At 45.3% G+C, this 71,464-nt stretch overlaps 1 protein-coding gene and 2 long non-coding RNA genes across 7 annotated transcripts in view; 2 read left to right on the forward strand and 1 right to left on the reverse strand.

The window, feature by feature from the left end:
* Window positions 1–18,286: 18,286 nt before the first annotated feature.
* Window positions 18,287–27,457, reverse strand: LOC145530042 (uncharacterized). Its single transcript, XR_014071431.1, has 5 exons — window positions 27,083–27,457; window positions 22,684–22,842; window positions 21,948–21,999; window positions 19,342–19,433; window positions 18,287–18,500 (listed from the first exon to the last, which is right to left on the reverse strand). It is a non-coding gene; the product is annotated as an uncharacterized LOC145530042 (long non-coding RNA).
* Window positions 27,458–27,765: 308 nt separating this feature from the next.
* SERP2 (stress associated endoplasmic reticulum protein family member 2) lies at window positions 27,766–56,076 on the forward strand. Of its 5 annotated transcripts, none has more exons than XR_014071430.1 (5): window positions 27,766–27,871; window positions 28,095–28,212; window positions 35,880–35,952; window positions 53,275–53,503; window positions 55,233–56,076. XR_014071430.1 is itself a non-coding variant. In XM_081550860.1 (5 exons), the coding sequence occupies exons 2-5, from the start codon at window positions 28,129–28,131 to the stop codon at window positions 52,498–52,500; spliced, it is 285 nt and encodes a 94-aa protein (XP_081406986.1). In that variant the 5' UTR covers window positions 27,766–27,871; window positions 28,095–28,128; the 3' UTR covers window positions 52,501–53,722. The 5 variants fall into 5 exon arrangements, 4 of the variants coding, with proteins under 4 accessions (XP_081406986.1, XP_081406987.1, XP_081406989.1 ...); XM_081550860.1 differs by lacking the exon at window positions 55,233–56,076 and adding an exon at window positions 51,348–51,400 and having other exon boundaries at window positions 52,426–53,722; XM_081550861.1 differs by lacking the exon at window positions 55,233–56,076 and adding an exon at window positions 51,348–51,400 and having other exon boundaries at window positions 53,275–53,722.
* An 8,384-nt stretch (window positions 56,077–64,460) lies between these two features.
* LOC145529239 (uncharacterized) overlaps window positions 64,461–71,464 on the forward strand; it is an 8,963-nt gene continuing 1,959 nt past the window's right edge. Inside the window, exons 1-5 of the long non-coding RNA XR_014071059.1 lie at window positions 64,461–64,572; window positions 64,659–64,913; window positions 65,810–66,298; window positions 66,907–67,035; window positions 71,191–71,464. The exon at window positions 71,191–71,464 is cut by the window's right edge and continues 1,959 nt beyond it. This is a non-coding gene — a long non-coding RNA (uncharacterized LOC145529239). The remainder of the gene's footprint in view (window positions 64,573–64,658; window positions 64,914–65,809; window positions 66,299–66,906; window positions 67,036–71,190) is intronic.

The following is a 71,464-nucleotide window of genomic DNA, read 5'->3' on the forward strand; positions in this document are numbered from 1 at the left end:
CCTCATGGGACTGTTCAGCTATTAAATACTATGTGCGTGGTACATAAAAAGGTTTTATGAATATTTTATGCATGCATGAATAAATAAATGAAGACCTAGGGATTATTCTAGCTTTATGACAGAATAAGCCAATAACATTCCATGTCTTCATGATTAAAGAAACATTTGCGAAAGAAGAACTCATCTTCTGGTTTCCCACAGACATTCTTGGTGAGAAATTAACCTCTCTGATTCTGCTTACCTGGGTGATAGATAAAAGAGATATTCAACATTCCTCTCACAGCAGTCATGGCTGAGATTTTCAGAAATCTGCTTTTCTCTTTTTCTGCGTTCCATATAAAGCTCTTTGAGCTCAGAATTGCATTTAGTCCTGGGCAAGAGAAAGCATGTTCTTTCCCCTAAGGGTTGTCAGATTTAGCAAATAAAATTGCTGGAAGCTTCAGTGACCTTTGAATTTCAGATAAGCAATGAACAATTTTTTTTTTTTTAGTATAACTATGCAATATACTAAATTAGCATTTATTTGTAAATATAGGATATATTAGTGTATCTTATACAATTAGGGTATACACTTACACTAAAATAAATAGTTCTAATTTATCTGAAATCAAGTTAATTGTGCATCCTGTATTTTATTTGTCCTTGCTTTAGAAGGCCTTATATAATATAAACACACATAACCCAAACAATCAAAACACCTAGTAAAGAAATACATGGGCACCTCTGTCATTTGTTACCAAGATCGGACTTTCATCAGTGGCACAGCATAACCTGCAAACATTCTCTCTGATAATGGAACTGTTCTCACAGTGAATGCCATTCAGGCCCCAGGGAATCACCTGTCCACTCCTCTTGCTCGATAGACAACTGTATCTAAATCCTGGGCAGGTTTACGGGTTGGGCCACTGCCAAGGTCAGTGATGAACACTGATTCAAAGTGCCGGGAGTTTTTGAGTGACAGAGAGTGAAGGTAAAAGACAAGTTAATTAACTTGCCAAGACCTTCCTTTCAGATAGCCTAGAAGACACAGACTCTTGCAAAATTAAATACTGGCTCAGAGTATCGCCGGTTAACTTATGTGTAGTCCACTGAATGATTCTGGAAGTACTCACAAATTAGCAGGTCATCACAACAGAATCATTCTGCAATATTCCACAACTCATGTTACACTTAATGTTTATAAATATACACATGACATGCAATTATGTTGGCATCTAAAGAGACATTTAATGCTAGAAATACAAAGAGATTTATTTTTATAAAATATTTAATAGGATTCAAATATTCAAAGAATTAAAAGCACAGCTCTAGTCACTTTGATTGAAAGGTTTTATATTTATGAATTATAGTCTATAATTCATCTCAGTTTTAAAAGGTAATTTTGACTATTTTAGGAGAAAATAACTATTTGGAAATATATATTAAAACAATTCTAAAATTTCCCACTTAATTTGTTTATAAATAAAATATGTTTATACTTTGTTACCTTCAAATAATTACAAGGTCATTTTAACCCTTTATATCATTGTTACAAGTGAGCATAAATGATGCCAAAATCTTTATTGTAACATAAATCGTAATTAAGCTGAAATAAGGCAAGAAAATAAAATGTGTATAATAATTATATAATACTTTATTATTATTTAGATCTTTACTTATTATTCATTCATTGCCACTTATGAAAAGATCATCCATGCATGTACAATGTTACTTAAATTCAGTCATATTTAATATTTTGTCAGCTATTAGTCAAATAAAAATTATAACCATACATATATTTTTAAATTTTAATGCTGTTTTGCATGGTAGATTGACATAATGTTTTTCATTTAGTGTTAATATTAAGCAGTCAGATATCCAAGGCAGGGAGGGCAGCGGGCACGATGCTTTATCGCCTCTGAAGGTAAGAAAGGGAGTAGAACCAGCAGGCTCCTTTCGCAGCTCGTTGTTGGGAAGTCGGCTCTTGACCTCTTATGAGACCTAAGACCTCTCCTCTCACGGTTTGCTGGAGGCAACGTCGAGGAGGGTGGGGAGACTATAGAATCCCAGCAATAGAGACAGTGGGATGCTGAGATTCAAGGGCAGCCTTGTCTGGGGCCTGGGAACTCTCGCGAGAATAAGGGAGAGGGAACTATGCACACGGCGCCCTGTACGGTGTGGTCCAGCACTTCCGTGATCCTGACTGAGGACGAGTCCAAGACCGGGTGAGGGCGTGGGATGGGAAGGACAGGCGGACGGCTGCGAGAAGTCACTTAGAACAGGTCCCTGACTCTATAAAGGAGCAAATTCGAGAGTGATCAAGGTCCAGAGGAGGCCTGCTCTACATAGCTGGCTGGGTAGCCGTCGACCGGCTCCACGTTACGTGATGAGGGCAAACCGGGACAGCCTCAGCTGTCGCTTACTCACCCTGCCAATGCTTGCCAATATTCCTTCCTCCAGTGCTGGCCTGCAGCAGGAAACCCAAGCGAGTCACCGCAGCCCGCAGGCTGGCTCCGCCCACCCTGCCTTCCCTCCTCCCTAGCCTCATCTTCCCGCCCCCACCCTGTCCTGTGTCCCAGGTAATTCTGAGCCACCCGAGAGGGCTGCGGGTAATCCCCACGCTGCTTCACACCCACCCACGGTTCTCCTCCGGCCATGCCCTTCTGTTTCCGGTGGACCTACACACCTTCAAGACCCAGCAAGGTGCCACCTCCCATGTGCTGTCATTCCAGAGTGATGCCCATGGGCATCCTGGGGCTCCTGTCCAAGGAACGCCTCCATGGGCGCCCCTTAGTATGGAACAGGTCACTCGTTGAAGGGCCTGTCCCCTCTACACAGGGAGTTCTTGAGGCTGAAGGATCCTCTCATTTTTTTGTGCCCAGCATCTAGCACAGTGCCAAGTACATAACCAACACTCAATGTTTGTTGCCTAATGGAACACAATCCCACTTGAACTTTGCTACATCTAGTATAAATAGACATATTATTATCTTATTTATGGAGGTGAAAACAGGCTTACAGAAGTTCCTGGCCAAGGATCTCAGTGTTAAGCTTTCTGCCTTCTAAGGTCACACACAGGAATTTCCGCTACATTATGAGGGTTAAATTAAATGGCTTTCTTCTTTTAAGGAGGGTTCTGTAACTGTGAATTGTGTTTGAAGAACAAGGGAACAAGTGGTTCGCAGCTCTGAAGCTGTGGAGCAATAGTTACACACTTGGGAATGGTCCTTGAAGGATGGAGATTGTTTTGGAAACTTCCCTTTGCATCAAGTCAAGTTGGTACCATTAGCTGGGAAATAATTACAGAGCACTCAGCCCTCAAGAGTATTTTTTTTTTTTTTTTTAAATCAATCCTTTACAGGAAGCTGGTTTTCACCCAGGTAACTGCTGCAAAATATTTATCCACAACAGAGAAACATTCCTCAGCCAATCGGAGGCATCTCTGTTGTGTGACTTCAACTGCCTCAGTCCCCTTTACTACACTCACCGTGTAATTACCTTCGGTGTGAAACACATCCTGTTTCTGCTTGCTCAAATGCTCCAGCTGACATTTTCTCTGACTTTCCAGCGCTCTGCTGGGAAATCTCAATCAGACAGGTAAAAAGGAGGTCTGACTGACTAAGCCCCAAACCTCTGCCTCAGAGCGTGTTGGGACACAGCCAAACTTATAACCTTCCCTGAAGATACAGGCACACCTCATCTGAGGAGGTCTCTTGGCCCTTGAGGGAAACGGTCACTGAAGGAGGAGGTAGCGCCAGTTGAAGCACAAAAAATAACTCACTGGGGCTCTCACCTGTGCCCACCCTCTGGGTGATCCTGGTTCACCTCTTCCCAAAAACAGACCTGGAAATGAGTAACAACTGTCAGAACATTTAGGTGGAGCCTTACATGGCGCTAGTGGTCAAGAATCCGCCTGTAATTCGGGAGACCTGGCTTTGATCCAGGTCTGTCTGATTCCAAAGCCTATAATGCCACGTTGGGTTTCATTGTTCATTGACATGTCAGGAGGGCTTCCCAGGTGGCATTACTGGTAAAGAACCTGCCCGCCAACACAGGAAACATGAGACCCAGGTTCGATCCCTGGGTTGGGAAGATACCCTGGAGTAGGAAGTGGCAACCCACTCCAGTATTCTTGCCTAGAAAATCCCATGGACAGAGGAATCTGGCGGGCTACAGTCCATGAGGTCGCAGAGTCAGACTGAGTGACTACCACTTTCACTTTAATAGTGATAAACCCCAAAATCTTTGATAAGCTAATTTTCTCTCCTTTGGCACAGTATCATGAGTAGGTTAGGTGTTCTAAATGGCCAGCATCACATCCCTGCTCTGTCTGTAGCGGTACGTCCTGGAGCAGTTTATTCAACTCATCAAGGTTGCTTCACAATTTGTCATACGTATCCTGTATTTTTTTGTATTTGAGGATAATAGTACACACAATACCTCACAGCTATTGTGAAGGTTAAATAACACAGGGCAGGTAAAGTACAGAGCACAAATATCTGGCACAGAACCAGCCACTCACCAAATATTATTTCTCTGTCCCCTCCATCCCTGGAAGCTGTAGGCAGGATCTCTAAGGACCTGCTCACAAAACAGTGGCTTAATCTTCATGAAGGGACCTTGAAGACTAGCAATCAGGGAAGCTGCAAATTGATTCCCCCAAGGGCCAGGCAGCAGATGTAAATAATGTGGGAGGAGGGGCATGACAAATAAAAGAAAGTCTGACCATCCAGAGGGCCTCCTAGGATTATCAAAACACATAGGATCTGGCCCAGTGTTACCAGAGCTTCGATTTTTTTTAAAGGGAAGCAAGAAATCAAGGTATTTGTTTGAGAGTTCCCAGTTTCTAAAAGTTGAGTCAGTTAAAATAAATCAGATAGTTATTACCACAAATAGGTAACCAAAGAGCCCTTACCTGTGTCTGCGTTACCTCATCTAATCCTAACAATTCTATAGTGTAGGCATTAAGATCATCTCTTTGCAGATGAGAAAAACGTGGCTTTAAGACGTTTCCCCAAATCATCTATTTGTTAAGAGGTGGAGTTGAGATCAGCTAAGTACCCCAAGTCCAGTTTCCTTAATGATACACAAGGTCTAATTTGTAAATGGACTTGAATAATCCAGGGAGAAGCCTAACCAACAAGTTATTGCCACCATGTCTTGTGGGCACAGATTCTTAAGAAACATTGCCTTTTTTTTAAGATTTTTTTTAATGTGGACCATTTTTTTTTTACTGTCTGAGCTACAGGGAAATCCTAACTTGGACCATTTTTTAAAATCTTAAATTGTTACAATATTGCCTCTGTTTTACGTTTTGTTTTTGTTTTTGGCTGCTAGGCATGTGCTACTTAGTTGTCCGACCAGGAATCGAACCTTCACTGGAAGGCGAAGTCAACTATCGGGGCACCAGGGGAGTCCCAAGAATTACTACTTTTATCTGGAAGCAGGAAATCTTCCTCCAAGGCCCTATGGCTGGAGGCGTTTTCTACTCCACAAACTCATCAGGCTCCTAAATGTCCCCAACCAATTAACAGAGAGAAACCTACACTTAAGAAAATTGGGGTCAATATTTGTTATGGCCTTGCAGTCCTGCAGACTAACAGGATGTGGGAACAGAGGCAGTCATCAGCCTCAGGACATGACACACCTCCCACACACGCTGCTGGCCACACCCTGGCCTGCCTACCACCTCTCCGACTGCTGCAAACATTGAAGTGAGGATGGAGGGTGGATAGCGTGATAACAAAGCCTGGGAGGCTGAGACTTGTGGGGCTGTGGTTACAGGCCATTCAGATGAGCCTTGATGCTTGTCAGACATAAAACCTCACCAATAAATTAAAACAACAGTTACCATTTCCCGTTCATCAGATTTACAAAATTTGAAAAGTTGACCGATACCAAGTGTTATTGAAGACGTGGGGCAATGGGAATTCTCACATATGGCTGACAGGAGTAGGAACCAACTCAAACATTGGAGAACATTTGGCAACATGGAAAACGCTCCTGGCCTGTGACCCAGTTAACCATTCTAGGTGTACACACTAAAGGAAATGTCCCTTATGTGCAGAAGGAGATTGACGATAACATTCTATGTGTGTGTGTGTGCGCGCGCCTAGTTGCTCGGTCGTGTCTGACTCTTCGTGACTCTTTAGAGTATATATAGTGCACCAGGCTCCTCTGTCCACGGGATTTTTCAAGCAAGAATACTGGAGTGGGTTCCATTTCCTACTCCAGGGGATCTTCCTGGTCCAGGAATTGAACCCAAGTCTCCCGTGTCTCCTACACTGCAGGCAGATTCTTTATCTGCTGGGCCTTCAGAAAAGCCCTAACATTCTATATAATAGCCAAAAATAGGGAAATTGATAGATTTTTTGGTATATTCATACTACGAAACAATAAAAGAAGTTGAAATGAATGAACTGGATTCATACAAACCAACATGGTACACGGTGACATCTTTGGAACATAATGTGAAGGAAACAAAGACATTCATAGGATGATAAATATAACATGCTGCCGTCTCTGCAAATGTTTTAAATATATACTATTATGTTAAGTAGGGAAAACAAAGAGACACACTAAATTCATGATGGCAGCGACTGACATCTAAGGAAGGAAGGAATGGAACAGTGGGACTGGGACGGGGAACAGAAGGGACTTTGGCTTCTCTAAGGCACGTATGGTAAAATGTGGACATCTGCTGCGTGGGGCTAGTGGGCACTGGGTGTGTGTTATATTCTCTGTTGTTTCTGACTTGCACACTTTTCATCCACAATAAAAATGGCATCATGAAGAGGCACTGCCCTGGGAAGCTGCCTGCCTCAGCCCCTTGGCTGTGGCACCCAGGAGTCTCACCACCATCACGTCTCTGGCGTGGCCTTCTCTCCACTGAGGGCAGAACATGCAGTCCATCTACAGGAGGAGACCTCAGCAAAGTGGTCTCTTGGATCTAACCTAATTCTGGGGCCAGGCATCTGGTGCAAGTCAAAGGACTCATGATTTTAAAAGCAGGATGGGGCTTCCCTGGTGGCCCAGAGGTTAAGACCCTGTGTTTCCACTGCAGCGGGCACGAGTTCGATCTCTGATCTGGAAACTAAGCTCCCACATGCCATGCAGTGCAGCCAAAACAAGAACAAAATAAATAAATAAAGGGAGGATTGTCTAGGGGGGCACAATATTGCCAGCCAAACGTTTCCTAGCCTTAAATTGCCAAGAGAAGGAGTGAAGCTTCCTGACAGGTTGTGTGTGCATGGTAAGTCGCTTCAATCGTGTCCAACTCTTCGTGACCCTATGAATTGTGGCTGGCCAGGCTTCTCTTTCTGTGCGATTCTCCAGGCAAGAATACTGGAGTGGGTTGCCATTCCCTTCTCCAAGGAATCTTCCGAACCCAGGGATTGAACCCGTGTCTCAGGTTTCCTGTATTAGTGGGAGAGTTCTTTACCAGTAGCGCCACCTGGGAAGCCCTCCTGGCAGGTCAAGATACAATGAAACCTGACGTGGCATTATAGGCTTTGGAACCAGACAGACCTGGGTCATAATTCCAGCATCACTATTTATCAGTTGCGGGTCATTTTGCAGAGTAACCTGTCCGCATCTCGGCCTGCTTATCTGTGAAAGTGGGCAAAAGAATACTTGCCTCTTGGGTCTGTTGAAAGAATTAAATGAATAAAGAAGGCACATCCTTGTTCATTCCTTGGATACAGTAGACACTCAGAACATTACCATATTTCATTAACTCTGTCATACAGTTTCTCCCGATTTAAAAGTTCTGAAAGCAGGACCTGCTTTCAATTGTTAATATCTTAAAATTATAATTGGTGGTATTTTGTGTTATTTCTTACAGAAAACAACATAAAGACATGTCTTGGAAGCAATGGGATCTTAGAGTCTATTAAATATGACGGTTCCTGATCTTCCTCTTTCAAATAGTAACTGTGTGTAAATCAAGATATATCAGTTAAAAAAAAAAAGATATACCAGTTAACATTATTAGGCTATTTCTGAATGTATCTTGTCAAATCTAAAAGAAAGCACTAATATGAACTTACCTCATTCTAATCCATCATTTTAGCCTCCTTAGGAAAAAAATGGGGCTCCCTCCTATATCCCCCAGATCAATCAGTGTACCTTCAATGCACTTCCTGTTTGTCCTGCAGGGCTGCTGGGGGAGAGATAGGCATTTCAGAAGAAAATATTAAGTGCACAGTAACAGCTGTAAACAAGCTCCAAGCTCATCTCCTTAATAAACAACAGAACTATTTGCTGAGCATTTCTAAAAGATAAGAGGAAGTTTGGAATCAGTAAAAAATGTGACAGGGAAAAGGTGTAAATCCCTGGAAAAAGTATTATATCTAATAAGAGGATATTTTATAGTTTAAATTTTTCAAAGATTTTTCATCTATTTTATTTAAGGTAATCGTCACAACCACTTCATGATTTGAGAGAATGCTGCTGCTGCTAAGTCGCTTCAGTCGTGTCCGACTCTGTGCGACCCCATAGTTGGCAGCCCACCAGGCTCCCCCGTCCCTGGGATTCTCCAGGCAAGAACACTGGAGTGGGTTGCCATTTTCTTCTCCAATGCATGAAAGTGAAAAGTGAAAGTGAAGTCGCTCAGTCGTGTCCGACTCCTAGCGACCCCATGGACTGCAGCCCACCAGGCTCCTCCATCCATGGAATTTTCCAGGCAAGACCACTGGAGTGGGGTGCCATTGCCTTCTCTGATTTAAGAGAATAAATATTATTATATTATCCTTGTTTTACAAGTCAGACAAATGAGGCTTGGGCATAAGTGGTGGCTTGAGATCATATAGCTGAAGGAAATGGAAGAACCTAAATATTCGACTTTTCATTCTAACTTTCCTCTTTTAATTTTTAAACTATTTTTTTAAAAATTGAAGTATAGTTAACCCACAATGTTGTGTCAGTTTCAGGTGAACAACAAAGTGACTCAGCTATATATATATCTGTTTGTATGTGTGTATACATATATACACACACACACATATTCTTTTTCAGATTCCCCTCCATTACAGGTTATTATAAGATATTGAATATAGTTCCTTGTGCTTTACAGCAGGTCCTTGTTATTTATCTTTTTTATACACTGTAGTGTGTATGTGTATATTCAGTTCCTAAGTCACGTCCAACACTTTGCAACCCCATAGACTATAGCCCCCATGGTATTTTCCAATCAAAAATACTGGAGAGGGTTGTCATTTCTTACTCCAGGGGATCTTCCTGACCCAGGGGTCAAACCCATGTCTCTTGGGTCTCCTGCATTGGCAGGTAGATTCTTTACCACTGTGCCACCTGGGAAGCCCTACATAGGTAGTGTGTATATGTTAATCCCAAACTCCTAACTTATCCTTCACCTCCACCTTGCCCCTTTGGTAATCATAAATTTGTTCTCTATATCTGTGAGTCTGTTCCCCTTTTTTGCAAATAAATTCATTTGTATCATATTTTAGATTCACATAAAAGTGATATCATATGATATTTGTCTTTTCTTCTTGGTTCCTCTAATAGCAACCTGGAAGAAATCACAAGATTTTATTTTGTGGTCTGTTACAACGAGCTGGCATGCCAGATAATTTATTATATTTCTTGCTCTTCTGATCACTGTTTGAAACTATTTCATAAAAAAAAAATACCAGCAACTCAACTACTATCTTTTTCTCTCTTTCCAACTTCTGAACCCATACAGTCATTTTTTAAAAAGAACATTTGACATTTTGTCATGATAGCAAAAGCCAATGTATTCACTGCCATCATATCCCAGCCTGGCAATTTGCCCGTGTCTTCTAGCATATTCTGATGAAATTACTGCTCAACTTACAGTGTACTTCCTCACAGCCCTGAGAGAATTCCCCTACCCATTAATCTGTAGTTGCATTCATCCAAGATATCAGCTTGATAGCTTATTTTCCATCCTGTCTAACTCACTAGTAACACGATTTGGGGAACCAACACATTGAAATGGAAATTCCTCCTAGAAAATGCAGCCATAAACATGTGTGAAGCTTATCATATGGTAGATTTTTTTTAATACAGTTCAGAAGAATTAGGATATACATAATCAAGAATGCATCTGTGTTTTTATTTTCAAACCAGGAAAGTGAGATCACAGAGTTCTTTGATGTGTGATTTTGATCTTCAGAAAGTTTGTTGTTACGACCTGTTGCTGATCAACCATCGACTTTTTCACGTGCTGGAAGGACACAAGATGGACTTGTTTTCCGTGAAAACTCTAGCCAAAATAGCTGGTTAATAATCATAATATTCTCTTAGAGCAAAGGACATTGTCTCCAGCTCTTCTGGCTGAACCTCAGCATGTTTGAAACAGCACATCCTGTTGATGACTTGGACCCAGAGGGTGAGGGAGGCGGGGAAGAGTCAAGGAGAACTATGAGAATGTAAATATGGGTAACTAAGAATGGAGCCCGTCACCAGCAGTAGTAGAGTTGAATAGCAGCCAAGGTTTGGGGAGACATTAGGATTGTGGTTATATATTCCATTTTAGGCATAGAGATTTTGGTGACGATAAACTATCCAAGTGGAAACACCTTGCAAACTGGGGAAAAAAGATAAGAACAAAAAACAAAACTGGGGCTAAGACTGGAATTTATCTTCATTCAGTAATGACACCTCACTATGGGAAAATAACACCTCATTATAACCACACGAAAATCAATGTCATCCACATGCTTCTTACCACGTGTCTGTGGTTTAGTCACTAAGTCATGCCCGACTCTTTTGCCACTCTGAGGACTGTAACCACCAGGCACCTCTGTCCATGAAGCGAATACTGGAATGGGTTGCCATTTCCTTCTCCAGGAGATCTTCCCAACCCAGGGATTGAACCCGTGTCTCCTGCATTGGCAGGCAGATTCTTTACCACAGAGCTACAAGGGAAGCCCTACCCTGTGTCTACAAACACATTCATTGTTGAAGTCTTAGAACAAGTCTGCAAAGTGGGTATCATAATCATTGCCATTCTTTCAGATCCAGAATCTGAGACAGGGTTTAAGGGACATGGCCAAGGTCATAATGCTGACCCAGTTTCCCACCCAAGTGAGCTGGTTCCCCAAGGCCACATCCCTAACCACCCTAACATTTTCCAACATAGCATTACAGATCAAAATGCACCTGGACATCCTAGCCCATGTGTAATCTTCATGGCAACCCTACAAAGGAAGTACTGTTATGTTTATTTTTACAGATGAGCACACCAAGGCCTTTCTGGGTGGCAAAGTTCCAGAACTCAACCCCACGTCTTCTGACTCCTAATGCAGTGTTCTTTCTGCTCCACCACAGCTGCCCCCGAAAGCTCACGAGCCCCTGCTTTAGGCAGCATGGAATGTGGATAGAAGAAAGGAAAACCCCACACGTGTTGAGGAGAAAAGAAGGGGAGGTGATGATTGAGAAGTCAGAACAGAAGTCCAGAGAGCTCACATCAGATATTTTTCCTTCTAGGAACAGTCTCACCAAATTAAGATTGACCACCTTCTGTGGGCAAAGTACTGTGTTTGGTGCTTAAAGAAATCTAGCTCCAGGGCAGATGCAATGGTAAACACTTCAGAGAAGACCTGATTCTTGTCTTTGATGAGCTTATAATATTACTAGAGAGTAAGTAAGCAAGTGTTAGTCGCTCAGTTGTGCCCAACTCTTTGCGACCCCATGGGCTGCAGCCTACCAGGCTCCTCTGTCCATGAGATTTTACAGGCAAGGATACTGGAGTGGGTTGCCATTTCCTTCTCCAGGGGATCTCCCCAACCCAGGGATCAAACCTGGATTTCCTGCACTGCAGGCAGATTCTTTATCGACTAAGCTATAAGGGAAGTCCATTAGAGAGTGAATCAGACATTAAACACAGACAATGGATGGTCTCCATCAGAAGAATGGGACCAAAAAGCACAGGAGGGGTGCAGAGGAGGCAAAAGCTACAGGTCAAATTGCCAGATAATGCTTTCTGAGGGAAGATGGTGCCTGAGCATTCTAGGAGAATCATTTTGTGCTCTTGTTCTTTTTTTTTTTAATTAATTTATTTATTTTAGTTGGAGGCTAATTACTTTACAATATTGTAGTGGTTTTTGCCATGCATTGATATGAATCAGTCATGGGTTTACATGTGTTCCCCATCTTGGACCCCCCTCCCACCTCCCTCCCCATCCCATCCCTCTGGGTCATCCCACTGCACCAGCCCTGAGCACTTGTCTCATGTTCTTACTATTTTTAAGCATATCTGCACATTTATCTTGATCTTCTGGAGCAAGATGGGAGAAAACGAGTTCAAATCCTTTCCTCCTTCCTACCTCTCTTCAAAAACCCCAAAATGATGACCTCTAACCAGAACACTGAGATGGTTTACTTGAGTGCCTGCTTCAGTTCTAGTAGCTATCCTGTGCTGTGCTAAGTCACTTCAGTTGTGTCTGACTCTTTGTGACCCTATGGGCTATAGCCTGCCAGGCTCCTCTGTTTACCAGGGCCAAGAAAATAGGTGTTATTTACACTCTCACCCCAAAGGCATTGGAAAGTGCTCTGAATCCACCCAAGAATCCACCCTCTAGCTGTTAACTAGGTCAACAGTCCCTTGAGGAAACAATCTCCCTTTTAGAAATCAACTACCTCTGCCTATAGTTAAAGAAACATAAACCATCTGATTCCTGATTCCCAGAAGCAACTAACCCAGTGTGAGCATTTGTAAAAGTGATTTCCTTATCACCATAAATGAATCTCAAAAATCTGATATTTAACCATGAACCCCAAGTTGTAAATCTCTGTAAGTCCAGCTGTGTCAAAACAGAAGCCTAAAATAAACTCTTCAAAAACCCCAAGTTTAACAAGCCCCCCTCCTCTTGATGTGGCATCCCATTTCTGCTGTTGAATGGGATTTCTAGACATTGAGTCAATTAATGGGAATTATAGGAGGCACATAGACTAGCCAGATTTGCAAAGATAAGAGGCTGGAGGAGAGGCAAATGGCATGCCTTTGTTTAATGGGTACGTATGGAGTTTTGGTTTGGGAGGATGAGAATGTTCTGGAGATGAATAGTGGTGATGGTCACACAATGCCTCAGAACTGTGCATTTAAAAATGGTTAAGATGGTGAATTTTATATTCTATATATTTTGTCACAATTTTAAAAAAGCAATATAGGGAATTTGTTTTAAAACACATTATTATCATTTGCAGCAAGATGGATGGACCTGGAGGTTATCATACTAAGTGAAGTAAGACAGAGAAAGACAAATATATGATATCACTTAAATGTGGAATCTAAAATATGATACAAGTGAACTTATTTACAAAGCAGAAACAGACTCACAGACATGGAAAACGAACATGGTTACCAAAGGGGAAGGTGGGAGAATAAATTAGGAGTTTGGAATTAGCAGATGCAAACTACTATATAAAAGAGATAAAAAACAAGGTCCTACTGCATAGCACAGGGAACTATTGAATATCTTGTAATAACCTATAATGGAAAAGAATCTGAAAAAGAATATATATGTGTGTACAAAACTGAATCACTTTTCTGTACACCAAAAACTAACACAACATTGCAAATCCACTATAATTCAATTTCTTTAATGTTCTTTAAAAAATTAAGAATTAAAATCATCTAGGAGCAATGACCAGGGCAATTGCCAACTTTTAGTGACAAGCCAGTTTCCAGTAAGCTATTTGAAAAGAATGGAAAGCTACCATGAAAGAAGGGAAAGGAGAAAACAAAGCTTTAAAGAGCACTATATGAAGGAACGTCAGACTGTTTGCTAGGAGCCATAGTATGAGTAATTCAGGTGAACCGTGGTGGTTTCCTGGATTATTTAAGGGAAGAGTCAGTCCACCAGATGGTTCATTTCACAATTGATAGAAGCGTGCTGGGGCTTTGAGCCAACTGTTATCTGTTTAAGGATGCTAAGACTTCAAAACTGTGTTTCAGTTCCTAAAGAGGCAAAGTCATAGAGACAGAAATAGAATAGAGGTTACCAAGGGCTGGGGAAAGGGTGGGGGAGCTTAGTGGGTATAGAGTTTCCATTTGGGATGATGAGAAAATTCTAGGAACAGTGGTGATATTTAATGCCACTGAATTGTACACTTTAAAATGGTTAACATTTATGCTATGTATTAAATAAAACATTTTCATTTACATATTTTCTATCACACACACACACACACACACACACACAAACCTAGAACATCTCCACCACTTGAAATAAAAATGAAAAAAAGAAAGTGAATCCTAAGGGAAACGATTAATAACTGGTAGACACGAGCAGTGGGAGCGGAATGACACCGCTGGGCTGGGCTAAGTCGCTTCAATCGTGTGCCACTTTTTGTCACCCTATGGACTGGGAATGACACCACATTTCACCAAATGGGCTGCTGCGGTCACGAGGTAGTATTTAGCCAGTCGAATCTACGAACACGTATCCCAGGTCTTTGGCTGGTGAGGTCTTATTCAGCCAGAAGTTTTCCAAATGGCCCGTCCCTCTTTCTCTGGCCTCCTCCCCCCATCCTCCCCCTCCTTCTAAACTATTCAGAGCTCTAACCGGTCATTTTCTTCCTTCTATATTGGCAACCACCTACATTGGATAAACAAAATACACAGGATGGAGGGGGTGGGTGAGGCGGAAGCACATTTCAGAGTTAGGAAAACAAATAGCCAACAAAGCTGGAGAGACCACAGTTTGACTGAGACAAGTTCAGCTGTGGAAAGAAGTGTCAGACAAGGCAATTGTTTCCAGATCTCAACAGGCCGGGGACACGAGAGAGCAAACTATCCCATTTATGGGAGTGAGTTCACATGGGGTGCAGTCAAAGTCAAGGAAATGGAGAGAAACAAAGAGGGGAGTCAAGGTCCCTTTTCATTAAGTTGTCACTGAGAAAGCCAACTCTGTAATAAAGCTTGCTGGGTACTGACTAGACTCTGTGGGTCTGGACAGGAGAGGAAGAAGAATAAAACAGTCATGGCATGACACCTTCTCCCTGACTCTCACTGGAGCAGAACCAAAACAGCTGGACCAAACTAAGCTCAGAAGCCACAGAGCCACACAGCTCCCATAGGCCACCGGGTATGAGCATCTCAGGAAGGATGAAGGAAGCTGGGGGAGACTGGGATCAGGGGAAGGTGAACAGGCTGCTCCTTGGCACTCATGGCCATGGGGAGACAGAGAGAGGCCCAGATGGACCTGGTCTTTCCATGAGCTCTTCACAGAATCAGAAGCGCAAAGGCAATGAAAACCTTAAAAAAAAAAAAACAACTCAGTTGTTTTGCTACCGTTGGAGTTCATTAAGGCCTTGTTTTCTCAATCAGACTAGTAGACCTGCAGAATGAACTAGATGAATTGTTAGTAGAGGTTTCCCTTGTGGTAGATAACAGTATGAAAAATCAATGACTTCCTATTGCATGGAGTCCAAACATTGAATGTACATTCAGGCAATACCATTTTAATACAGGACAACTTTACCCATTCCAAGTCCATGGGCCTGAATGTCCATGCCACTGACGTGTCTAAGGTACAACAGAACACCATGGAAAATGCTGAAGAGAAGGGGATCAGAGAAAGAGGAAACAGATCATGCAAATATGAACCAAGAGAACACACTCGTGGAATATCAAATATGACACAGAAATAATGCAGAAAAGAAGCACCATGCCACTAAACGAACAACAAAAAAAAGGACAACGTCTGGATGGAATCAACTGTGGAAATGTCCCAGAGAACTGGGCTCACCAGGAAAAGAGGGAACTTTTGTTATTAAAACAGCAACGCTAATATTAACCAGAATGAATCTGAAAGAAGAATATTTCTGTTCCTTCAGAGCAAAGGAACAAAAAACCCTCAGTCAAACCAATCGTTTCCATTCCTTCTAGACTTTGTTCCTTTCACTGCCAAAGTCTTGCGTATGATTTCTACTCATGAATGATATCTGTGCATGTGTGTGCTCAGTCATTCAGTCGTGTCCGACTCTTTGCAACCCCATGGACTGCAGCCCGCCAGGCCGTCCATGGAATTTTCCAGACAAGGATACTGGAGCAGGTTACTATTTCTTTCTCCAGGGGATCTTCTCGACCCAAGAATTGAACAGAAGTCTCCTGCATTGGCAGACAGGTTCTACACCACAGAGCCTCCTGGGAAGCATTAGCTGAGTTAAAATAATGAAATGTATTTTAACTATATGTCATACACAGTACCAAAGTAATAGAGAAAGCAAAAAGCAAAAAAAAAAAGAGCCCCCCCGTCTCTCCACACTCACACACACTCAAATTCATTGAGTACAGGTTTTGCATATGAAAATGATCGCTCTCGATTACCAAGCAACCGTCTCGATGAATGTTTCTCTTTTGACATTTGTTTTGCATCACCTTTAAAGGAGGAGTTAGACTGAATAGCTCTCAAGGTCCTTTTCAACCCTGAGGTCCCCTGAGTCTGTGCAGGAGGTGGGCTCAGGGATTGTTCAGTGGGGAGCTCTGACGAAGAAGAGAGGGGCTGACAACCCCCTCAGTTTCAGCGACCCGAACCCTTACCCGGTGCCACCACTGGTATATAAGTGACAACCCTCTGGCAAAATCACGTCTGTCACCAGGGGCCATGCTGGTGCAAGGAGACAGAGAGCTGGGGACAGCAGCCAGGTGTGCTTCAGGTTGTCTCCATTCTATAAGAATGCTATGCAAACAAAATGTCAACACATTCCTATAATTCAAAATGATAGGTACACCCGTATTTTCATAGCAGCACTATTCACAATAGCCAAGACACGGAAACAACCTACATGTCCATCAACAGATGAATGGATAAAGAAGATGGGGTATGTGTATACAATGGGATACTACTCAGCCATAAAAAAGAAAGAAAGCAGGCCATTTGCAGGAACAAATGGACTGGGAGATTATCACACTCAGTGAAGTGAGTCAGAAAGACAAACACCATATTATATCATGTACATTTGGAACCTAAAACGTGACACAAATGAATTTCTCTATAAAACAGACTCACAGGCGTAGAGAACAGACCTGTGGTTGCCAAGGGGGAGGGGGAATGGGGAAGGGATGGACTGGGAGTTTGGGATTAGCAGATGCAAATTGTTATATACAGAGTGAATAAACGAGATCCTACTGTATAGCACAGAGAACTAAACTCGATATCCTGTGACGAACCATAATGGGAAAGGATACGAAAAAGAACATATTGTATATATATAACTGAGTCGCTTTGCTATACAGCAGAAATCAACACAACACTGTATTAATAAATCAACTAGGGACTTCCCTGGTGGGCCAGTGATTAAGAATTTATCTTGCAATGCCAAAGACTTGGGTTCGATTCCTGGTCAGGGAACTGAGATCCCACATGCCCTGGAGCAACTAACCTGTATGACACGACTACCGAGCCCACGTGCTCCGGAGCCCACGTGGTACAACTAAGGCACTCTGCAGCCAAGTAAGGAAATAAACTCTACTTCAGTAAAATAATTGTTTAAAAAAAGGTACATTCCTACCACGGTCCCCTCTTCCCCACTTCTAACCAGATTGTTGACCTCAAGGTCCTTTATTTCTGGGGATTTTGTCACAGTCCCATCTGTGTGCTAGCTCCTCAGCTGTAAACCTGGGATAATGATGACGCTGACCTGTCTCCCAGTAGTGGTGTGGGGGTTGACTGACCAAGCTTGGTAAAATATCTTAGAAAACAGACAAAAGAACAGGACCCACTTCTCAGGAAGAATTCACACTGTTTCCGTGGGCCTGATCTGTACTGGATGCGGTGACCCTTGTCACTCTTTGGCGGTATTTCGTCCTTCTTGGACAAAGGGCTCTTGAGTTAAAGGCAGGCTTGAACCACACACCCTCCCAATATTATGCTCGGAGGAATTCCTGGGAATCAGTCTGGTGAGCAGGCTTGCCAACTGCTCTGAATCACTTCCTTTCTTCCCATAGATTGGCTCTTTCCTGATTTCTGCTTCTACGTGAAAAGGGTGTGTGTGTGGGTGTGGGAGTGACACCATGGCTCTGGTCCAGGCGTGTATTTCCAGGTGACATGAGGGGACTGATGCTTCTAGGTGACCGGGAGGGGCTCCCTTCAAAGCTTCCTCTTCCTCTTCCCTCACCTACTTTTTCCTCATCCTAGCTCAGATTTCACTGTGATATTCAAAGGCCTTGGGGCAGCCCCTGCCTAGTACACAGTTCCACCCAGACGAATGTGGAAACCATAATGGCCCAGAGCTTTCCACATACAAAGTCACCCGGGGACGTTGTGTGATTCAAACGCTACTGTGGTTTCGGTGCAAACACTTTCATGCGAACGTCTGAGCTTTCTGCAGATGGTTTACTAATCCATACCCATATCATTGCCAATAAGCTCTTTACGAAATCCTTTTAAAGAATATTAGATGTGACAAGTTTCCAGAAGCTGGGATCCTTGGTTGAATGTGCTGACATTCAGAAAGGCCGAGAGCATTCTTCACCATCGCAAAACTCCTTTGAAGCAACTGTGTGATGACATTATTGAAAGGATTGGATTCTGAAAATATAAAAAAAATTCAACGTGACAGATAAAAATAACAACTATAATGAGGAGTGAGTGACCCGGACCAGTAAAACATGTATATTATTCTAAAGGTGATATAACTTTGAATTTAAATCAAAGGAAACTAACATTAGCAATGAAAACAGGGGCCTACTATTATCTATAGATGGTTGGGTTACAGCCTGGAGTATGAACTTGCTCTGCATATCCAACACAAGCTGACATGTATTCTGAATGAATGAAATACAAACTATATAATACAATAAATAGATATTTATTGTAATTAATATCCAAATCTCCCAAATTCTTTCTGTATTCACTATTCTTTCATTCAGTATTCACTTAATCTGTCATCAGATACCCTTTGGGGATGCCATAATGAACATCCATGGTCTGTGTCTTGAAGGAGCTCACAGTCTACTAAAAGCAATTTCTGTACAATAAGGATTGTTCATAAATATAAGTCCTTTATCTCTAAATTGCTTAGAGCTCTGTACTAGATATAAATATGTCTTGTGACAGTGAAGCGCAAAAAACCGAATGATATTATTTTTAAAACATTTAAATTTTTTGATAATTCTCTATTGCTAGGAAGGTAGCGGAGAAGGCAATGGCAACCCACTCCAGTACGCTTGCCTGGAAAATCCCATGGACAGAGGAGCCTGGTAGGCTGCAGTCCATGGGGTTGCAAAGAGTCGGACACAACTGAAGTGACTTAGCAGCAGCAGCAGGAAGGTAGACGCTAAGGAAATCCAGAAATGGTCAGGAATATTGCCCATCTATCCATTTTCTCCTCTGGTCCCTATTGTGACTCACTGACCAGGAAAGTACTAACCTTGATGAAGGAGACAACAAAGCTAATTGACTACAGAGTGGACAAATTCATGACCATGGCCTCATTCCAGCACTCACTCTCACTAGGAAAGTCTATAAAGAAACAAAAAGAAGTCATGCCACTCACCCAAGAGTGCTTGTCCAGTGCCATATAACTAAGAAAAAAATACCCTGAACCCATTCACATACATTATGGAGGAAGTATACAAATTGATACAATGTCTCTGAAGGATAATTTGATAATCTCCATACACTTTTCAACACATAACCTTTGGCCCAGTAATCACACTTCTGGGAAGTCCTCCAATAAATATATGCATGCATTTTTGCAAAAATATATAGGTAAAGCTATTCATTGATTTTTGTGGCAATAAACTGAAAACAATCTACATATCTATCAATAGGAGACTGATTAAATCAATCACGGTTTCTCCATACCTGAAATATCATGCAACCATGTTAAAAGAATGATATACACTTAGATAAAATGATGTGAATCAATCTCCATGATATATCAAGTGAAAAACAAAATACAATAAGGTACAGATTGTGTTGAATAGCCAGATACTATCTGAGATTTTTTAAAGGGGAATTAAAAGGACTTTGTAAAGAGTTTATTTAAATACATTATACATAAATAAGCATATATAATACATTAAAATGTATTAATGTACACACATTAAAATGTATCATGCATACATACTTGAATATACATAGACAAGTAGAAATTGTTTTGAACTTACTGGAGTCAAAGGTGAGAAAATCTGACTTTTCTCTATATCCCTTCAATATGGTAATGCTTGAATATTTTTAGATTTTTGAAATAATTTAAAAGACAAAACGACCGAGAAAGATTCTGTCTCTTAATGCAATGGCTCTTTGAGTTCATCTGGGCTTACAGCGGAGAAGGCAATGGCACCCCACTCCAGTGGTCTTGCCTGGAAAATCCCATGAACGGAGGAGCCTGGCGGGCTGCAGTCCATGGGGTCACTGAGTCGGACACGACTGAGCGACTACACTTTCACTTTTCACTTTCATGCCCTGGAGAAGGAAATGGCAACCCACTCCAGTACTCTTGCCTGGAGAATCCCAGGGACGGGGGAGCCTGGTGGGCTGCCGTCTATGGGGTCGCACAGAGTCGGACACGACTGACGTGACTTAGCAGCAGCAGCAGCAGCAGGGCTTACAGCGTTCAGCACTGTTTAAGAACCTCAAGTAGACTCCGAACTATGTGAGGGCAATGACCAGGCTCATTGTCTTGACCTTCCTTAGGCAAGATACTTAACTTCTATAAACCAATTTCCTCAGTGGTCTATGGAGATATTAGCAGAGGTTGACATTTACTAAGTAATGACCATGGATCTATGCTCTGCGTTTAATGTTCTTAACATGAATAATTTCATCTAATCTCAAAAGAACTCTAATAAGCATTACTGCTCTATCCCCGCTTTATCGATGAGGAGAGAGACTTACATCACTCAGCTAATAAGTGGAGGGGCCAGGATTTGTCTGTTTCCAGGATCCCCATCCTTAGAGGGCTGTGTAAGAAGTGAGAAAGCGCAGGTGAAGCAGTGAGCAACGTCTGGCCCTTGGGAAGTGCTTAGGAAATGTTAGATATTACTGACGTTGTTTCTCCCCTATCAGGAAACTCTTCCAGCCATTAAAAACATGCACCCGGCCGAACAGAAACAAGGGGGCTTTGTGCTAAACCACGGTTGAAATTTTAGCAGGGCACAGGCAGGAGTGTGATACACAGCACGGCTTGATTGTTCAAACATGTGGAAACACTTCGCATCACTGCAGCCCTGAGTGCACTGCCACGGGAGGTCATTACGGAAAATACTGGAATGGGATACTATCCCTCCCTCCTCGGATAGGATGCTTTTACTGCTATTAATAACAGCTGTGAGCAGGCAATTACAGACTGGAGATGGGTAATCACATCTTCCATTTTAAAGCTTAATCTGATCACCTGTAGGGTCAGGGAATGACAGTTATCATAATGTTTAAAGTCTGTCTTGTGCCATCACTTACGGACCAAAGATCAAGGCTTGGAGGTCTGGAACAGAGTTTATCCTTGTTCTGCAGTATGCATGCGTGTGTGTGTGTGTGTGTGTGTGTGTGCACATGTGTGATTTATTTCAGAGCATGTAGAGGCTACTCCAAATCTCTCAAACCTGCACGCTGGCTCCCACTCAAGTTTACCTGGTAAATGTTCCTTCTGAGAAAACAGGAAGCCAAGAGGGCCTTTGCTGCTTTCAACTCTGCCACAACTCCCTCTGCAATTCCAAGGCCTTTGCTCATTTGTGAAATGAGGCCAGTCTCCCAATGTTTGCTCTTTGTCTCTGCCCTACAACCTAGCGCTTTCTAAAGGCAGAAACCCTTGTATCAGTCATTGAATCCTCAGTGTCTAAAATAGTGTCTGGCACATAGTAGACACTCAATAAACATGAAACAAATGACTGAGTTTCCTTCCAGTTACAACATGATATGATTCTATAAAATCATAATTGAAGGCGTTGATTCTAACACGTGCAGCAGACAGCAATGACTGTCAGTTCTATTTTTCTCTGCCTACTGTTGACACATCATCATGAACAGTCTTACCAGAACTTAACATGTGCAAAGGAGATGATGCTGAGATTTGCCAACTTTGCCTCTTCTCCAGCAGTGTCGGAAACAGTTTGGAGGAAGAAGAAACCAAAAATATTAATTTGAAGCATCAGCGATCTGCTAGTTTTACTTATGTAGGGGGTACCTGTCACTCTCATTCAATATCAAGAACTGGCCACCACACCCGCCATCAAGATCTCTATGCCCAGGTCCCCTTGATGAGTTAGGCTGAGGGGAGGCCACTAGTTGTCATGTCTGAAAACTTCAAGTGAGATGGCCATCATTCCAGATCTGGAAAGGGAAATGACCAAGGGGGACATTCTGGGGTTTTGTCTGTTTTCGCATACATTCAGCAGGGTTTTTGGTTGTGATTGTTCTTATTTAGTTGCTAAGTCATGTCCGACTCTTTTGCTAGCCCATGGACTAGCCCATCCTCTGTCCATGGGTTCTCCAGACAAGAATACTAGAGTGGGTTGCCATTTCCTTCTCCAAGGGATCTTCCCAACTCAGGGATCAAACTTGCAACTCCTGCCTGGCAGGCAGATTCTTTGCCACTGAGCCACCTGGGAAGCCCTCTTGATTGTGAACAACACATATAAACTTTGGCCAATGGAAGCAGGAGAAGAATTTATTGTAAAGATTGCAGAATACATGAGATACCACCGTTGGGTCTACCACCACCTTAACCATCACCCTCTCCACTAGATACTGCTGGTGTCTTAGATCTCACCATCAAGGTGAAGTTGAAACTGTCCCTTTGTCCTTGCACTATCTGCTCAAGCTTTCAAGTTTCAAACAGGAGCATCGCTTGGCCAAGCTTGGTCACACATCCTACTGGGCTCCCATAGTGGGAGAGAAGGTCCTGAGAGTCACACAGTGAGGAGTCCCCCTAAAAGACACAAGGTTTGCATGTTGCTCACAGAAAAATGACAGGTGTCTAGTACATCACAGCTCAATAGAGTCACACCTGTAAGCTTTGATTATTTGTTGTTACTTAGTCACTAAGTCGAGTCTGACTCTTTTGTGACCCCATGGATTGTAGCCCACCAGGATCCTCTGTCCATGAGATTTTCCAGGCAAGAATACTGGAGTGGGTTGCCATTTCCTTCTTCAAGGTAATCTTCCTAGATCAGGGATCGAACCAGTGTCTCCTGCATTAGCAGGTGGATTCTTTACCAGTGAGCCACCAAGGAAGCTGCAGCTTTGATTGTACATCATTCATAAAGATGAGTAAAATCCAGTCTCTCTAGTCTGAAACCCAGTGCCCTACATGGGGCAGACTTAGGATTAACGGTCACAGGCTTGTGATGAATTCTTGCTCTAAAGGTTGAAAAACTTACCACCCCAAATTCAATTTTAATCAGTTAACAGCTCCCTGCTTCTTTACCCAAGGCAATTTTAGAAGGTGCAGTTGAGCACTACATACTACCGGTGTGTCATGAGATTCCTGCCACCAGCACGATTAACCCAAAGGAACTTTCTCCTCTTGATTGAGTTTCCATTCCCCTCCTCAATCCTCCCACCTCATAAAAGCAAGATGATTCCAGGCCTCACTCCTTCTTAGCACAGTGGTTACTCTTGAACCCTAAGGATGCAGCTTCAGACATTGGACCCTGCTCCCCAGCAGAAGGGCTTCTGGCATGAGCCGGCTCGATCTCTGGTATGGCAGCCTGTGGGGCTAAGGGGGCTTCCCAGTGGCTCAGTGGTAAAGAATCCGCCTACAATGCAGGGGATGCAAGAGACGTGAGTTCGAGCCCAGGGTCAGGATGATCCCCTGGAGAAGGGCCTGGCAGCCCACTTCAGTATTCTTGCCTGGAGAATCCCAGGGACAGAGGAGTCTAGCAGGTTGCAGTCCATCGGGTTGCAAAGCGTCGGACACAAACGAAGCAACCGAGCATTCATGTGGGGCTAAGGAGAGGAAGGGACAAGACCCACGGTGGGAGGGAGAACTCTCCTTAGGAAATAACGGCAATCCTCAGGACTTCCCTGGCAGTCCGGTGGTTAAGACTTCACCTTCCAATGCAGCGAGCTGTGGGTTTGATCCCTGGTGGGGCAGCTAAGATCTCATATGCCTCAGGGCCAAAAAAAAAAACAACATAAAACTGAAGCAGTATTTAACAAACTCAATAAAGACTTTTAAAATGGTCTGTATTAAAAAGTATTTAAAAAACAGTAACAGTGATCTGCTAGGTCTAATAAAGGTCTGAGACTTGTAGAGGGCAAAGAGGGGAATGGGCAGATACAGTGGAGGTCACAGTAGTAGCGGTGCTGGAGAAGACTCTTGAGAGTCCCTTGGACGGCAAGGAGATCAAACCAGTCCATCCTAAAGGAGATCAGCCCTGATTATTAATCTGAAGGACTGATGCTGAAGCTCAAATACTTTGGCCACCTGATGCGAAAAACTGACTCATTGGAAAAGACCCTGATGCTGGAAAGATTGACAGCAGTAGGAGAAGGGGGAGACAAAGGACGAGACAGTTGGACGGCATCACCGACTCGATGGACATGAGTTTGAGCAAGCTCCGGGAGCTGGTGATGGACAGGGAAGCCTGGCGTTCATGGAGTCGCAGAGTCGAACACGACTTAGTGACAGGACAACAACAACGACAAAAGCAGGAGACTGCCTCACCCCAAAGAAAGCAGTAACCCCACTGAAGCCATGAAAGGTACAGCAGCTTCAACTCCAGCAATCTATTCCATACGTATACGTGTGTCCTGCACAGGTACACAAAGATAGGGATGTTCACTAAAGCATTGTTGGCAAACACACACACATATACAAAATAACTGTAAATAACTGCTCTATACATTACTATATAACCATAAATATGGAAGACTGTGTACCTGTTAGAAAAAGAAGGGATATATAAGTAGATGTGATCATATTGCAACAAACTGAGAAAAGCAAGTGGCACAATAGTTGGCATAATACGTTTGCTTGTTTTTTAAAAGGGAATTTCTAAGTAGACTTCTATAGGAGTAAAAACAACTAGAAGGGTAACCTAGAAACAATGGGAACTAGTGGGGAGGGCAGGGAATGAGACCTTTGCTTTTCACTTTATATCCTATTTCTGTTTGAATGTTTGCTGTGAGTATACAGGCTATAGTTAAAACAAACTAACTTAAAATATTGTAAAATGAAGCATAGAAAGAAAAAAAGAATAAAATTGGTCAGTGTCAAGCAGGCACGCGTGCGTGCTTAGTCGCTCTCGTAATGTCCCACTCTTTGTGATGCTATGGACTGTAGCCCGGCCAAGCTCCTCTGTCCACGGGATTCTCCAGGAAAGACATTGGAGTGAGTTGCCATGCCCTCCTCCAGGGGATCTTCCCGACCATGGGATTGAATTCACATCTCTTGTGTTGGCACGTGGGTTCTTGACCACTAGCACCACCTGGGAAGCCCCATATCAAGCAGGAGTCACGGGTCAAAAAAACGATTGTTTTCCTAAGCAAGGCAGTACACCTGAGCCTGAGGGAAGGCAGACTTCTGACCCTGAGGAACCCTTTTCTGCTCGCAGGACCAGATGGAAAACCATCTCTGTCTGCATCTTTTCCTTCTTGTTCCCCGGAGCCAGGTCTGTGCCCAGCTCAGGCGGGGTCCTACCTTGTGTCCTCTCCAGGTACGTGGGCAAGATTGGAGGAAGGCGAGTCACGGAGAGGCTGCCCCTGGGCCTCACGCCACAGCCAGGTCCAGCAAGTGTGACTGAGGGCGAGAAGGCCTCTCACCCTTCCCCACCAAGAATCTTATTTGCAAAGCAGAAATAGAGACACACACGTAGAGAAGAGACGTGTGGATACCAAGGGGGAACCGCAAGGGGGTGGGAGGAATCGTGAGCTTGGAATTGACACATATACACCACTGATACTGTGAATAAAATAGGGAGCTAGTGAGAGCCACTCCAGTACTCTTGCCTGGAAAATCCTATGGACGGAGGAGCCTGGTGGGCTGCAGTCCATGGGTTCGCTAAGGGTCGGACACGACTGAGCGACTTCACTTTCACTTTTCACTTTCATGCATTGGAAAAGGAAATGGCAACCCACTCCAGTGTTCTTGCCTGGAGAATCCCAGGGACGGGGGAGCCTGGTGGGCTGCCATCTGTGGGGTTGCACGGAGTCGGACACGACTGAAGCGACTTAGCAGCAGCAGAGAGCCTACTCAGTGCTCAGGGAACTCTACTCAGAGCTCTGTGGTGACCTAAATGGGAAGGAAATCCAAGAGAGAGGGGATGTATGTATACGTACAGCTGATTTACTTTGCTGTATAGTAGAAATGACCACAATATCGTAAAGCAGCTATTGTTCAGTGGCTAAGTTGTGTCCAAGTCGGCGACCCCATGGACTGCAGCACGCCAGGCTTCCCTGTCCTTCACCGGAGTTTGTTCAGACTCATGTCCATGGATTCAGTGGTGCCATCCAACCATCTCATTCTCTGTTGCCCCCTTCTCCTCCTGCCTTCAATCTTCCCCAGCATCAGGGTCTTTTCCAATAACTCAGCTCTTCGCATCAGCTGGCAACTATGCTCAATAAAAATTAATTCTTTTAAAAAGAAAGAACTCAATTGTTATTAAAAGCGCAGCATTAGGGTTGGGCCTACTTGGTTTGTGGTCGTGTAATAATGGTGGTGGTGGGTAATGGTTAAGCCAATGGAAACTAGTTTGGAAACTTAACTCATCTTCAGAGTAGAAAAAGAATGACCAGACTTTATTAATGATGCTAGATAACTTCTGGCTTCTTCCCAAAGCAGCCCCTAAACAGTCCATATTACCGTTTGATTGACAAGAAGTGGGGAGGGGCCTGAGGCTGAGCTCAGCCGAGGAGCCCTCTGCCAGTTACAAGGGCACAAAGGGCCCCCAAAAGAGAGAAGGAGCCTTCCCTCACCTCCCCTGGACACAGGGGAACCTCACTCCATAGAACCCAGCGGAAACCCAGTCACAGATGCCCCAAAGGGAAGGACCGGGGTGCACGAGGCAAAGCTGGTCTAACTCTTCTTCCCACCACTTCCAGGCTGAGGTTTCCCCTCTTCTGGTCTTCTAGGGGCTACCTCCAATCCATCCAGCACGTGGGAAAGTGAAGGACTGGACCCCTCTCCCCCTCTGTCCCCACACTAGACAGTCTGTAGGGCCCGGTACCAGTGGTTGTGGGTCAGGAACGTTCCATTTGTACCCTTGAATCGCAGGGAAGCTCCCAGTTCAGATGCCCCTGGACCGGGGGTAGGGAGGTTGGCGAGGGGATTCTCTAGAGGAGATCCAAGTTGCCCCGGGTGGACCAAGTTACCCACGTCCGGGCGGTGACCACCAAACTCCGCCTGGGCAGCAAGCCTAAGCCTTTCCTCCACGTTCCACTCAGATGCGGCGCTGTCCGTCTTCCGAGTAACCCGGTAACCGCCCAGGCAGGAAGGCCTCTCTCCGCTCCATCCTCACACCCCCTTCTCCCCATCCATCCCCCGGGAAGATCCGGTCCATTCTGAAGCACTTCGAAAAGCTCCTGCGGCGCCCTTCCCTGCGCAAGCCCTTCCCCAGACCCCCGAAGGGGAGGCTCCTTCCCACGGTCCCCCAAAAGCGCGGGCCTAGCCCCGTCCTCCCTCGTTCAACTTGTCTTTTGAGGACCGCGGGCCGCCGCCTCCAGCACTGCCCTCGGCCAGCGGGCCGCGGTGCCGGGGAGACTGCGCGACCCCGGCTCGAAGCGCAGCAGCCCCAACCCCTTCCCCGGGGCCTCGGTGGGTCCCGGGCTGGGGAGACCCGCCCGCTGTGAGCGCACAAAAGCCCGCGGCCGCCGGAACCCTGGGCCTCGCCGCGTTCGGCCGCTAGATCCCGATTCCCCCGGGGGCCCCCAACCGGAGCCGCTCGGCGCGCTGCGCTCCGGCCGCCGGGTGCGCAGAGGACGCGCCGCAGCGCCCGCCTCGGGGCTGCGCTGGTTAGGTAGCTGGGGGGACCGGAAGGATGGCGAGGAAGTAGGAGAGGGTTTCCTGAGATGAAAGATTACTTCCGTCCGGGCTCTGGCCTCTCTCTGGAGCCAGCTCGTTGGGGGTTGGGGAGCGGGGTGCCCGGGGCTCGGGGGCCGCGCCTTGCCACCTGCAGCGCCCGGGGCGGGCGGGACGAGCTCGGCCTGGTCGGGGGCCTCACGCGGGGGGCATCCTTGCAGGTGGGAGTCGAGAGCGTTTCCTGGCGCCCGAGCCATGGTGGCCAAACAGCGGATCCGGATGGCCAACGAGAAGCACAGCAAAAACATCACCCAGAGGGGGAACGTAGCCAAAACCTTGGTAAGGCGGGGGCGGCGTGGACCGGGCTGCGCGGGGCCGGGCCGGGGCGGGGCGGGCGTAGGGCCGCGGGCGCAGGGCTGCCCCCAGCCTCCTCCGCGCCCCGGGCCGCCCCTCCCGCGGGGTCCGGCACCCGGGGGCGCTGAGGAATGGGCTTCCCCACGGCCGGGGCGCGGACTTGGGCTCTCGTGGGCGGAGAGGGCCCTGGTTGGCCGTGGCCCCTCTGGGAGCGGCTGCCACGGAGGCGCAGAAGGGCCTCCCCAGGAGAGAACTGAGTCTTTGTCTCTGGGAAAGACCAAAGTCACATCCTTAAGGGAAGAGTTAAACCCACTGCTTGACGCAAGGGACAGGAACCTAGTAGGTGCGAGATCGTTTGCTGAAGGAATGAATGAATGAGTAAAGGGAGGCCGTTTTCCATCTCTCCCTCCTAGGCTTCAGTCCTGCCCGCTCTCCCCGACAAACACACCCTGATAAGGTTTTCTTTCCTGCCTTTTGTAATGCTCTCCTTGTATACATTGGGAATTCAAAGTGCGGTTCAACCTGTATTTCCTTCCATCTTCCTTCTTTGCCTTTTCTCCAGGGGCTTATAGGCCAAATTCTAAAAGCAACATTCCTCTTATTCATTCTGTGAATTCAGGTTCATCTTGATAATATCTTGCAGAATTTTAGAGACTAGCTTATTGCCAGGCATTCTACGCCTCCAAGACTTTAGATTAAAGCTTTATAACAATGTTTAAGTAAAATCTGTGCCTTATGCACAGGGGTGTGTGTGTGTGTATGTGTGTGTGTGTGTGGTGTTCGTTTGTTTTCAGTAAAGCAAATGATCTGCAGCAGAAATTGCCAGGCCTGTATTTCTGGACATTCAGTGGCAGGCCTCAGATGAGTTGTTGGGTAGTGTTTGTCTCCAAGTGCGTGAGCAAAGACACTTGGAATCTATCAATATTGTCTCAGACACTTCAGTGGAAGTTTAGTTGAAGCTTGGAGTTTGGCTGGAAGAGTCTGCTGACTTGATGAGGCAATTGCTTTTAGCCAAAGACACAATGCTGGTTTGATTCACTGAGCAAAAAGCTAGATTTGCAATCACTAGACCAGAATTCTTGCAGAATCAAGCAGTACTATGTCAGAGAAGCCTTAGAATCAAAGCTGGATCTTTATACACAGCTACAGGCTTAAGTAGGCTTCCCTGGTGGCTTAGACAGTCAAGAATTCACCCGCAATGCGGGAGATCTGGGTTCGGTCCCTGGGTTGGGAAGATCCCCTGGAGAAGGGCATGACAACCCACTCCAGTATTCTTGCCTGGAGAATCCCCATGGAGAGAGGAGCCTGGCGGGCTACAAATCCGTGGGGTTGAAAAGAGTCAGACACGACTGAAGTGACTAAGCACAGCACAGCTATAGGCTTAAGTTGTTCTGGAAATTCTCTCATTTGGGAGCTAGATCATTTAGTTGTTGTTGGGCAGCAAAATGGCAACATGCCATTGAATTGGAACTATTTTTCACATAGATCTGTGGTTTTCCTATTTTTACTCAGAAAAAAAAATCTTACTGTCCAAATTGATGCTGAAAAACAATTTTTAAGGAAATTGAAGCATTCGGGGTTTATATCCCTAGAAGATCAAGTCTTCCCAGGATATCATGCTGCTGCTGCTAAGTCACTTCAGTCGTGTCCGACTCTGTGTGACCCCATAGACGGCAGCCCACCAGGCTCCGCCGTCCCTGGGATTCTCCAGGCAAGAATACTGTAGTGGGTTGCCATTTCCTTCTCCAGTGCATGAAAGGGAAAAGTGAAAGTGAAGTCACTCAGTCGTGTCCAACTCTTAGCGACCCCATGGACTGTAGCCTACCAGGCTCCTCCAGGATATCATACAGGCTGCTAATTTACTGAAAATTTCTAGCTGTGTGGTTCTTTTTAATGACCTAAAAAAAATCAGACTTCACTTGTTAATTCTCTCCAGTTGACAACTTATCTGACTGCAAAAGTAACAACAAAACAGAAACTTTTTTGCAGAGCTGTGTTATCCATTTGTAGTTGTTAGGTCACTCAGTCAGGTCCACTCTTTCGCAACCCCATGGACTGTAGCCCCCCCCAGGCTCCTCTGTCCATGGGACTTCCCAGGCAAGAATACTAGAGTGGGTAGCTATTCTCTTCTCCAGGGGATCTTCCTGACCCAGGGATCAAACCCATGTCTCCTTTATTGGCAGGCGGATTCTTTACCACTGAGCCACCATGGAAGTCTGTGTTATCTGTTAGGCTTGGTAAAGTCAGCATCTGCCACCTTGAGCTTTTCAAGACTACTTGAAAACATTTGGGACCTGAAAAAAAAATGATTGTCTCCAAAGTAAGAAAAGACAATGAAACAGTTGGAGAAAAAACTGTTTAAATATCTAAGAAATGTAGTCAACTTGACTGCTGCTGCTGCTAAGTCGCTTCAGTCGTGTCCGACTCTGTGTGACCCCATAGACGGCAGCCCACCAGGCTCCGCCGTCCCTGGGATTCTCCAGGCAAGAATAATGTAGTGGGTTGCCATTTCCTTCTTCAGTGCATGAAAGGGAAAAGTGAAAGTGAAGTTGCTCAGTCGTGTCCGACTCTTAGCGACCCCATGGACTGCAGCCCACCAGGCTCCTCCGTCCATGGGATTGTCCAGGCAAGAGTACTGGAGTGGGGTGCCATGTTTAAATATCTAAGAAATGTAGTCAACTTGACTGCAATTCAACTGAATTCAACTTTCATTCTTTTCAAATAATGTTTAATGTGCTATATGAGTAGATTTTTAATAGGTTCTGATATACCATGGAGTGGGCCCTTCAAAAGTGCCTGGCACCTCCGAGGGTATTTAAATGGTCCTACTAACTTTGTAATGAAAGATTTCCAAACCAAGCCACAATGTATGTTTATTTTTCCTTGGTTAGAAAGGCTTTTTTGGTTAACTTTATTGTACCTAGATCAGCATCCAAAAAGAAAAATGAAATTCTCTTTCAAAAAAACAAAACAAAACGAAACACTCTAACTCCTAAATCTCATTTTCCTAATTACAGATCAAACATGATTATACTTAGGGCTTCCCTGGTGGCTCAGACGGTAAAGCGTCTGCCTGCAATGTGGGAGACCCGGGTTCAATCCCTGGGTCGGGAAGATCCCCTGGAGAAGGAAATGGCAACCCACTCCAGTACTCTTGCCTGAAAAATTCCATGGACTGAGGAGCCTGGTAGGCTACAGTCCATGGGGTTGCAATAGAGTCGGACACGACTGAGCAACTTCACTTTCACTTTTTCACATGATTATGCTTAGAAAGAAGTGACTTATAAGGGGTAACTTGTTCAGAATGAAATGCAGACACAAGAACAGATTCTAAAGGAAAATCCAGAGTAGTCATTTAGAAATAAACTCCTTTAATTGTATGCAGATATTTCATTATTGGTGTACAGCTATGGAGTGAATCAATATTGTTCTCCCAGATAACAGAGTAATGGGATGATCATTTCATAATTATACAGTAGTAACTTCTCCAGAATAAAGGGGCAATTTACATTTCAGAGTTCTCCTGCTGGTATCTTATCACAGGGAAATACATCCTCCAACAAACTGAAAGTGTTAGTCTCTCAGTCCTGTCTAACTCTTGCAACCCCACAGACTGTACCCCGCCAGGCTCCTCTGTCCATGGGATTCTCCAGGCAAGAATACTGGAGTGGATTGCCATTTCCTCCTCCAGGGGATCTTCCCGACCCAGTGATTGAACCCGGGTCTCCTGCATTGCAGGCAAATTTTTTACTGTCTAAGCCTCCAGGGAGGCCCATTTTGGGGCCCAGGGACTGTCAAACTCTTGCTGGAAATGAACCATGTCATTTGCACGATTCTACTGCTTTAAAAAAAAAAAAAAAAAAAAACCCTTTCCCAGCAATAGATTCAGGCTTAGGTGAATTGTCTCAACAGATTTGGGCTGGGCAGTGTTTCCCAAAATGAGGTAACTCAAAGCTCTCAGAAAAGGATATATTGGGATAGAGGTTTTTTTTTTTTTTTTCTGTGCTGCAAGTCATGTGGGATCCTAGTTCCCCTACCAGGGATCGAACCCATGTCCCTTGCACTGGCAGCATGGAGTCTTAACAGCTGGACCACCGGGAATTCAAATCTAGAAAAACGGTATAGATGAACTTATTTGCAAAGCAGAAATAGAAACACAGATATAGAGAACAAATGTATGGATACCAAGGGAGGAGGGGGGGAATGGGATGGATTTGGAAATTGGAATTGATATATACACACTACTATGGGCTTCCCTGGTGGCTCAGACAATAAAGAATCCACCTGCAATGCAGGAGACCTGAGTTTGATTCTTGGGTCGGGAAGATCCACTGGAGGAGGGAATGGCTACCACTCCAGTATTCTTGCCTGGGAAATCCCATAGACAGAGGAGCCTGGTGGGCTTCGGTCTATGGGGTTGCAAGAGTCAGATGCTACTGAGAGAACTAATATTTTCACTTTCAGCCATAAAATAGATAACTAATGAGAACAGGCTTACAACATAGGGAACTGGGAAGGAAATCCAAGGAAGAGGGTATACACACACACACACACACACACACACACACACACACACACACACACACACACACACGGCTGATTGACTTTGCTGTACAGCAGAAACTAATACATTGTAAAGCAACTGTACTCCAATTAAAAATATATATATATATATAGAGAGAGAGGTATTATGACCAACCAAGTTGTTCTTGAGCTCTGAAAGTCCCCAAGTACTATTGATTCACTGTGAAATATCATTAAAAAGATTTCTGTGTTATATACTTCAAGCTCTGCATCTTGATAATTTGAGTGGAGTTTCTGCAAAGGAAAAATAAAGGACTCCATTTGGTATCTGCCCTAGACCAATAATCCCATTTACAGGCTCCTGAATTCACTTGTTGACTTTGCTGGAGATAGAACTAAATGGATTTTTTTTAATATAGCATTAATGGGATGACAGCAACAGAATTTGTTTCTGGTCAACTGGGACAAATGATTAGGAAGTTCGTGAATGGGGGAGGGGTAAATGTTATACTCTGTTCAAATAACTATTTATTTGCTCTCATCTTGACTTAGTCTTAAGTGCCAAAGAATGACACAGTGAAAATGCTGATTAAAGAGTTATTCTGTGCGATTATTTGACTGATTTTGTCCTCGTTCTAGTCAAAAGAAACCATCTATCCCCTTTCAGTGTGATTTGCCATCATACAAGTGTTGGTAGATACAAGTTTCTCAAAGTCAGAGAAGTGAGTTGTTTTAATCCTTAGTCAGATTCTATCTGCCCCGACACTAATTTATACTTCTCTAGTAAGAGAAATGCTGGAATAACACTATCACCAATGTGGAAGAATTAGTAAAAGAGTCAATATCTTTTCTAGATCCTTCTTTACTCTAGGTGACCTACAAAGTAGTGACAGTGAAAGTGTCAGTTGCTCAGTCATGTCCAACTCTTTGCAACTCTATGGTCTGTAGCCTGCCAGGCTCCTCTGTCCATGGGATTTCCCAGGCAAGAATACTAGAATGGGTAGCCATTCCCTTCTCCAAGGGATCTTCCTGACCCAGGGATTGAACCTGGGTGTCCTGCATTGCAGGTGGATTCTATACCCCATCTGAGCCACCAGGGAAGCCCCTAGGTGACCTAAGACATCATATTTAGCGAAACTTGCATGCTTATTCATTCTTTGATGAACATTTATCAAGCATGTACTATATTTAAGTTCTGGATCAGGCATTGGTATGCCCTGATGCATAAAAGAGACGCAGTGCCTACCCTTGTGGGGTTTACAGTCTAGTGGAGAGACAGACATTAAACACAGCATCACAAGAATAAACATCGTGATACAAATCATGCTAAGTGCTATCTAGAAAAAGTACTTGGTGATATAAGTGCCAAGTGAGCTCAACAGAAGTAGAAGAGAGAAGGTTCTCGAAGAATGGAACAAATAAGCTGAGAACCAGAGACTTGTTGCCTTATCTATGATAAAATAAGTTTGTTTTTTTTTAACCTATGTTGACTACAGCCTATTTTTGGCTCATGCCAATGAGGAAATATTTAGTGAGTTCTTTCTTTTTTTCACTCTACCCTCTCCCTTAGCATTTGAGAAATTCTCCACTTTCAGATGCCTCTCTCAGAAAATATTGGTTTTCCATTGATTGATTGGATTGTAAGGACCAAGCCCTACCAGCACACAGACCCAGAGGGCTTGCAGAGGGACTTCCTGTTCTTTGGGTTTGAGATGAGCAAGATGTTTGCAGGACTGATCTGTGTGGGGACCACAGACCCCTTGTGCTTCCTAGAGAAGTAGAGATTTCTCCAAAGAGTCAGCTCCACTAAGAATTAGGAGGTTTATTATAAAATGCTGCTCCTCTCACCTCCATATGTGGTTGCTGTCTACTGTTCCCTGGATTTACACTGCAGTGACTTCCCAGGTTTTTAGCACTTAAAATTTTTTTCTTTTTTAAACCATCATTTTTTATTTTTTAAAGAGTTCTCTTTATTTTTTTGGCCACACCATGAGACACATGGGACCTTAATTCCCCGACCAGGAGTAGAACCTGTGCTTCCCAGGTGGCGCAGTGGTAAAGAATCCACCTGCCAATGCAGGAGACACAGGAGACCTAGGTTCCATCCTTGGGTTGGGAAGATCCCCTGGAGAAGGAAATGGCAACCCACTGCAGTATTCTTACCTGGAAAATTCCATGGACAGAGGAGCCTGGTGTCTACAGTCCATAGGGTCGCAAAGAGTCAGACATGACTGAGCTTATAAGCACCCATGCATTGAAAGGTAGAGTCTTACCCACTTGATCTCGGGGGAAGTCCTGGCACTTGGAAAGCTTTGAGAAAATGGCTGTGCTTTGTGACCCAGCTTGGAAGTCACAGATGCGGGAATTCAAGGGGAGTCTGTTGGAGGAAAAACCCCTAGCTCTATAATGAGGCAAATCTAAACTTGAATCCCAGCTCTTGCTGAAGTTAACAAAGCATGAGCCTCAGTTTCTCAGCTACAGAAGGGGGATGATAAGACTGACCTCGTGTGGAGTTGTGAGCACTGGAAATGGTGAATATCGGCTGCTTCCTAGAGTGCCTGGTATGAAGTGTGCTTTCAGCCAACAGAAACAATTATTAGTAATGGCATCTTTTGGCTCCCAAATCCCTGTATTGATTTATGTATTATACCTCATCTGTCTCCAGAATATTTAAGAACCACCAAGTTCATTGAGTTACAGGGATGTAAATAAGGTTGTTGATGAGTTTTTCCAAACCAGTCTTGATCCTTTAAATTGACTTTGTTCATCTAGATCTCTGGTGGCTCAGACAGTAAAGAATCTGCCCACAGTATGGGCAGCGCAGGTTCAATCCCTGGGTCTGGAAGATCCCCTGGAGAAGGCAATGGCTACCCACCCCAGTATTCTTGCCTGGAGAATCCCATGGACAGAGGAGCCTGGCTGGCTACATTCCACAGGGTCACAAAAGAGTCAGACAACGACAGAGTGACTAACACTTTCACTTTCATCTAGATCTGCCCACTGGCATTAAGACTGGATCTGCCTCGTTCACAGATGGGTCCCCAGCCCGTAGGACGGTGTCTAGCTGTACTCAATAAATGCTTCTTGAATGAATGAACCTCGTCTTACTTTCTCCCGCTCACTTTCAGAGGCCACAAGAAGAGAAATACCCTGTGGGACCATGGCTGTTGGCACTGTTCGTTTTTGTTGTCTGCGGCTCAGGTATGGGTTTCTCACTGTCCTTACTATCCCATGGTCTCCTCTGTCCCATAAAAACACATGTTTTATCCACAAGGTAAATATGCCAAAAATATATTGGTCTGGGATTCAAGTTTATCGCTGCCTGAAGCCTTCCTCTTAATGGGTTTTGATTTCGTTTTCATTCCAGCAAACCAAATAGGAATAGAGACAGAACTGATATGTTATCAAATCATAATCATAAAGTGATTACACTGAGCAATTAAATTGGCTGGCTACACTTCAGAGTTCAGTTAAAGCTTTCTCTGAAGACCTGACCTAAAAAAAGGGCATTTGGAACAGAAAGTGGAGCACCTATCTGCCTGCGATAAATTCCCGTTCCAGAAAGAGGGAGAGGCCTTACGCCTTAAGAGGAGCTCTGCAGAGATGCTAGGGAGGACGGAACCTTGGACCGGAGCCTCGCGGTACAATCACCCGACGCTGGAAGGTGGCAAGTTCAGAGAACTGTATTTATGCTACATTCGAACACATGCCTTCCCTGGTGGCTCAGTGGTAAAGAATCTGCCTGCAGTGCAGGAGACCCAGGTTCAGTCCTTGGGTGGGGAAGATCCTCTGGAGGAGAAAATGACAACTCACTCCAGTATTCTTGCCTGGGAGATCCCATGGACAGAGGAACCTGGTGGGCTAGTCTATGGGATTGCAAAGAATTAGACACAGCTGTGCAAGCATGCACGCATAAAGCTTCGTGAACATTTCTATCATAATTTCATCGTTGGTTATAAGCCAGTTTTCTACAGAGTAGCCAGAAAGTCTGGAAGCATAGAAGAACATCTATAATAAATGGCTTACTGATATTATGTGATAATGTACCATACAGTTAGTGACATTACATGATATATTCAGTGTGTTGCCCTGAATTAGCAATGCATAGTTCAGAGCACTAGTGAAAAATTGTAATGAATACGGTGCACCAATGTAGCATATCCCTCAGTGTGTATACAGTCATCTGTGACACGTTGCCTCACATGATCTGCCTCTGATTTTCTCCCCAAAGCAAAACAAACCAAAAAAAGAAAAAGCACATGCTATTAGCATGCCACAGAAAAATCAAGAAGAAAAATCCATCTATATAAAAACTTAGCTATGTTTTCAGGTTTTATAGTCAACCATAGATTGAACCTTGAGCCTTTTATCTAATTATCTTTCTCTCCCAGTTTTATGGTTTCTTGAAAATACATTATTCCTCCAAGTCACTGATAAAAGTCTAGCCTTGGAGAATCCCACAGAACGTGATTAGAGACAAATCCCCTCAGGTTGATTTTGAACCTCTCAGCAAAACTCCTGCAAGCAGTCCCGGTGTCTTGAGGGTCCCCAGTGTGCCTGGCACTGGGCAGGCTCTGGAAATAGAAACTCCTCCAGGAGGCAGCAGGCAGATAAGGAAGCTGTCCGTTGTAGCCCAGGGGATGAGCACTGTGATAGCAGAGTGCCCAGAGGGCTTGGCAAGCGAGGATAAGGGACTGAGTCCCTTCGGGCTGCTTCAGCAAAACACCGTAGACTGGGTGGCTTAGAAAGGGCAAAAAATTATTGTTCATGGTTCAGGAGCCTGGAAGTCAGAATAGGGTACTAACATAGTCAGGTGAGGGCCCTGTATCCTCACCTGAGGCTTGGGAGCTCAGTGGGGTCTCCTTTATAAGAGCACTGATCCCATTTGTGGGGCTTCCCTGTGGCTCAGCAATAAGAACCCACCTGCCAAAGCCGGAGACCCGGGTTCCAATCTCTAGGTCAGGTAGATCCCCTGGAGGAGGAAAATGGCAACCCACTCCAGTATTCTTGCCTGGGAAATCCCAAGGACAGAGGAGCCTGGAGGGCTGCAGTTCATGGAGGTACTCAATGAAACAACAAATCCCATTTATAAGACCTCCACCCTCAGGACCTAAGCACTTCCCAAATCCCTGCCTTCTACCACCATCACACTGGGTACTAGGATTCCAACATGGGAATCAGATTGTGTAGCAAGGCTTGTAAATCATACTGAGCAGAAGAGAAATTTTCCCAGAGGAGCTGCCATTTGAGCTGAGTTTTGAAGGACAAACAGCCAGACAAAGGGAAGGTTATTCCGCATGAGGGAGCACTGTGTGACAAAGGCTTGGAGGCCTGAGATAATACCCCAGGCTCAAGAACGGCCGAAGCCCCGTCACAGGGATCTCTGAGCTTTGGTCATCATACAGCCTGTGTTAGGAACTAAAAAGATACAGAGCTGAGTTTTTTTTGTTTTTTTGGGTTTTTTTTGCTTTTTTTGCTTCAAGGTACACAGTAACTGGAGCCCTTTCCAGCCTGTGCCCTTAGGTAGCATATCGGGGAGTGTTGGTGCTTAGTTGCTCAGTCATGCCTGACTCTTGCGACTCCATGGACTGTAGCCCACCAGGCTCCTCTGTCCATGGGATTCTCTAGGCAAGAATACTGGAGTAGGTTGCCATGCCCTCCTCCAGGGAATCTTTCTGACCCAGGGATTGAACCCAGGTCTCCTGCACTGCAGGCCGATTCTTTACATGATGAGCCATCAGGGAAGCCCATAATAAGGGAGAGGGCAAGCCAATAGTCTGGCTTATTTTTCTCCAACCTGTGCTGGTTTTCAATACCCATCCTTTTCAAAGGGATTAAAAACCTTCTTTAAACTACATCTTAGTTCAAATTTTGCCAGGCTTATTGGTTCACATAATAGGAACTGTATCTCTCCCTCCTGCATGAGTACATTGGGACATTTGCTGGCAATAATCTTTTGGAAACTTCCCAGTCTCCATTAGTTTCTTCAGGGATCAAGTATATTGTCTGTGCTGTCCTATCTGTTGGTTTGTCCAGGGGCCTGAAATGGGAGCCTGTAGGGCCTGGAGATTTGGACTTAAAATGGTTAAGAGGACATACCACTCATGGCATGCCACATCCCCTGCCCGCATGCCCGGGGCTCTTCTAAGGATGCCTCTTTATTTTTATTTTTTAAAATACTTTGGCCATGCCACATGGTATGCCAGATCTTAGTTCCCCGGCCAGGGATCAAACCTGTGCCCCACGCATTCAAAGCACTGAATCTTAACCACTGGACTGCCAGGGAAGTTCTATAAGGATGCTTCTTTACCTCTTCCTAGTTAAGACCACTAGCTTGTATGGAAAGGCTAGATAGCAAACAGGGAGTTGGGTCATCTTAACTTTGTTCTCTGTTAACAGGCTGTTGTGATCCAAGCAGAGAACCTCATCCCTTTTTTAATCATAGCTAAAAATAATGTCCCTTTTAAAATTTTCTTTCCTTTTCAAATTTCTTTTGCCAACTTCAGCTTTTATTTTTTCGCAAGCTTCATTTCAGGCCTCAGCACCGTTCTCACAGAAATGTTTCACTCTTCTCGGCTCGTCCCTGGTACTGTGCCGTCCCTTCTATCTCTGTCTGTGTCCTTTTCTAAACCAAACATGTCATGAGAAACACAATAGCTCCTTTGGCTCCGTCCCTGTTGCCATCTCTCTGGAATTAGTCACGATTCAGTTCCTCTTGCAGCTCCTACTTTCCCCCCAAGCCCTCCCTTTCTAGAGTTACAGGCCATAGGCTCCTACCTGTCTTTTTTCTCCTTGGGTTTATTAAAGTAGAGTTATTTTACAGCGTTGTGTTAATTTCTGCCTTACAGCTAAGCGCTTCAGTGATCTACCTACGTTTTCTCTACGTTTAAAAGAATTCGAGGGAGGGGACATATGTATACCTATGGCTGATTCATGTTGATGTACGGCAGAAACCATCACAACATTGTAAAGTAATTATCCTCCAATGGAAAATAAAATAAAATTAAAAAAAAATGCAGTTTCCTCAAATCTAGCCCTTCCTTCTATCAGTTCCTTTGCTTTACGTCATGAGCCTTCTCAGTGCCGGGATGACTGAAGCCCCTTATCACTGCTCTCTCTCGCCTCTGTTCAGTTTTGTGAAAGCGAAAGGGTTAGTCGCTCAGTCATGTCTGACTCTTTGCGACCCCATGAACTGTAGCCCACCAGACTCCTCTGTCCACGGGGATTGTCCAGGCAAGAATAAAGGAGTGGGTTGCTATGCCCTCCTCCAGGGGATCTTCCCAACCCAGGGGTCGAACTCGGGTCTCCTGCATCGTAGGCAGGTACTTCACCATCTTTACCATACTTTACCATTGTACCACAACGTAATCAAGACCCATCACATCCCACGTCCTGCTGTCCATCTGTGACGTGCGCAGCAGCCCTCTCAGCCTCGCCTTGCCTGTCATGCTCACACAAGATGCACTGTAGTTTCCAGTGGGATTTCCATACCTCTGCAGACAGGCTGCTTCCTGTCCCTGTCCAGCAGGTCCCTTTCCTGTGAACAGGATATACCGAAGGCCAACCTTAAGTTCCTTTTCACCAAGTCCTGGGGATATTGAGGAGGTCATTTGCTCCCTCTGAGTTCATATAATTAGTTATTCATATTTTGTAAATTTTTTTTTTGGCCGCGCAGGCTCTTCATTGCAGGGCACAGGCCTCTCTAGTTGTGGCAAGAGGACTCAGTAGTTGTGCGGGCTTAGTTGCCCCAAGGCATGTGGGCTCCTAGTTCCCTAACCAGGTATCCAACCCGAGTCCCCTACATTAGAAGGCAAATTCTTAACCACTGGACCACCAGGGAAGTCCCTAGATTTTTATACAGAGAGGAAAAGTATGATCTGATTCTCTTGCTTTCATTACCTTTCTCTGTTAATCAACTTTTCTGATTGATGGTTGGGCAAAGGGCTCTTTGTAGGAATAGTGTCACATGGAAAACAAACTTATGGCTACCGAAGGGGGATGGGGAGGGGGAAGGGATAAGTTAAGAATTGGGGATTAACAGATATTACTATACATAGAAGATAAACAACAAAGACCTATCATATAGCACAGGGAACTATATTCAACATCTTTGTAATAACATATAGTGGAAAAGAATCTGAAAAAGAATATATATATATATATATATATATATATATATGTTTGTATCACTGAATCACTTTGCTATATGGCAGCCCACTCCAATATTCTTGCCTGGAGAATCCCATGGACAGAGGAGCCTGGTGGGCTATAGTCCATAGGGTCGCCAAGAGTCAGACAGGACTGAAGTGACTTACATACACACACATATATGTTTGTATCACTGAATCACTTTGCTGTACACCTGAAACATTGTAAATCAACTGTACTTCAATTTTAAAAGTCACAGAAATACTGTCAGTGTACCAGGATAAATAAATACTCAGTTCAGGCACGTCATAAGCAATGCATGTTTTATCTGTTTTCCTAGTATCTTCTGGGAAAGAATGAAGACTGGTAAAAAATGTTGACACTTAAGTAAATGCTCACTTGCCAGTCACCTTCCTCCATTTTCTGTGGGAAAACAAGTTAACAAACCTCCAAGAGGTTCCGGGACCCCTCATCCGGGGGAGTGACATGGCACAACACACTCTTGACCCCTCCCTTCTCAGCTTCTTTCCTGTGGCCTTCCTCATTCTCCACACGTGCCTTTCGTGCCAGCGGTGCTGGGCGCTGACAAGAGCCACATGATGAAAAGGACGGGAGAGGAACCAGGGGAGCCGTGAGGCCACAAAGCACAGGCACCCAGAGAGACCCCTGGCACCCACGGAATGCCCACTCCTCACCAGGGAGGCCCCGGGGGTCCCAGGCCAGCCCGGATCCATGGTTGTAACCAGTCAGAGGGCGTTACCTAACACACCTCACTTCAGAGGAAGGAAATTTCCACTTTCCAGGATTGCAAAAGATCTCTCCGGCAAGACACTTCTTTGAAAACTGACCAACTAGCCGTAAAAGGATAAGAGGCTTCCGAGGGAAGGTTAGTTTGGGGCGCTGCCAGATGTGGGTTCAGAGCCTGGGTTCGCTTGGTATCCACTGAAAACCCTTGGACCAGTTCCTCACTCTCTCTGTATGGATTAAACCGGGGTAGGAAGAGCCCTTCTGGAGGTTGTCCAGGCACTGAACGGCTCCAGGGATGTATGTGCTGGCCCACAGCACGCTTGAAACCAGCAGCCTCAGCCACTGCCACCTCTGTCCCCATCACCCTCATGGGAGGTAGTAGTACCATGGATGGGATTTACGACTTACATGCCAGGGAGGTTTAGTCTCCCATCGCCCCCCATCCTCCCAGGCTGTGCCTCTGCTTGGCAGACACAGCCACTCACAGTGGTCTGACCCTTCCAGAGAGCTGTAGACCCTCCAAGGAGGAGGGGACGCTGTCTCGGTGATAACACTCCCAGTGTGTGAGACTTATGTTCCCACGAGAAAGCATCAGAGCCTTTCAGACAGACCCAGGCAGGAAAAAGGAACCACCCCCAGGCAGACTGAAATCAGTGAATAGGGGTTGGTACTTTAAAGTTTAATATCAGGGGTAACCAGTGAGTTTCATCCCTTTGCGTGCGGGTGTGCTCAGTCGCTCGGTCGTGTCCAACTCTTTGCAATCCCATGGACTGTAGCCTGCCAGGCTCCACCATCCATGGGGATTTCCAGGCAAGAATACTGGAGTCGGTTGCCATTTCCTCCTCCAGGGGATCTTCCTGACCCTGGGTTTTTATTTTCTTAAAGTAACCGAAATACACCACTGTTTTGTTATTAAAAAAAAAAAAAAAGTATCCGTTGTGAGATACAAAAGCTCAGGGGAACAGCGTGTTCTTTTGAGACATGGAATTGTCCACATAGGCCATCTCAGGACCGTGTCTTACTTGGTCAGGTTTAGTTTGTAAACTGGCCTTATTGTTGTTAGTATTATATACCTTCCATCAGAAATCTATAACCTGTCTCTTAGTCACATCCCTCTTCTGGGTCCCTTCAGAGGATTATTTCAAACAGAAACTTTTCTTGTTCAGGTCTTGACCCGAAATTTTTCCTGGGGCCTTTTTAACTGGGTTGTATTTGTCTTGGTTTGATCTCCTAGACCCCCAGATTGACACTGAAGTCCCAAGGCTTTCAACAGCCATCTCTTAGAGATTCAGCTGTTTTATCCTCTCCCATTTTTATTAAAAAAAAAAAATCATCTCCCATTTCTGCAGGCCGGGGCTCCTCTTTCCAGATAAGCAGCTCATCTCGACTCTCAGTCCCCTTTTTCAAAACCCTGCCTCTTGAGGGAACTCTCTGATAGCTTCTGTCTTTATCTTGAGACTCAGAGACAAGTGTGACCCGGAATGTCTGTCTGAGGCGGCAGAGATGCTGTCATACAGATACACAGAGCGCTATCTGCTCCAGACACTTGCTGTCTGCGGGTGCTTCCCCGGACCACTGATGAAGTCCATACGCCATTTGTGCCTACAGTTCTTGCCCCTGGGCTCCCTTCTCCCTTTTATCTTGGGCTCTTTGAAGAGCCTTGTGGAGAAGGGTTCTGAGGCCACCCCGGGAGCTCTGTGGGGAGCGCGCTGCCGCAAGTCAGTGACGTCTGACCTGAACACAGCAGGGACAGCAGGGCGATCAGCCTCGACGTCAGTTCTACAGCGTTTACTGGACAGCCGTCTTCAGCAGTTTCAAAGTAGTGTTTAGTGTACAAGTTCCGCACATCTTTTGCTAAGTTTATGTCTAAACATCAACGTTTATGTTTTTGGCGTGATTGTACACGGAATTGTTTTCTTGCTTGCTTGCTTTCTCTGACTGTGTCTTAGTTGCGTCATTCGGGACCTTTCATTGTGCCATGTGGGCTGAGTAGTTGTGGCGCAAGGGCTTAGCTGCCCTGCGGCACGTGGGATCTTAGTTCCCCCACCGGGGATCAAACCCGTGTCCCCTGCACTGCAAGGCAGATTCTCAGCCACTGGACCACCAGGGAAGTCCCTGTTATCAGCACTTTTTCCCCCCTTTTTAGTCTTTTATTTTTTATATACATAGGATCTTTCCATAAGTATTAATGTCTTCAGCATTTTTAATTGTCCTCTTGAACTATAAGTTTCACCTGGACCTAGGAAAATGAGGTCTTTTTCCTCACAGGCTAGCTGACCAGGCAGTTTGGTAGTTCAGTCGGTGCTTCCGTGTTTCTCGGGAGCCTGTGGGGTCGTTCACCTCTCTGGGGCCCTGGCATGTCCCTGGACATGGGCAGGAAGCAGCAAGCTAAGAGCAGCTAAGAGCAGAGTCTGTCCTCTCCCCTCACTGAGGTTTTAGCCAGGTCGCTGGAGCCACCATTTTATCCCCCGTCGTGCTTACGACTCTCAGAAGGAAACTTATACACCAGCCAGCCCTGCTTCCTTCCCTCAGACTAATTCTCTCTCATCTGTCCCTCATTTCAATTTCATTTCTCTCTCTCTCTCTCTCTGGCTGAACCTGATACTCACTTCCTAATTAGAGATTATGCGCATTTTCGTGGTTCTTGAAGCCTGGGTTTTCTTGAAACTGATGAGTTTATATCCCCCATCAAAGGGAAACCTCGAGGGTAATAGGATTAACCAGTGACTTATTTCCTTCCTAATTTTCTATATTTTCCAATTTTGTCAATGAGCATATATTACTTGTATAATCAGAAAAATATAAGTGTATTTTGAGAACAAAATGTCTAGACTCTTGGTTTTAGCCTTTTCTTTACGTTTTTTTTTAAGCAGTAGACCTCTTTGTTCAAATCTTAAAGGGAAACAAATGAAAGAAAAGCTCTTCTCACTGAAGCAGGGTCTACAGTGAGATCCTGTGTTATGTGTGTGTGTGTATGTGTTTATGTCTCTGTGTGTGTTTTCGTCTGTGTCTGTGTATATTTGTGTGTGTCTGTATGTGTGTTTGTGTATATGTGCTTGTGTGTGTCTCTGTGTGTGTGCTTGTCTATGTATATTTATGTGTCTCTGTGTATTTGCATATATGTGTTTGTGTGTCTCTGTGGGTTTATGTGTGTGTTTCTGTGTGTTTGTATGTGTCTGCCTGTTTTGTGTGTATGTGTGTGCATGTCTGACTCTATGCGTGTCTGTGTGTGTGTGTGTTTAGGGGATACCTCCTGTGTTGCTGGACATTCTGATTTTTTTTCATCCCTAGAAGGGAATACACATCTGGACCCTCTTTGCCCATCACATAGGAAATTATGTCTGGCCCAGCGCTGCCCTCTGTGATTACAGAGTTAATGCCGTTCCCACAGAGCCTGCACCATCAGTTGTGAGTAGCTGTACTGTTTCTGGGCAGGAACATTCCCTTTGTCTGGCAGTTAACAGACTGTACTCTTCTCCTGTCTCCTGCAGGCACTCTGCCTGCCGAGGTGGAACGGAATAGAGATAATGTATCACAGGCAGGACCGTTTTCTCAGGACAACCTATTCAGAACAGAAGGAAGAGTGATTCCCTGAGATGTTCTTGGCTGGGCTTGAAGTCTCCTGTCTTCCCAGCCTCATTTCAGGTGGTCCAGCAGTCTCCCTTTATGGATATGCCTCTCCATTTCTGGAAGGGCCAATTCCTCTTCCCTCGCTGGGACTGTTTGTTCTGTTAAGGACAGTGTAGAGGAGCAAAAGGACCAACTCCCACATGTACCAGCTCCAGGGCCAGCCTCCTTAGGTTGGAAACATGGCTCTGCCATCTCCTAACTCTGTGGCCTTGTCCAACCTACTCACATCTATACCCACTGTAAGCCTCAGTTCTCCCACTGTTAAAAGCGAAAAGATTCTATCTGAAAACGCCTAGGATCCTCATGAAAATGAATCCTGGGGATTATTAAATGAGACAGTGTGTGCAACATGTTTAGTTGGGTCCTGGTAGTGGTTTTACAAATGTTTGTTGTTATTATCATTTTGATGATGCCCTTAGTTGTGCTGTGTCCCCACCTCTCAACACTCCTGGCAAGGTTCAAACCAAGTTTCTGAATGTTTACAAGGAAAGAAAGATAACGCTGTGACTCTTGTGAAGGTGAGAAAATTTGTAGTGGGGGAGCACAACTCTGTGATATTGAGGAAGTCAGGAGCCCCAGCTACTACCTAGACAAGTAGAGCTCAGGGTTTGCCAGCCAGAAGTCAGTGCTGTCATCTCTGCAGGGGCAGCTAGAGCTAGAGCCCCTTCTCTCCTTCTAGAAAGAAGTCTTTGAAGACTAGCCCATGGGGTGAGCAGGATCTATTCATACAACTATTTTGACTACTGTTTCTTGAGTACTTACTATAATGCCAGGCCCTACATTTATATTTTATTTTCTTATCACACAGTCCCTACAAAGAAGCTACGGTACTCATTTCTCCGAATCACGAAACAGGTCCATAGAGGAAATCAGCCAGCATCCCACAGCTAAAAAGAGAGCTAATTCCCAAACCTAAACTCCAAATCCATCTGCTTTCATCACCCTACATCCTTTTCTCTTACCATTTCCCCCAAACGACCATGGAGCAGAAGTTTTCCACCCACTTCAGGCATTTAGCATATGACTGGGTATTGAAAAGAACTCCTGTTAAAACATCTCTTACTTTCCCTGCCAGAAAAGGTGCACAGTCCAGAGTTCCATTTGGACAGACCCTCTGGGTTTGCTCCCAGGTGGGTGAAGCCCCGACCCAGCCACGGGCTGTTTCTTGACTGGGCCACCAGGCCCCTCTGTCGCCTTGCTCTTTCCTGGACAGTTGCTTCAGGATAGATTTGAATTCACCATGTTTGCAGGTTGACCACATAAACACTGGCCTTTCCTGGAGACTGCCTGAACTATCTTGAAATTGTGATACCCAGAGGGTGTCACAGCCCCAAGACTGGAAAGTGGGATGTTTGAGGAGCTGAGCCGCCCCGGAGAATCCCTCCTGTTTCACCACAAAGGAAAGCTTGAGGACGTGCGTCTGCTCTGGAGCTCCTGCCTCAGGATCTGAGAGGAACAGTCTGGAGAAAGATGTCTCATCACCCATTGGCTCCCTCAAGGTGATCTTCACACCTCCCTTATCTGTGCCTCCTTCTTCCCCATGCCCTTTGGGTCCTCTGGGTTTCTTTATGGGTTCCTTCTCAGAAGAATGCTTCCACTGTCTGCCATTTTACTCGAGAGAGCGAGCATCCCACTTTTTGCTAATATGATCCCTTCTTCTAACATCCTCCTCCTGCCCTCACCTGTCCCAGGCTTCCCTCTCTTTCCCCTCTTCTCCATCTCTGGAGAAGCCACTGGGAAATGGCCTTTGACCTTCTTTGTGCTGATTCTTTCAAAGAAAGAACCACCTCACGATGTCTTGTCTTCTAACATTTCTGCTTGTCTTTTGTGGGACCCATACTTTTCCCACTGGTGCTTTAATTTTCTAAATTTTTTAAATGAAAAAGAATAAAACTTGTGTGATTTCTATAGTTGGCTTATCCTCCTAAAGGGGATTCCCTCTGGCCTCTCTTGATCTCTCTTCTCGGCAGCTTCCTTGATCTCTCTTATCGTCAACCAGTTACTTTCAATAAACATCATTTTTGGAAGCCCCCACTCTCTGGTAGGGTTCCAGCTTTCTGACAGTCTCCTAGGGGATCCACTTGTGTCATGCCTGGTTTCTTCAGCCACTTGCAGTTATCTGGGGTCACTCAGTCCCCAGGAGGAAAGTGGATTGGGCTGGCACAGCCCCCAACCTTAAGGAAGTTTATGTTCTTATGACTTGACTTCCCCTCAAGGACTAAGCTCTTGGACCAATGGAATCTCCAGGTTGCCATATGATGCTGATTCTTCTAGTTGGTAGAGTAATCAACTGAAGTTTTTAAATGCATTTTCCTCCATGCTGTTCGCAATTTTTCATCTTTCAGTCCTTCAATAAATTTGTACTGAGGGCCTATTATGTTCCTGGTACTGAGCTTAGACCCAGGGGTTAATCTGGGAACAAAATCATCCCTGCTCTCCTAGAGCCTGTGGTCGAGTGGGGAAGAAGGATGAGTCAGTCAAATAATTATGCTGAAATGTGTAAAATTTCAGCCCTGAATATGTTTGAAGGAGAGGCACATAGGGCTGTGAAAGCATGTACCAGCAGACCTCAGAGATATTGCAGGTTTGTGTCCAGGCCACTGGAAGTAAAGTGAATATCTCAATAAAGCAAGTCACATGAGTTTTTTGGTTTCCCGGTGCATTTAAAAGTTATATTTGCACTATACTGTAGCCTATTAAGAATCCAATAACATTACATCTTTTAGAAAATGTACATATGTTAATTAAAAAATGCTTTACTGATGAAAAACACTAACCATCATCTGAGCCTTTCAGCGAGCCACAATCTCTTTTGTAACAGTAGTATCAAAGATCACTGATCACAGATCACCATAGCCAGAAAAACTTTAAAGTGTGAGAATTATCAAAATGTGACACAGAGGAAAGAAATGAGCAAATGCTGTTGGAAAAATGGCAGCCTTAGACTTCAGCCATACAGGATTGCCATAAATTTGTAAAAAAAAAAAAAAAAACGGCAATTAAACAAAGTGTGCCTATAATGCAAAGGGATGGTGTGCTCTGAATAAGTGGCTCTCCAAGCGTGGTCCCTGGACCATCAGCCTCAGTGTCCCCTCGGAACTTGTTAGAAATATACATTCTCAGTTCCCACCACAGGCCCACTGGATTAGAAACTCTAGGGACGGGGTCCAGCGCCTGTTTTCAGACATGTTCAGGATACTGTGATACACAAGTTAGAGAACTCTTGCTCCAGATGGTCAAAGTCAGCTTCTCTGAATAACTTCTGAATTACGAAGAAAAACTAGGCAATAGGGTAGGATGGGGAAAGCATTTCAGACAGAAAGAATGGCATGTGTAGAAGTCCTATCGTGAGATCAGGGAGCTACTGAAACCAGGAAGATGTGCATTAAAGGAGGAAGAGAGTGGAGAAGGTGAGTATAGACAAGATGCCCAGGGCCAGGAAATGCTGGTCATGAAGGCTTTGCAAAGGATTGGGCAACAGAGAGCTTCTGGTACGCTAGGAACTCAAGGATGGCATGATCTCACTTGTTTTTATCTGAAGAATAATGCTAGCTACAGTATGGAGAAAGGCTTGAAGAGGAGCAAGAGTAGACCAGCTGGAGATTGTCTCAGGAACCAGGGGAAAGATGATGGTAACTTGGACTAGGGCAGTTTCTGGAAGGATGAGCGAAAGACTCAGAATCACAAGATTAATAGGTAATGCCCACAGGTCTCGGTTATCAACTAGATGTGTCCAAGAACGACTCTGGTGTTTTGGGTTTAGGTGCAAGATGGAGGAGGAGGATGCCAAGCTTGGCAGTGGGAGGAGACTGTGAGCCATTCCTATTGTGTTCAACGAGCCTTTGAGCCACCTGTGTGCAGGTATCAATTAGACAGTGGAAGGTGTAGGTCTGGAGCTCCTAGGAGAGGTCGGGGCTGACAGCACATCCTGGTGAGTCATTTAAAGCTAAGTGGCCATTGATGAGATCACCCAGGAGAAGGAATGTAATGAAGAGAAGAAAGCCAGAATACATACTGGGGAACTTCAGCATTCTTGTTGACTGGTCAGGAAGAGTCAGGATGACCCCCGTACACCAGGTTTAGTGTAAAGAGTCGAGAGAAGGAAGAAGACTGGAAACCAGGAGAATTGTATGTCACAGAAGCCAAGGGAGAGTTTCCAGGAGGGAGCGCTCAGCAACGGTGAAGAGGGGTATACGGTAAGAGGCGGCTGAAGGATGCTTGTGGATCAGGTGACTTGGAAGGTCATTTGTGGTTTTAGCAAGAGCTATTTCAACGGAGTTGAAGAGAGCAGAAGCTAGAGTGCAGTGGAATGAGAAATTGAAGGTAAGGAAGTGGATGAAGCGAGGACTATAGACAGCTTTTTGGAGATGGTTGTAAAGAGGAGGAGGGTATCTGTGGATGGGAGATGTGGAGTCAAGAGGATTGTCCTGGTTGATTTGATATTTGAGTTGCAAGTGCTTCTCACGTGTAAAACCATAAGGACTTCACTGAAAGGGAACAGTTGAATAAAAGAGATGGAGCCAACTGAGGTTAACAAGAACCACGATCCTAAACAGATGGGAGAGCATGGAGGCTCTTGGATTCTGGAGTTCCCACTTTAGCCTGGATTTTTCTGAACCTCTGTGACCTACCCAAGGCCGATCTCCTGACCTCGAACACCTGCCACCCCTCCCTTTCTTGGCATTCTCCTCCCTGCTGACTCGCCTGCCCACAGCCCCTTTCCTGCAGCCCACTCAATTGTTTTGTCTGCTTTGTTCACCCTCTGCTAAGTTATTAACTTGTCAGGGTCTAGACTCCCCACTTCCTTTCCCACTTTGAACCCACTCTTGGCTCCCTTCCCGTTCACCGCCTCAGAAAGTCAGCATCAGGGAGGCCTGGATTGCTCCGTGGGTCATTACTGGCGTGCACACAGAAGTACAGTTAATATAATTGGTATAAGATGGTAAAGCCTTTTTAAAGACCTTGATACAACTGAAAAAGAAATCATAAAATACAACCATCTCTCCATTATCTTAGCAGTGGAGGCAAACGCTGAGCTTAAAGTAGACTTTGTCCAAAGTAATTTCTCCAAGAGGATTCGATTTTAAAAGGGTCACCTGAAAACATATTAAAGACCATCAGATTTTTACATGTTAATTCATGGATTCAATAAGGGTCAAGAATGATCTTTCCTTAGTTTTTAAAGCAGACACAGAGATAGGTAAGTTTTAATATAAACGCTGCTACTCTGAGGTAAGCAAACTTTGTCTAAGATTCTTAAGAGAAATTTGCAGCAGTTCCTTAAAAAGAATTGAATGGTTTTTTATCATTACCCAGCCCTTGCGAATTTATGAAATAACTTAAATGAGGTCTGATGGACTAAGACACAGACTGTTTCCTAGTCATTGACCTACATACTGCTGATAACAGTTTGTTGTCTAAGAATAAATCTCACAGAGAAACAACATTTTGGAGCATCTATTATGAGCATCTTTTACTTATGTCATCATATTCACTCCTTGCAATTCTTTGGAGTACATATTATCTACAGTGTTATAAATTAGAGAAATCAGGGCTCAGAACTATTTAGTGAATTCCAAAAATTCATACTCTGGCAGGTAGCAGATAGCCCTTGAGCCCTGGTCTTCATGGGCATACCTGGAGAAGCCGCAGCCATCATTGTAGTAAGAGTAACTAGTAATACCAGTAGCTCCCATGCACCAAAACCCTGATATGTGAGGAGCCTCATCTCTATCATATGTTTAGTCCCTCTATTAACACAGCAAGCAACATGGTCCTCATTTCACAGCAGAGGAGACAAGCGTGAAGAGGTTAAATTATTCATGCAGTCACACAGCTGGTTGGTGAAGAGCGGAGATTCAAACCCAGTTCCCTCCGACCCTAACACTCTCTTCTAAAGGTTAAGCCCATTTGTCCAAATTAGGGATATTTTCCCGATCCCAAGAACAAAGCCCGAGGCATGGTGGATGTAAATATTTTTTTCCTAATGTGCTTGAATATACAGCTGCCTCCTAGGACTCCTATGTGAAGCTAGAACACAGAATGTTTATTTAATTTTTATTCCTTGTTAGCTTTGCTAGAGGAAGACAGGAACGTCCGTGTTCCAGCAAGCTTATACATTTGGGTGAGTACTTCCTCATCCATCTAGCAATTTCTCCTGTCAAAATTCACCCCAAAATCAGAATAAGCCAAGAAAACCTCTGAGCACAGCTGGGGTTAGATATCACGACTTGTTGAATTAACTCCTTTATCTAGAAAAGAGTCCAGCCTTCACATACAATTGATTGACTCTAGTTTCACACATAGTTCTAACAGTCTTTGTTTTCGACTTAGTCTGCAGCTCATAATAATAGAAGAGGGCCCACTGCAGACTGGTGTAGCAACACCAGAGATGTGGCCAGACACAAGAATCCTTGAGACCAAATAGCCACCAAGAAGCATAAAGGAGAGCCCAAGAAGTGTAGTTGACTGGAGGTATTTGGGGATCAGCTCAAACACTGTGTATCTGCTGTTACCAATATTACAGCAGAGCCTTATCAGTTATCACTTTTTATTATGGTCACACTGAACATTCATGAAAACCTAATATTAAATCATATTGGGTGTATATCCAATTTAGGAAAGTCATGATGATGTACAGTGATTTTTTTTAGTTTATAAAAAACCAACTACAGGGACTTCCCTGGCAGTCCAGTGGTCAAGACTATGCCTTCCATTGCAAGGGCTGTGGGTTCCATCCCTATTCGGGCAGCAAAGATCCCATGTGCCTCATGGCCAAAAATCCAAAACATAAAACAGAAACACTACTTTAACAGATTCAATAAAGACTTTAAAAATAGTCCGCATCAAAAAAAAAATCGTAAAAAAAAAAACCCAACACCTAACTTCATTTGTGCTTGATCTACCCTTCAAATCTAGCTGTCCAAGAAAGAGCCCCTGTGAATTATCTTTGGATCCCCGGCCTATGGTATATGCTCACTAATGTTAGATGATAAAATCTCAAAACGCTTTGTTTTTTGAGTGTTCTGAGTAGCCTCTTTCACTCTGGTTACTTAGGATGCAGCATTCCTGGGTCTATTTCAGGAAGACTTTATGAAGGAGAGAGGGGGTAAACCCCTAAAATGACCTCTGCTTGTTCTGTGTTTACAGATGATTACATGGTGCCCAGATGCTCCTTCAAAAAAAAAATCATTCCGTACATGTTCATTGCTGTTATCATCATGATTGTCTTCATCACAATGGACCCATATTGTATATTTTACATCTGGGGAAGATGTGAAAAAGAAGTTGGACCTTCCTCTCCTGGGACACTTTTAACCCTTTAGACCAAACCAGACTAGGGATGGGCCCCAGGAATTCTGTTGGACATTCAGGCTACCCTTCGGTTTATCAGAAAGGGGTTCGTTCCACTTAGTGAGGACAGCGCCCTGAATAAATCAGTGCGGCTCTTGGTGTATTTCAAGTTGAATTTCAGAAAGTTTCAGGCCGCCTGAAGATGCACTTGTATCAAAGGTTATCAGCAGCCGGGGGGCCCAGCTCCGCATGTCTGCTCCCAGTACCTGGCCTTCCTTCCAGTTCAAGGGCAGCTTCTTTTCCAGGTCACAGCCGCTGGGAAGAGGCAGCGTCGATGACCTGTTAAATGAGCACCCTGCCCACATGCAAGCCCTGCTCCCCACTCCGCAGCAGCATCAGAACCTTCTGGGGACAGAGGCCAAATCTCTCAGCATCTGAGGGCTTGCTGGCCTCCACTCTTGGTGGAATTAGCAGGAGTTATCCATAAATCCCCGCGGCATCCATCAGCAGACAGAGCAAGACTGCCTTTTTAAAGATGTTCACTGACCTCTTGTTCACTTAACTCCTTGTTAGGAAATCTCTAATCAACTGTGTGCTAACAGGCCCAGGGCCCCGGGTCAGCAGAAGCGGGGCTGGCGGTGGGGCTGGGTTTCCAGCTGTGTGCTGTCGGGTGTCTGAGCCGACTGTTTTGTTTTCCTCCTCCAGCTATCTTCCAGATCATTCAGAGCATCAGAATGGGCATGTGAGCCGGCCCTGGGGTTTTGACACCGCCCCCTCCCGCTGGAGGGTGGAGGACCACTTCAGCTCTTAGCCGGGTATCTGTGGGAAGCCGACAAGTCACCTAGAAGAGGAAAAAAAAAAAGGCTCCCTCAGCTGTTCCCTGATCACTTCATCATGGACGTCAGACCAAATTGCTTTCTCACAGGACATCTCGGTACATCCGTGTTCTTGAGCGGAAAGGACATTTTGCTTTGCACTTGGCAGGATGGGGAGCTTTCCGGTGTCTGCAGCAGTGCTGTCTGTCTGGGTTCGCCCTGGGTTTCACTAATGTCTGCATGTGGGCCCCCGCGTGATCACTGCTTTACTTTCTATGGATACAGTCTCTGCTCCATTGGGAATTGCTTTTACAAATAAATGTCTTTGTTCAACCTTATCTCCCGTGCGGCTTCCAGTGAGAAAACCAAAGTCAAGGTGTCAAGATAGCTTCAAAGGGGGATGGGTAGGGTTGGGGGGACTTAACTATGTAACGGGGGAAGGTCAGGGAATCTGTGGCCCTGGAACCAGGGCTAGATTTACCCACCGTCTTACCCACCCTCAAGGTCTACACCTGAAAGGAAGGCCTGGGCAGTTCTTAAGGTCTTTGGGTTTTCCACACATTTGACAATTTGCAGAGGGGATCTTTGGACCTGTCCCCTGGTTGGGACTTCTAATTTTGCCTAAAGAGGTCACAGATCCCCAGATCACCTGCAGGATAAAAGAGGCTCACCATGCAACTTTAAACAGGCCTTCGCTGTTTTTTCTAAATTCCATTTTTGCTTTCTTAGTCATTTATTTCATACCTTAATAATTGGGTGTGTTAGTCACTCAGTCACTCTTTGCAACACCATGGCCCGTAGCCCACCAGGCTCCTCTGTTCATGGAATTCTCCAGGCAAGAATACTGGAGTGGTTAAGCTATTCCCTTCTCCAGGGAATCTCTCTGACCCAGGGATCAAATCAGGGTCTCCCTCATTGCAGGCAGATTCTTTACCATCTGAGCCATCAGAAAAGACCTAATAATTGTGAGAGCTTTAAAAATGAAAATGGAGGAAACAGCCAGGACCTCTAGTTACCACGTAAGTGGCCCTTTAGAATAGAGGGCGGGGGCTTTTTGTCCACAAGAGTCCTTCACCCCAGACCTTTTAGTGATGTTCTTGAAAGCTTTCTTTTCTCCCATCCTCTGAGTTCCCCTCCTTCCTCTTTGTTTCCCACTGAGGAGAGGGTGGCAGGGCTGTTCTGAAATTAGCAGCCCCAGGGACAGGCTACCATCCTTGTGCCCACCTCCACCCCCACCCTAAGCCCCTCTGGAGCTGGCAAAAGACATTCCCCACCACTTGAGGGCTGCACTCGGTAGGCGCTCTGCTAACTGGCCCCTTCATTTTCTGGGCTGTGTCTGGCCCTCCTCTTCTTGGTGACTAAGATCAGTGTGAGATCAGACCCCATGGCTGCCTGCCAAGAAGCCGGCAGAAGGCCAGGCCCCTTGTTGTAAGGTTTCCCTGGTCTGTGCTCCCGTTTACACCCTCTCTGACTCCCACGGGGCCTAGACTTGATCTAAGAGCCTTCCTCTTCCCCCCCTTAATGCCAACAAAAGCACACCCGTCAGACCATTGTGAAAAGCCATGGCTGGGTCTGAGCTTTGAGGTTTATCCTTTACTGGAAAGAGTCTTCCCCCCTGCCCGCCTCGTTTGGTCTTTCCCACAACAATAATAATCAATAGGGTGATTATCCCCATTTCAAGGAAATGAAAACTGAAATTTGGCCAGACTGGGCTCTGGGTAAACTCAGCTGTCGCCAGGTGACAGGTGTGGTGGGCTGAGTCGTCTGCCATCCGTAAAATTTCCTGTGATGGACTTATCTCCCCAGGCTAGGCAATCGTCCACAAATCAGCTTTCTGTTCATTTCCAGGTAACCTCCCAGAAGTTCTTGTATATGACAGTCTGCCCTCCCTGGTGACTTCTTCCATGAGCCCTCTACTCGTGGAGACCAGAGCTGCCCTAAGTAAGTTAGGGTCATGGCTGTACGAGGGAGATTTATGAACATTTATTGCCATGACCAATGGTAGGGACCTCTCTGGTGGCCCAGTGATTAAGAATCCACCACCTTCCAATGCAGAAGATGCAGGTCTGATCCAAGCTTTGGGAACCAAGATCCCACGTGCCACGGGGCAACTAAGCCCAGGAAGCAACTACTGAGCCCTCGCATTCTAGAATGCATGCTCCTGCAGCAAGAGAAGCCCTCATATCAAAACTAGAGAAAGCCTGCTCATTGCAATGAAGACCCAGTGCAGCCAAAATAAGTAAAATAGCAGAAAAAAAGAAACACATGGCAAATGGATATACAACACACCTACTAAAGCAGTTATCACAGAACAACACTTACCCTTAACACATATGATGCACTCTGGTTTTTCTCCTAGTCCTTTTTGTAAAAAGCTGGTTGCACCCTCTTTAAAGGACTTTATAAACCACAAGTAGATTGCAACCTACAGTGTGAAAAACACTGCTCTTCAGGAGAAGATCAAGCCCCTCATGGGAAACAGAGAAGCAGGGCTTGTGAGGTGAGAAAGTGAGAATCCTGCATCCTGATGAGAACCTGACCTCTCATCGTGGTCACCACCAAGCAGTACCTCCAGGAGCACATTAAGCAGCTTCTTTGGGGATTTAGGGTACAGATCCTACAGAGAAAGAACTGGCACCCCCTGAATCCATTGAAACATTGGGACATAAACACCCGATTCTGCTTGTCAGCATCCACTTGCTGTGCATCAGTTATTGTGGGGTGGACTTGGGTGGGGGATGGGGTATTTTTAAAAGCAAATCCAGATGATTTCAGTGCTGCCCATCCACTCATTTAGCCTTTGGGAACCAATTCACCAGCAGATTTAGTTTAATTAAATCAAATGGGGACTCAGAGGCAATATTCCCAAACCTAACACGGCATCAACTTTGATGCATGAGAACACCTCCCTCCTCTGACATTGGAAGCATCCGGGACCCTCCGCAGAGCTCAGAGACCCTAAGACACCGTGTCTTATTTCGCTCCAGGTCCTGCGTATCTCTGTCATTAAGAAGAACACAGACAGGGGCACAGAGTGCTTACGACTTGACCCTCAAAAGCTCTGTAAGAGGGAAGCCGTCTGCAGTGGAAATGCGAAGGGCTCTTTCCAGATTCTCGCCTTCCAGGGCATCATGACAGATCAAACACTGTTTCTAGGAAGGCCGTACACAGAGTGTGCTCACAGCTTTGAAGGGGACGAAAGCACACAGAGACATGTGGGCTGCACAGGGCTGGAAGAGAGATCTCATCCCTTCCAGACACGAGAACGTCCTGACATAACAGCCTGCAGTTACTCCACTCTGGATCATACTTGTTTTGGAGGCAAAATATTATTTGAGTGATCTCCTTTATCATACACAAGTCGTCATCAGGCTTCAGCTGCAAATTGTGAAGACATAACAGTAAGTCTCAGCTCCTTTCTTTGAAAATCATCAAGTCCTCAGGCTTCCATCTGCCACCTGTGGGTCTGCCTTACTCTCTGGGGGTCAGCAGACTTTCTTGGCAGAGGCCAGAGAGTAAATATTTTAGTCTTTGTGGGCCATACAGCCTTGAGACTACTCAGCTACACATTTGTAGCTTGGAAGCAGCCATAGGTAACACATATACAAATGGACAGGCTTTGTTTCAATAAAACTTTATTTAACAAGCCGGCGAGTCCTGCCAAGCCCTGCTCTTGAGTGGCAGTTCTCAGATTGTCATGTATAGATGTGAGAGTTGGACCATAAAGAAGGCTGAGTGCCAAAGTATTGATGCTTTTGATATGTGATGCTGGAGAAAATTCTTGAGAATTCCTGGACTGCAAGATCAAACCAGTCAATCCTAAAGGAAATCAACCCTGAATATTCATTGGAAGGACTGATGCCGAACCTGAACCTCCCATCATTTGGCCACCTGATGCGAAGAGCCAACTCACTGGAAAAGACACTGAGGCTTGGAAAGATTTAAGGCAAAAGTAGAATGGGGTGGCAGAGGATGGGATGGTTAGATAGCATCACCGACTCAGTGGACATGAATATGAGCAAACTTCATGAGATAATGGAGGACAGAGGAGCCTGGCATTCTGCAGTCCATGGGGTACTAAAGAGTCAGACACAACTCAGAGACTGAACAACAACAAAGCTCAGACTGTGGTACACAAGCCCTCATCCCCTGGAACAGTGGATTATGTTGGAAGGTTTTGCATATCCACAAGCCCCTTGCTCATGACAGAAGGCAGACTCTCCTAAGAAGGAATTTAGAATTTAAAAAATAAAAGTAATATAGGCAATTGATCTGCCTTGGTAGAGCTGTGAGGGAATCTCTCAGGATAAATAGAAAGGATATTAATTCTGTCAGTGCCAAGGTATGAGTGGAGAGTTGGAGTGATAGGGTGAGATCTTGAAGGCAAAGCCAAATTTAAGGTGGAGCCGGGGAGTCAAGCTCTTTCTGAGAAGTAACTGGAGATTCTCAGCCTTGAATGTTCAAAACAGAGGCACAGACTATGTTACAACATCTCTAAAGTCCCCAAGATAGAAGCCTGTACACAGAGACTTCTAGTTTATCTCACCGTGACAGATACAAACTTTAAATATTGCATTAGGAGAACAGAGACCTGAGCAGAGCTGCATAGAGCTCTGGAAGAGAATTCCAAATGAATAGTTTACAAATTGCCCCTGGTGACTTCCCTGGTGGTCCAGTGGTTAAGACTCCTTGCTTCCAATGCAGGGAACTCAGGTTGGATCCCTAGTCAGGGAACTAAGATCCCACAGGCTGCTTGATGTGGTCAAAAAATAAATTAAAAAAAAAACAAACCACGAACATTGTTTGGTCCTAAGATGTTTATAACTGACCCATTACTTCTTGATGGGAGCAAGATGGAGGTCAACAATGAGGGAGACAAAATATGTTACTACTGAGAAGAAAGTCCAGGGTTTCCCTGGTGGTCCAGTGGTAAAGAATCTGCTCCCTTGTCCAGGAAGATTCCACATGCCTTGGGGTGACTAAGCCCTCCCACCACAACTACTGAGCCTGGGCTCCACAACAAGAGAAGCCACTGCAATGAGAAGCCCATGTACCCCAACTCGAGAGTAGCCCCTGCTCTCTGCAACTAGAGAAAGCCTGCACGAAGACCCCGCTCAGTTAAAAATAAATGAATAAAATCTGAAGGGGGGGAAGAAAAAACAGAAGAAGAAAGATCCAGAAAGAAATAAGCATTTGGAGTCATCACCCCAAATTTGCTGAAAAGCATTCTCTTTGTTTTTCTTTTTTTTTTTTTAATTTTTAATTGGAGGATAATTGTTTCACAATGTTGTGTTGGCTTATGCCACACAACAAGAATCAGCAGTAAGTATACATATGTCCCCTCCCTGTTGAACCTCCCACCAACCCCCTCCCCACCCCACCCCACCCCACCCCACCCCACCCCACCCCACCCCACCCCACCCCTCCAGGCTGTCAGAAAGTGCCATGCTGAGCTCCCTGCGTTATACAGCCACTTCCCATTACCTATCTATTTCACATATGGTGATGTGTATGTTTCTGTGCTACCCTCTCAATTCCTCCCACCCTCTTCTTCCCCGCCCCCCAACTCCCGCTCTGTCCACAAGTCCATTCTCTACATCTGTGTCTCTATTCCTGCCCTTTAAATAGGTTCATCAGTACCATTTTTCTAGATCCCATATGTATATATATACATTAATATACGATATTTGCTTTTCCCTTTTGCCATGAAGCATTCTTAAGCGTTTAATAGTCTTGCACACACGTTTGTTGTTGTCACTGTTTTATTTCAGTCTCCGCATAAGGTAGGTTAGTCTCATGACTAACACACATGGCTTACTGTGGCCCAGGTCCTATTCTGGTATCTATGAGTATCTGCTTGTTGAAGCCTCACAAAATGCTCCTTGGGTGGAAGCTATAATTACCCCTGTCTTACCCATGAAGTGAAAAAGCTGGCTTAAAACTCAATATTCAAAAAACTAAGATCATGGCATCCGGTCCCATCACTTCATGACAAATGCATGGGGAAGCAATGGAAACAGTGAGAGATTTAATTTCCTAGGAAATCACTGCAGAGGGTGACTGCAGCCATGACATTAAAAGATGCCTGCTCCTTGGAAGAAAAGCTATGACCAACCTAGACAGCATAATAAAAAGCAGAGACATTACTTTGCCAACAAAGGTCTGTCTAGTCAAAGCTATGGTTTTTCCAGTAGTCATGTATGGATGTGAGAGTTGGACTATAAGAAAGCTGAGCGCCGAAGAATTGATGCCTTTGAACTGTGGTGTTGGAGAAGACTCTTGAGAGTCCCTTGGACTGCAAGGAGATCCAACCAGTCCATCCTAAAGGAGATCAGTCCTGAATATTCAGTGGAAGGACTAATGCTGAAGCTGAAACTCCAATACTTCGGCCACCTGATGCGAAGAACTGACTCATTGGAAAAGACCCTGATGCTGGGAAACATTGAAGGCAGGAGGAGAAGGGGACAACAGAGGATGAGATTGTTGGATGGTATCCCTGATTCAATGAACATGAGTTTGAGCAAGCTCTGGGAGTTGGTGAGGGACAGGGAAGCCTAGTGTGCTGCAGTCCAAGCTGTCGCAAAGAGTCGGACACGACTAAGGAACTAAACTGAACTGAAGTATACGTGAAGAAACAGACCAGAAGGTTTGAAACACTTGTCAGAAGTCACGCTGCAAGTAAACAGATGGGCTGGACTGCAGACCCAAGCAGGCCGGCCCTGCATCTGCATTCTTCACCACTGCACTGACCTTAACCACCACCTGATTCTGCTCCACAGAAATGGCTGATTTTCTTTTGATTTTCAATACAAAAAAATTTGTATTGAAAATTTTGTGCTCAGTATACATGTTCACTTGGAGAAGGAAATGGCAACCCACTCCAGTATTCTTGCCTGGAAAATCCCATGGACGGAGGAGCCTGGAGGGCTACAGTCCACGGAGTTGCGAAGAGTGGGACAAGACTGAGCGACTTCACTTTCACTTTTCACTTTCATGCATTGGAGAAGGAAATGGCAACCCACTCCAGTGTTCTTGCTTGGAGAATCCCAGGGACAGCGGAGCCTGGTGGGCTACCGTCTATGGGGTCGCACAGAGTCGGATACGACTGAAGCGACTTAGCAGCAGCAGCAGCAGCATACATGTTCATGATGTAGAAGGAAATGGCAACCCACTGACTGAGCATATATGTTCATGAGGGGCTTCCCTGGTGGCTCAGTGGTAAAGAATCTGCCTGCAATGCAGGAGATGCAGGAGATGTGAGTTAGATCTTTGGGTTGGGAAGATCCCCTGGAGAAGGGAATGGCTACCCACTCCAGTATTCTTGCCTGGAGAATCCCATGGACAGAGGAGCCTAGCAGGCTACAGTCCAAGGGGTTGCAAAGAGTCAGACACAACTCAGCAACTAAACAACAACAAATATGTTCATGAAATGAATGAATAAATAAGGTAGCGAACGATAGCTTCTTGGTGAGGGCATAGTTTCAGCGAGGCTGGAGCTGTGGAAGGCAGAAATGAACCACAGAAAGATCCAGGACCAGAAATCAGGCCCCTGAGTTCCTGGTTTCTGTTCATCACTTTGTTCTCTGGTTTGATTTCCTCCTTCATCCGTTTGAAGATCTCCTGCCCTTCCACATCACAGGGCTGTTGTGGGAAGCAAATGATATGATGTATGTGACACTGCTTTGAAAAAACTGTAGAATGCTATACAAATTATATATATAATTATATATACGTGTACAATTATATGTAATTATTGTTGGCAATCATATAATAATATAAGAGTAATTGCTACTCAGGACAGGTGGAGACTATACAGAGAAACGTTGCTACGTTTTCAAATCCTACCTCTGCCAGGGCCCTATCTTAGAACAACATGCTCCAGCAGCAAGGATGCCCAGAAGGGGAAGTGTGGAATGGGTCAACACAATCCATCCAGGCTGTTGGAGAAAGAATTCAAAATGTATATGCTGTTGTCTTTGTCCCTGTTTCCTCTATTACTACTGCTGCTCATAGTAATTCCTGGAGTTTTAGGCAGGATTCTAAATTCATCTGCGCTATAGAAGACAACTATATCTGTGAAGAGATTGACTTACTGCTTCTTTCATTCTCATTATGCTTGTTATCTTCAAACCTCCTAATATGTTAGAATGGAGACGGGACATGCAATCAACTCCCACAGCACTTGAGATTCCAGACGGAGAATGGCCCGGGGCTGGGGGGGGGCGGGAGATGGAGGGAAGGGAGGAGGAAGGGAGAGAGGGAGGAAGGGAGAGAGGGAGGGAGGGAGGGAAGAAAAAGGAGGAAGGGAAGAGGGAAGGGAGGGAGGAAGAAAGGAAGGTAGGAGAGGACTTTCTTGACATTTTAGTGAGTCGCTTTATCATTCACACAATATCTCCACGTCTGTTGTACCTGGGCCAGGTCGCAGGGTCTCGCACGTGACCCCCTTCCACACACTCCATCTCCACTCCCAGAACCACCTCCCACAGGTCTATGTTTCTAAGGAAGGATGGTAGACATTTGTCCAGGCCTCCCTGGTGGCTCAAACGGTAAAGAATCTGCCTGCAGTGTGGGAGACCTGGGTTTGATCCCTGGGTCGGGAAGATCCCCTGGAGAAGGGAATGGCAACTCACTCCAGTATCCTTGCCTGGAGAATCCCATGGACAGAGGAGCCTGGTGGGCTGCAGTCCATGGGGTCACAAAGAGTCAGACACGACTGAGCAAATAACACACACAAGACCTGTATTATTTCTACACGAGAAAGGGGCTTAATTTTTTCCCCTATTTTTCCTCTGACTAGTGTTGCTTGGATAAACCATCTTCAGACTGGATAAGCTGGGGTTTGGCAGGGGACAAGTGAGAGTAAAATAAAGATACGTTTCTGGTGACAGGGTGTGAATAAGATTGTCAGGGAGCAAGACACACAGGAGAAGCTTTCTTGGCCCCATGGACCAGGGCAATGTGTCTTGGGAGCCCAGGAAGAGCAGAGAGTGGGGTGGGTTGGGGGCTGCCACCCTTTGCTAGTCTCACGGGCTCCTAAAGGCTCCAAGGTACAAAGTCACCTTGGGCATTCTTGATGCTCTTCCTTTCACTCAGAGGCTGGACACACCATCTAATTTTCCTCCTGAGGGTGCCAGGTGGCTGCCGGAATACAATGGCATCCACTACAAGGGTGACACGAAGCTCCGGGAGTTGGTGATGGACAGGGAAGCCTGGTGCGCTGCAGTCCATGGGGTCGCAAAGAGTTGGACACGACTGAGCGACTGAACTGAACTGATGAAGGTGACCCAGAAAGTATCTACATATTAGACATACATCCACAAAACTGGCGCTGTTGCTTTCTTCTGAAATGTGATTTGGGAAAATGAAAGAAGGGAGAAAGGTTGATGACATTGATCCGTGGTCTGCATGTGGGAAAATGTGAGCTCTTTGCGCAGCAGGAAAGTACTTTATTTATTCCCTGCCTTTAGGGCAGGAGATCCTAGTTGGGTGTTTCTATTTTAGAGCAAATACTGCGAATAGGCAAAGGATGGCAGAGAAGCAGAAAGACTCCCCCGTGAATTAAGGGCACACACTGTCAGAAGTCACCAAACCTGTATTTCCAGAGCCATCTCTGCAGCTCTGGGTTTCCCAGATCGGGCCTGGGCCACAGCCCTGAAAGGTCTGGGCTTGGCTCGCACTCCTTTCAACCTGAGTGATACCCCTACGTCTCTCTCCCTGTTTTCTAATATCAGCGCTATTACCTGAGATCAACATTTATTTGTGTTGGAAAAGTTTCCTGCTGCTATCCAACCTGGCGGGGCTCCCAGGGGGCCAAGGAAGGGAAAAGTCGCTGATGTAATAACTTAGCGTGGGTTTTGTTGCCCGTGGCAACGGAGACTGGAGGAAGCTGGCGCATGGCCTGGCTGCCCGGCGTTACTGCACAGGGAGGCCAGGCGCAGGCCTCGGAGGACCAGCCTTGAAAAGAGCCTTGAATCTTGGGCTTTTCCCTAGGACAACACATCCCCTGCGGATGCCGGGCTGTCTCCTTACGCCTTGGTCTCTGTCTCTCTCTCAAAGGAGCAGCTATTTCTACTCTCTGTCTAACAAGATGTGTATTCTCTGCCCTGGCTTTCGGGTATTTCACAGCATTGCCTCTGCACGCTCCGCCGGCTGTGCCCCCAGCATCTCGCCCTCAGTCCTGTCCTGGGCTGCACCCCTTGCGTTCTCTCACCAGGGAAGTCCCTGCCCTTTCCCCTCTCCCTAGAGGCTGCTCAGTGATCTCCCTGCTGCCTGAGGAAGGTGAAAATGTTAGTTGCTCAGTCAAGTCCAACTCTTTGTGACCCCCTGGACTGTGTCCATGAGATTTCCCAGGCAAGAATACTGGAGTGGGTTGCCATTCCCTTCTGCAGGGGATCTTCCCAACCCAGGGATCAAACTAGGGTCTTCTGCATTTCAGGCAGATTCTTTACTGCTGAGCCACCAGGGAAGTCAGTTAAAAGAGGTACCTAGAATTGTCAGATTCCTAGAGACAGAAAGTAGAGCAGTGTTTCTCAGGGGCTCGGGGGTGGGGGGCAGATGAAAACAGAGCACTGTTTAATGGATATAGAGTTTCAGTTTTGCAAGATGGAAAGCGCTCTGGAGATGGATGGTGGGGATGGTTGCACAACTGTGAATATACTTAACGCCACTGAACTGGACACTTAAAAATGGTTAAGAGAGTACATTTTGAGTTATATATATTTTACCACAATTAAAAACAATTTTTAAAATCCTTGAGCCTATATGTATTAAAATGGTGGCCAAGGTTTGGCGTGGACTGGAGGATAGAAGTTTTCCCCTGGTATTTCCTTGGCTCAAATCCACTCATCTCTCTTCTCAAATAGCCCTCACTGATACCACAAAAGTGGTGCTCCCATGCACACACACACACACACACACACACACACACTGCCTGGCACACACCTTAGCTGGATTTACTCTCCATTCCCCATTACCACCATTTTTTATGCTGGGATCTATGCATGCATGCACGCTCAGTCATTTCAGTCGTGTCCAACTCTTTGTGACCTCATAGACTATAGCCCGCCAGGCTTCTCTGTCCATGGGATTCTCCAGGCAAGAGTACAGGAGTGGGTTGCCATGCTCTCCTCCAGGAGATCTTCCCAACCAAGGGATCGAACCTGCATCTCCTGCATCTTCTGCATCGCAGGTAGATTCTTTACCACTGAGACACTGGGGAAGCCCACTGGTATCTATACATTGGCTTATTTGTTTCTTTTCTGATTCCCCTGCCAGGACATCAGCTTCACCAGGACAGGGACTCTGTCCACTGTTCTCTCCCCCACGCCCAACATATCCTAGGCGCTGGTAGGAATTTTTGGAAAGAATGAAGACAAACAAATATACGACAGTTAGCCTGTATCACAGGCCAAGCCTCCACTTTGGAGCCCCATCTGGGCTTATCTTCCTGGCATTTTTCTCTCTCAAGAACCTTGAAGGGAGGTGATATGGAAGATGGGGTTTGAGGATTTGATACCAAATCACAGCTAAGTAACATCTCTTACCATCTTCCACGCTTCCAATTTGGCGTTACAGTTCAGAAACCAAGAGAATGACAGATGGTGAATTGGTAGGGCAGAGTCAATTTTAGAGAACATAAAACTTAGTTTTTAAAATAGAGTCATACAATTTTTGAGGTGGAGGGGACCACAGATTGGGCTGGGTTTGAAACAGGGAGACAATATCCAATTGCAAGTGGATGGCATGGCCTGCTGACCGCCAGCCCCTGACGGCCCAGGACTGGCTGGTGCTGCCTTCTTAGTCAAGCTTTACATATGACCAGACCACTAAGATGGGCTTCCCCGATGGCTCGGCAGGTAAAGAATCTGCCTGCCATGGCAGAAGACACAGAGTTCGATCTCTGGGTTGAAAAAATCCCCTGGAAGAGGAAATGGCAACCCACTCCAGTATTCTTGCCTGAAAAATCCCATGGACAAACGAGCTGGTGGGTTACAGCCCATGGGGTCGAAAAGAGTGGGACGCAACTAAGCACAGCATAAGCCACTAAGATGTGCTTTTTCTGAGAAGGAGACGGAGTTGCTGATGGCAGCAGATGACAGAGGAGAGGCCCAGGGACCCCTAGACAGGCCCACAGGATTAGCTTTCCTTTTCACCTTTCTCTTGAGCTCCCAGGCTTATGGTCCCCACACTGACTTTATGAACACAATGCTTAACATTGCTCACATACATCAGGCTGTTTTAAGAGCTCTCATCCACTCCTTCCTCCAAACTAGTCTAAACATTAAAAGGCTAACTTTGAGTAAGAATTCTATGAAAAACAGAAGATAAAATGGCAGTTTTGTTTGATTTTTTAAGGCAATGAAGCCAATTCTCACTAAATGCATTGTCCCTATGACACTATTACTTTGTCACCCATTGTGCCTTAGAATTCTCCCTCTGGAATCCCAGAGTCTCCAGCAGGGAGTAAAAGCTAAATGTTACTGGGATAGTGCTTCTCAAGCCATGGTTGCAACCATTTGGGGGAAACATGAAACAATTTACCAGACCATAATGAGTCAATCTTAAAGAATATTCATTGGAAGGACTGATGTTGAAGCTGAAGCTCCAATACTTTGGCCACCTGATGTGAAGAACCAACTCACTGAAAAATATCCTGATGCTGGGAAAGACTGAGGGCAGGAGGAGAAGGGGGCAACAGAGCATGGGATGGTTGGTTGGCATCACCGATTCAATAGACATGAGTTTGAGCAAGCTCCGGGAGATAGTGAAGGACAGGGAAGCCTGGCATGCTGGAGTCCATGGGGTCACAAAGAGTCAGACACGACTGAGTGACTGAACAACAGCAAATGAGAATCTGAACTTGAAACAGAGAAGAATTAAATGGAAAATGCCACAGTGCATTGCAAATCATGAAAGTAAGTTTGCTTCACAACACTTCTCACTCAGCTATATAAAAATACGTATGTGTCCACTGCACTGCAATCTGAGCTGTGTTTCTCTCTGAGTCTTGACCAAAAAATATTTGAAACCTATTCCCCTGATCCATTTTCGATATAGAAGTCAACCCTCCTAGATCTAGCCAATGCTCAATCATTCCTTAATTCCTGAATTTATTAAGTGTCCATGGTGTGGAAGGCTCAACGCGGGGTCCCGGGGGAACAAAGATGAATGGGGCAGTGTGTTAGGTACGGTCTGGCAGGAACCAGGTGGCACGCTTTAATTGGGTAATATGAGGAGAGCTTAATAAAGGAGCTATTTATCTGGTGTGGAAAGGGTATAGGGAAACCTAAAGAGATAGCGCAGAACCCGGGGCTGCAAACAGCAGAGCAAGGAGCCAGAGCGACAAATATCTCGGCCTCTTTCCTCTCTCCCCGTCATCTCCTGCTGGTGAGATCCCCAGGCCAGACTAGGCCCAGGGGCCCAGTGATACAGTCCAGATGGGCAAGCGGGGTGAAGAGGGTGATGAGTGAACATGGAGAGTAGACAGAAGATGACCAGTACAAACAAAATCCCTGCTCTCCAGGAATCTATGTCTGATGAGCCAGAAGGTTATACAACCCAGAAAACCATAGTGATACAACCCTTGCTGAGAGTGGTGTTCATGAGGACTTCTGAATGCACTTGGGAAGAAGCACTTGACTCTTCAAAGAAGGTGAGGGAGGGCCTGGAAGAGAGTAGACATGGTGGTCCATCTCTCCTGCATCCCTTCCTTTGGGAACTCCTCCTCCGGTTTGGTCCCTGCAGAGGGCTCTGGGCCCCAGACACTGTGCCCCGCCCCTCTCTGTTGCAGGAACCAATCAGAGTGAGTCCCCATCCCTAGAGCACAGGGATTGGCTCAGGGGAGGTCTAAAGCCCAGCCCCTCAGAGTTTCCCCAGGGTAGGGTCTTCTGCTAAGGAGGAAAACTGTCTCTTGCCTTTGAAATCAGCATGCTGGGTGGTTGTAAAGTTAAAACTATCTGCTGCCATCTTTCCCTTCTCCCCAATAAATGTAAATATTCAATTGGGGGAAATATTGAGTCAGAGCAGAGAATCTTCTTACTGGAAAATATTTTATATTATGGGTTACTTTATATTCAGGCATTTATTATATTCATGATACTTTTTCTTGTTGTTTGTGATCTAGAATTGAGTTTCTGTCCCAGCTCACTGTGGAGATGAAACAATATGTGCAAAAGTGGGAGATGAGAAAGTGCATGGCCTATTGGAAGACCTGCTGGGTCTGTGGCCTGGCCAGAGCTGAGGGTGCTTGTGACCTGGAGAGAATAGGATATGGCTAACAGTGGGCTTGAGTCAGGCACTGAATGTAGGCGTGTTTATTAAGGATTTTCAGCAGGCAGTGGCACAAACTGCTGTGCATTTTGGAAAGCTCGCCCTGAGAGTCAGGTGGAATATGGGCAGAGGTGAGCAGGCCCGGAGGATGGGGGCTGCTGCAGAGCCTCAGGAGACACAAGGGGCTCCAGAACTCAGCTGGGGACACTAGGGAACACAGAGCAATGCCAGGATCCAAGAGGGATTGAGGGAGGTGAAATAGTCTCCAATTAGTATCAAGGTTCCAGTTCGGATGAGTAGGGGAATGAAAGCATAAATGGAATCAGCATGTGGTTGTTTCCTACATTTCACAACTTTGAAGGTCTTTTCTCTCCCAGCCATCATTTCCTGAATCTATTCTGGGTTTATCCATCTTCTATAGAAGATATGGGGCCCAGAACAGAATTATGCCAGCTGTGGTTTGACCAGTGGACGGGAGGACCATCACACACTTAATGAATCCAGCCCACGGGTCCTTCAGATTTCCTTGGAAGTCATTTCATAGTGATGACTCGCATGGAATATATTATTGTGTAAAATCCCTGAGTTGTTTTTTTTTTTTAACAGAGGCTCTGGGTCATTTTTTTTTATGGGGAAGTGAGTAATTCTACAAATAAGTGATCCTTTGTAAGCCATCTAAAGTACAAGCCTATACTATTAAGCTTAGCGTGATTTCCCTACATCTGCAAACCATGCCTTTCTAATACTTCTAATTCAGTTTAATTCAACAACCAAGTATGGTATGAAGATTCTAGGGCAGATATTGTGGGAAATGCATGAAATGGACATATTCTTCCTCTTTTCAAATAACTTAGAACCCAATGATTGATATACACACATATGTATATATAATTTAAATAAGGCACCTATATAAACGTATGTGTGTGCTCAGTCGCTCAGCCATGTCAGACTGTTTGCATCCCCATGGTCTATAGCCCACTAAGCTCCTCTGTCCATGGAATTCTCCAGGCAAGAATACTGGAATGGGTTGCCATTTCCTATTAGGGGATTTTCCCCAACCAAGGATCAAACTTCCATCTCCTGCATTGGCAGGTGGATTCTTTACAACTGTGCCACCTGAAAAGTCTATATATGCCTAAGATAAGGCACCTAGATATAAAATGATTAAATAGCCAAATATCTTTGGACAAATGTCTACTTGTGAAATGTTAGTGTGGACTGTTGTGATTCTCTGATTTTTCCATGAAGTTCACCACAGCATCTTCACAGCTCAGCAAGTCTGAAAGGTTTCAGTATGTGAACTCCTCATTGCCTGGATAATTCAGATTAGTCACTAGCCTTTCACCTCTGTGACCTTTGTCCTAGAATATGTTCCCTGGGTCTATGGGTTTGTACCATCCTCTGCCTTCTCTTTTCTGGGATTGATCTTTTGTTTATTTTCAAAAATCTCACTAATTTCTACAGATCCACCTTCCAAGGGGTGGTCCTAGAAAGCAGGCTCCTTAAAATGCCCTCTGCAGGTTTTCTGTAAACTACCTTCAGCTCACTCTTCCTCCCTCACTTTCCCTCCCTTGCAAGAAACTCCCACGTCAGTTCTCATCATCTGAGATTCCTACTGAAACCACCACCATTAGCCTCTTTCCGTTTTTGGTGGATCACCACTTACTTGGTCCAACCAGCTGGGCTGTGAGTCATGCCACCAGGGTGTCCCCCACATCACAGGACATCCTCTTTCTGCAGATCCATGTGGGAGCCTGACACACAGATCTCAGGACTGTGCAACGTTTAGGAGATCCATTCATTCTACTGATAATTACTAAGCATCTACTATGTACCGAGTACTCTGGAGGGAGGGAGCCATGAGGAAAGAGATGGGTTACCAAAAGAAGACAGACCAGCAAGTACAGAGAAGAGGTGCAGGATTCTTGGGGAGCAGACAGCAACAGTCTCACCAGCCTTGGGGTCAGGGAAAGCTTCCTAGAGGGAGAGATGGTGAGCTAAGCCCGGAAAGAAAGAACACAAGAGCAGGAACATGGCTGACCCAAGAAAGAGAGAAGGTGGGCTGCTCTCTGCCATAGAATGTGAGCGGCTGTTGGGAGCAGAGGAAGATGTGAGGTGCCTGGCTTCTAAGGGCAGTAGGGAGCCACTGAAAAATTCTAACCAGAAGTGATGTGATCAGGCTGATCGTATTTTCTGCTTTCTTTGATAGCTTAGAAGCTCAGAACTGAATTTGCCGCCTACTGCTAGCAACTACAGAAGGCCATCCATGTGCCATTGGAGATTAATTTACCTTTTTCTCATCTTATTATCCTGTTGCCCCCATGTCTTTATTTATTAGCTTCTGTTATACTCTGTACAGGCTCCCCAGGTGATTCTAGTGGTAAAGAACCCGCCTGCCAATGCAGGAGACATAAGAGGCATGGGTTCCATCCCTGAATTGGGAAGCTCCCCCGGAGGAGAAAATGGCAACCCACTCCAGTCTTCTTGCCTGGAGAATCCCATGGACAGAGGAGCCTGGCAGGCTACAGTCCATAGGGTCGCAAAGAGTCGGACGTGACTGAAGTGACTTAGCACAGCACACACATACTGTATGCATCTCTGCGATTCCCATAAAAAATCAAGGAAAAAAAACCATGCTGAGGCAGTTATTCTCATAACACCCCTTGAGTAAGATGTCTATATCCCCATCTTATGGAGAATCTTGAAGAGACTGAGGAATTTGCCTATGGTCTTAGCATCATTTCATTCATTATTGGGACTTGTTCACTATCTCACTTGCCTGACAGATTTCTAACACAGCAGAGGCAGAGACAGTGTCTGATAAGGTCATGGGGGGTGGTGCCAACCTCCAGCACACACAGGGGCCCCAGCCTGAGGTGCCCCCCCTCCCAGCTGGGGATGCAGGATTCCCAGACCCCCAACCACTGCGCTCTCCCCAACTGCTTTGGCATCCTGCCTGCTGTGGAAAACCCCTCCCACCACATATAGATGTTTTCAAAGAAGACCCACCATTTAACTTTCAAGTGCATCAAGTAGCTTGTTGTTTAGTCTCTGAGTCGTGTCCAACTCTTTTGTGACCTCATGGACCATACATAGCCCACCAGGCTTCTCTGTCCATGGGGTTTCCCAGGCAAGAATACTGGAGGGGGTGGCCGTTTCCTCCTCCAATATCAAGTAACTACAACAGACAAATAGCTAGCTACCTTTAGAACTAGACTTTGGGAACTGAAAGAAACTTGAGCGACGATTATCATCTGAGTGACTCATTTTACAGTAACTTAGATTCAGAGAGAGTGGATGTCTCCCCAAGGTCACGCTGCTGGTTAACAGCAAGTCTGGGATCAACCGCGGCTCCCACGCACCTTAAAAATGCCCTGTATGGTATTTACAGTGTCACTTTGTTCTTTTTGCAATATAAAGAGTAAAGGTTTAATTTGGCTCGCTCATAAAACTAAATGGTTTGATATATTTAGAAGGTCCGATGAGAACTTGTTTTTTAAAGATTTTAAACCACAGCCCCGTGATTTGTTCTGACCAGTATCCTGACTCAGAGACGCAGAAACAGTGGTGAAGTAAGAAAACATCCTTACGTGCTCAGGGCCACACCGGCCTCAGCCTCACAGCACTCGCTCCCTGAGCCATCTCGTCCATTCATAAGGCTTCAACCACCTCTTAATACGCGAGGGGTCCAGGCGATCCGGAACACAGCAGCTACCACACTTTGGGTGTGTCTGTGCATTGCATGCATGCACGTGCGGCAGGCGTTGTTCTAAGCACAATATATAGGCTGTATCATCACATTCGTACCACTA

Source organism: Giraffa tippelskirchi, chromosome 12 (assembly GCF_054371585.1).
Source record: "Giraffa tippelskirchi isolate mGirTip1 chromosome 12, T2T-mGirTip1v1.2.pri, whole genome shotgun sequence".
In the NCBI taxonomy this organism is placed as follows: Eukaryota; Metazoa; Chordata; class Mammalia; order Artiodactyla; family Giraffidae; genus Giraffa; species Giraffa tippelskirchi.

What these genes read in the sequence shown, in the direction of transcription:
- SERP2 (XM_081550860.1), top strand. Translation starts at nt 28,129, where the DNA reads ATGGTGGCCAAACAGCGGATCCGGATGGCCAACGAGAAGCACAGCAAA. An exon ending in GGAACGTAGCCAAAACCTTG is followed by an intron (nt 28,213 to 35,879) that starts GTAAGGCGGGGG and finishes GCTCACTTTCAG; the next exon opens with AGGCCACAAGAAGAGAAATA. An exon ending in CAGCAAGCTTATACATTTGG is followed by an intron (nt 51,401 to 52,425) that starts GTGAGTACTTCC and finishes CTGTGTTTACAG; the next exon opens with ATGATTACATGGTGCCCAGA.